The 70968-nt window shown below is 38.2% G+C and overlaps 5 protein-coding genes across 8 annotated transcripts; 2 read left to right on the forward strand and 3 right to left on the reverse strand.

Annotated features, from left to right (window-relative positions):
* Positions 1 to 931: 931 nt before the first annotated feature.
* On the reverse strand, positions 932 to 8727 carry LOC130562808 (uncharacterized). The gene is made up of 13 exons (XM_057348074.1): positions 8589 to 8727; positions 7856 to 8055; positions 7334 to 7471; positions 7099 to 7213; positions 6418 to 6616; positions 5315 to 5456; positions 5076 to 5231; positions 4934 to 4989; positions 4682 to 4857; positions 4166 to 4566; positions 2551 to 2647; positions 2293 to 2473; positions 932 to 2179 (listed from the first exon to the last, which is right to left on the reverse strand). The coding sequence occupies exons 1-13, from the start codon at positions 8709 to 8711 to the stop codon at positions 2025 to 2027; spliced, it is 2139 nt and encodes a 712-aa protein (XP_057204057.1). The 5' UTR covers positions 8712 to 8727; the 3' UTR covers positions 932 to 2024.
* Positions 8728 to 11322: 2595 nt separating this feature from the next.
* golim4a (golgi integral membrane protein 4a) lies at positions 11323 to 24920 on the forward strand. Of its 3 annotated transcripts, none has more exons than XM_057347834.1 (16): positions 11323 to 11868; positions 15386 to 15460; positions 16281 to 16330; positions 16937 to 16990; positions 17440 to 17590; positions 17822 to 17904; positions 18761 to 18844; positions 19931 to 20104; positions 20223 to 20459; positions 20558 to 20835; positions 20937 to 21013; positions 21117 to 21184; positions 21317 to 21448; positions 21621 to 21689; positions 21772 to 21858; positions 23424 to 24920. In XM_057347834.1, the coding sequence occupies exons 1-16, from the start codon at positions 11592 to 11594 to the stop codon at positions 23553 to 23555; spliced, it is 2028 nt and encodes a 675-aa protein (XP_057203817.1). In that variant the 5' UTR covers positions 11323 to 11591; the 3' UTR covers positions 23556 to 24920. The 3 variants fall into 3 exon arrangements, with proteins under 3 accessions (XP_057203817.1, XP_057203815.1, XP_057203816.1); XM_057347832.1 differs by having other exon boundaries at positions 11324 to 11868; positions 21269 to 21448; XM_057347833.1 differs by having other exon boundaries at positions 11324 to 11868; positions 20570 to 20835; positions 21269 to 21448.
* Positions 24921 to 25028: 108 nt separating this feature from the next.
* Positions 25029 to 32760, reverse strand: LOC130562678 (uncharacterized). Its single transcript, XM_057347837.1, has 7 exons — positions 32034 to 32760; positions 30286 to 30412; positions 29766 to 29859; positions 29561 to 29688; positions 29215 to 29357; positions 26855 to 27052; positions 25029 to 26580 (listed from the first exon to the last, which is right to left on the reverse strand). The coding sequence occupies exons 1-7, from the start codon at positions 32042 to 32044 to the stop codon at positions 26469 to 26471; spliced, it is 813 nt and encodes a 270-aa protein (XP_057203820.1). The 5' UTR covers positions 32045 to 32760; the 3' UTR covers positions 25029 to 26468.
* A 116-nt stretch (positions 32761 to 32876) lies between these two features.
* serpini1 (serpin peptidase inhibitor, clade I (neuroserpin), member 1) lies at positions 32877 to 52024 on the reverse strand. 2 transcript variants are annotated; one of them, XM_057347836.1, is made up of 9 exons: positions 51929 to 52024; positions 38989 to 39251; positions 38590 to 38814; positions 37039 to 37233; positions 35468 to 35672; positions 35179 to 35288; positions 34019 to 34105; positions 33611 to 33700; positions 32877 to 33535 (listed from the first exon to the last, which is right to left on the reverse strand). In XM_057347836.1, exons 2-9 carry the CDS (start codon positions 39239 to 39241, stop codon positions 33462 to 33464), a joined length of 1239 nt encoding a protein of 412 aa, XP_057203819.1. In that variant the 5' UTR covers positions 39242 to 39251; positions 51929 to 52024; the 3' UTR covers positions 32877 to 33461. The 2 variants fall into 2 exon arrangements, with proteins under 2 accessions (XP_057203819.1, XP_057203818.1); XM_057347835.1 differs by lacking the exon at positions 51929 to 52024 and adding an exon at positions 49166 to 49260.
* A 386-nt stretch (positions 52025 to 52410) lies between these two features.
* Positions 52411 to 60012, forward strand: pdcd10a (programmed cell death 10a). The gene is made up of 8 exons (XM_057348686.1): positions 52411 to 52538; positions 54689 to 54858; positions 56662 to 56715; positions 57163 to 57280; positions 58414 to 58540; positions 58887 to 58965; positions 59309 to 59391; positions 59505 to 60012. The coding sequence occupies exons 2-8, from the start codon at positions 54769 to 54771 to the stop codon at positions 59584 to 59586; spliced, it is 633 nt and encodes a 210-aa protein (XP_057204669.1). The 5' UTR covers positions 52411 to 52538; positions 54689 to 54768; the 3' UTR covers positions 59587 to 60012.
* Positions 60013 to 70968: the final 10956 nt, after the last annotated feature.

Below are 70968 nucleotides of genomic sequence, written 5' to 3' on the forward strand. Positions count from 1 at the left end.
CAGCTTGACAGTATTATGGCTTCAGCGTCACCTTCATATTACTCCCTGGTTTAACCAAGGGCCTATTTACTGTACATACAATATATATTAAAGACTTCAAATACAAAAATGCCATTTTTGATTATAATAAACCAATTGATGATTATAAAAAGAAAGTGTGCCAATTATCTTCACTCTTCTCCATCTTAGCCGTTCAATAGATTTGTCTATTTGAATCATAAATACATTCAGGACATTGCAAACTTCACCCTTAAAAACGCTAACATTAAACCTTGAAATGAGCGAATCAGCAGAAAAGGTTTTAGTACTTTAGGGCAGAAAAATGTCTTAACCCATGCAACTCATCTTCATGTGTGGCCAAAGTTGACGACTTATGTCTAAGATCATTGTTCTTATGCCAACTACTTGTTTTTTGTGGGTATGTAAGCAACCGTTCATTCAGCATGCTAAATGACAGGACAATGCACAATGCTCTATCAATTCTTTGACAGGGTACAGTACATCTCTCTATAGCATTTTTTCGTGCTTGTTTGGAAACACTCACTTTGTTTTGCGGGTGATGATTGACAGATTATTTAATGATGTCTTCAGAAAACGCTGAGAACTCAACACACCTCAGTTATATTAGCAGCACAAAGGGAAACATTGAAATAAGATCTGTTTCCTTAAAATGAAACTAATTGTATGTTTGAGAATACGTGACATGTTGTCGCATTATTTTGTCAACTCAATACACAATAAAAAAGCTGAAATTATGTTTTAACTATAAGTCCAGGATCAATAAAAGCTATTTTAAAACTATAACATAAAAAGGATATATTGAATTGCTATCTAAAAATGTTACATAATGGTAGAATACATTTGAAAACTAAACTTTTGAAACAGATGCAAATAAAGAAATGACTCTTTTAAATCTTTGCACATAAACATTTACTTTCTAACATGGGCTCAAATAAAGTGGGATTGCAGATTCAGCAAAAAAATTAATGAACCTGTATGTTCCTTTCTTTTCATTTGTCGCAAGAAAATCATAACTACATGAATTTCATGTGTTTTTATATGTAATCATGTTGTTTTTTACATGGGATTCCCACGAAAATGTTTCAATACCAGATGTTTCACATCCTTTCTGTAAGGGAATGCATTTTATGATTTCAAAACATCATTCTTTAATATGCTGATAACAAATAATTCATTCTTAGTCTAAATCATATAATCTTGTATTTGCCTGAAAAAGCAAAATGATGCAAGTGACAGGAACTCACCGCCACATATTTGTCACTTAATTTCCGACACCAGGAAGTACAGTATTCCCAAAACACCTTCACATATAATAGCACAGGAATGCTTTTGTATAACTGTTCTTGAGATCTTTATTGAGAGCATTTCAACCGTTAAATTGATAAAGATTTTTTTACAGAAAATGCCCTACAACTTATTAAGTATTTTTATTTGACACTGTATTACATTTCAGTTAAATTCTTATGTACTGTCACCTTCTGAATTAACAACGACAGAACACAAAGGTGCTTTATGGAAGATGAAATGGTTTTAAAATAATATTTTAACCGTTCTCTTTCCTATATAGTAAAGGTTATCAATTATTAGAGGGTATCACCCATTTAGTTTAAACTTTTTAATTTTTAACTTTTTGTCTTATTCTCATAGATTATTAATAATTTACTAATTGTATTTTGTTCCAGAACTGTATAGGCGTACAGTAAAAAAATGCCAGCTCATTCTCAACATCCACGCAAAAGTTCACAAAACCTTCAAAACAATGCATGACCTAAAATAGGTGGCTTATGTTTAGTAAAGCATGTTGTGCGCAAAGAAAAAAAAGACAGTAAGGCTCTAAACTGAAAGCAACACAACAAGAACAGGCATTCAAAAGATCATTGTTGTTCTATTTACCTTACAAAACTGTTTATTTAAGTTATGAAGATATGTCAGCAGACAGGAACGACTTGAAACTCCATTTATAACTTGGGTAGATAAAGGTTGTGCATCTACTCTAAATGATCTCAGAAACTGGACAATAGATGCGTACGATCAAGTCCTCGTGATTTTTTGGCATTATATACCAACAGCCCCACCAGCACAATGATGGTGATGATGAAGAGTCCCGCAAAGACCCCGGTGCTTGTGCTGATGTGCACAAAACCTCCATTAACTGAGGCTACAAAAATAAAAAACAAGGGTTAAGACCCCATAATATAATTATGTGCAAAACGTTGCTTTCAACCCAAAGTTCAAAGTATGTTTAACTCGATCTTAACTGTGTTAACATACCATCCGCAGCGTGCTGAGTCTCTCTTGACACCCGCAGGGGACCCTGAATGATGTAATGTCTCGCCGTTTCTTGGTTCAGATCTCGTCTACGTCTGCTTGGGGTTTGGCTGAGACAGCCCTGGGAACATCTGGAGTTTGGGCTTCCTTCCGCGCACAGAATCACAGAGCAGCTGATGTACACCTGTCCACACAATATTACTCTACTGAAGTCAAACAGTCCCGCTCACATCACATCATTGTTCCATATGATTGACGTACCTCATCGAAACGTCCTGTGAACTTGAAAGCTTGGATCTCAAAATCATACTTCATGGAATCGCTTGGGTAGACCGTGACTGTTTCGTCCAAAATACACCTATATATAAATAAAAAAATGAGTAAACATGTCTTTTGGGGGGGGGGGGGTAGGGACAATTCTGTCATGATTTACTGTGTGACTTCTGTCTTCTGCAGAATACAAAAGAAGATATTTTGAAGAATGTTGATAACCAAACAACAATTGTTTTTTCAAAATATCATATTTTGTGTTCCACGGAATAGAGTCATATACCGGTTTTGAACAACATGAGGGTAAATAAATTATGACAGAATTTTTATTTTCTGATTCAGTATCCCTTTGTTAAAAGAAGCACTCAAAACAATATATTCGTTGTGTTCTTGTCTTATTAAACAATGCCTTCTGTGATAAACAGTGTATTATCATAATATCTGTATTATAATAAGCAAAGCAGAAATCACTAGAAAACCTCTCGGATCAGGCAACAGATCAAGTGTCTGTGGATTAAGTGCTTGGACTGTCATGGAAACCCTGCATTTAAACAACAGACAATATTTCCTACAGTAATATGCTGCCAGGAGGTGTGACTGTAGAAAAAAGCCATTGTGAGATCCAACTGTGTGATTTTGAAGGAGACCTCCCGCTTTCTTCACGCGAACGAACTCGAAACCTTTTTGTTGATCGCCTAGAATCTAAATCCAGCAACCAATAGGTTTTAATTTTGGAAAGTACACTGTGCCAAGAATATACCTGATCCCACTGGTGATGGGATAGTACTTAGAAACCCTACACTATACATTAAAAACACTACATCTATCATTAGAAGTGCCTGCTATTGCTATTGCTCATACTTTTGTCAAAAATGCCAAAGACGGACACTTAAAAAGTACTCATATGTACATTTATTCATATAGAAGATGCTTTTATCCAAAGTGACTTACAAATGCACAATGTTCTGTCAATCATCTCTACAGCATTGTGACATTGTGAGTTTTGCACTTCCTTCATATTTTTTTATATTTACTGTAAAATATAGTTCATTATTATAATATGTTCCTAAAACAAAATATTAAAGAGTAAATATTTTGTGATTTTTAGGGTCCTACTTTGGTTTACGGAGTGCCCAACAACAAGTTTATCTTCATACAAGGTGTAAAAACACAGCTGTTATTACCTTACTTCTTGACTGACTCCCAAATGATTCGTTTGGCGATTCATCTGTCTAATCCCCTACTTTCTATCAGCCTACTCTGATCTGATTGGTCAGATGATCTAGTCTGCTGTGATTGGTCTACCGCGTACAGCGTCGCAGTGTCGCAAATGGAACGTAGGCGTGCATTACACGCAGCGACGCAAATCTGACCCGGAACGGAAATTAGAATGTCTGTTCGCGTGATTCAGAGTCCACTCCTTTTTTCCCCAGCCAATAATATTGTTATTCGTTCACTTTTGGCTTTACAACTTGGCAGACTGCTTACATTCACAACCTGCAACATAACACATTGCATGACGTGTAATTTTAAGGACATTGTAATAGTTACTCTTTAATGCTTTTATTTGTAAGTGGCTTTAGATATGATGATGTTTAAGTCTCACCCGTCTTTGATGATGTCATAATAGACAGCACTATACGGGTTGTCCTCTGCAGTGGCCCTGCACGACTCGATAAAGAGTCTGACCTTCGGGAGAGCGGAGTGAGCTTCAACGCCCATGTACAGCGTCTCCATCAGTTTAACCTCCACTGGATACTGGTTGGGGTCCACTCGACTACTGAAGCTGTTGTCTGTATAAACTTCAAACGAGTAACCGAACGTGCCGAAGCTGGATTCAGTGAAGATGTAGTCCGATTTATGGTTGACGTAGTGGCTGGAGACACTGGCCAGTTTGGGATATTGGCAGGAGAAGCCAATCTTGACTTGGTTGCGTCTGGTGATTACGGCATTGGGGGTCTCAAAGGAGTTGATCTCGTTCTTGAAGACCATGAAGTCTCCAGAGTCCTGAATGGAAAGATGAAGGTTGATCACGCAGAAGCAGCTTCTAGCTTTACTGGGCCGCCAGGTGCTTTACAAGCAAAATTCAAGACGAACTTTAAAACACAGCGAGTTACCGTACCTCGACGGTAGTGCCGCAGGTGTTGAGTGACATCGTGCCCAGGATGTGAGTGTCATTGGACGCGAGAGAGCAGGTGGGATCTCTCAGCTGAAGCCAGTTCTGATCGATTCCCTCCATCGAGGCTTTATTCACGACGATGCTGATGCTGTCACTGCCACAGATCACTTCTGCTTCACCTTAATACATAACATATTCGTTTTGGTATCAAGTGCATTATGAGACCTTTTAAGTAAATACATGAATCTCTTTTACCTGTCAGAACCCTCGCTTTGGCCACGACCACGACGATGCATATCATCTCCGACTGACTGGTTAAGAAGAAACAGACACACTTTCTCAGAAACTACACAGGAGCATTGACAACCAACAGGCTTCCATATAGACCTCCTTATACCTGTGAAGCGTCTCCGCTGTGAAACACACAGGGACGTGACGATGCAAATCCCTTTCCTGCGGCGTCCAGGTCAATGTTGCCACGGTAACTCCGTGACCCTCATCTCTCAGGGTCTTAGACATATTGAAGGGCCCGCTGACCTGAAAGTCTAAGATGCTGCAAATGACAGATCAGAACATTCATGGCCATCATTTACAGTCAAGTGTGGATCAATAAAGGGTTTTTAAACAACATCAGACCTGCTGCCTGAGCTTTGGGCTCGGAGTAAGATCTCGTGAGTGTGTCCCACAGCGGCGTGATGTACATCTCCGTGTATAGGAGTTGGTGTCAGGAAACTGGGCTTGTCTACACCTGGCACACAACTCTGAACCGGTGCGAGAACTGCAAGACAGGGTTACAGGGAGATGTTTAAATACACAAAATTCGTGAATGATGAATAATTCATTCACTATATGAACATTCTATCGTCATCAACGTGTCATTTGTTTGTGTCCCTTTCATTCACACGGGTGTTATTATGTACTTTATAATTGAATCTGGATATTTAGTGGAACACAAATATCACACAGACGCATTATTATAGCACTTAACAAATACAGATTGTACAAACAATACAAGCTCACTTTTGCTTTCGTTTCCATTCCACGATATAATGAACAATAGAAAGTGTTTTTCTATGTTTGTTCTTTTGAAACTTCTTACATGTTTCTTCTCTTTTCTTTAATAAAACCAGTTATTCTGGTTCTTTAACACAAATGACTATCCCTGAAAAAAATGTCTTATTATTCTGCTGTAATAAATAATAAAGTCTAATATCTGTGGACTTAATAAATGTTTGTCCATTGTACAATACCTCTCATTACATTTATTTTTAACATAGTATTAAAAACAAAATTAGACTGAGTTCAAAGCCGCAAATTTTATATTAATGCATAAAGTTGCTTGACAATCATAAAATCTCCTTTAAGATTTAAAGGAGTATTTCACTTCAAAATTCGCCCCCATTGACTTTCCATAGTAGGAATAAAAATTACTATGGAAAGTGAATGGGGGCAAATTTTGAAGTGAACTACTCCTTTAAATTATTTCAGATTGTTTCATCATGTCTGTTTATTTATTTGACAAGTTTTCATGTAATAACTGGCATGTCGTTGTAAAATAACATCTTCAGGATTTACTGTAACTAAAACATGCTCATAATTCTGTATCATTTTAACTACAATTAAAGACATTTTCCACCCTTACTGCACATGACAAGTGAAACCGTGATCATTTTAAACACAGATAATTGCATCTTGGGGGTATTGTACAGAAAACGTATTTGTATGCGATTTTCACATACTTTCTACTGCAAACTGTAGAGGCACTTGACCGAGCGCTGTGGGGTTGGAGTTGACCGTCAGATTGAAAGCATCTTTGACTGAAGAGACCCCATCACTATTGGTCACAGTTATTTCTGAAACGGGATAATCCTCCAGCATGAGCTCGAACACATGCAGACCCACATCCAATGAACCAGTTCTGTGAAGAGTACACGAGTCCTACACACAATCAAAATAAACAACGTTAACCAATGATAATTTTTTTTAAAAATTATAAACATCCCTGCCTTTGCCAAATAATATATATTTATCTAAATATTACAGTATATATACTGTATTACCTAAATCAGTGGTTCTCAAAGAGGGGGGGCATAGATGGATCCAGGGGGGCCACAGATTTTGTGGCATTTTATGAAATATAGAAATTTATCAGAAATTTTATGCAACCAAATATCAGAAAAATAAGACCACCAACCAATAGAATTGATGTTCCAGCATTGTATAGCTGAATATGTTTTTGGTTTAATTCAAATGATAAGTTTAAGATTATAAGTCTTTATTTGGGGGGGGCACAAAGCGGTGCAGTCTACACAAAAGGGGCCTTACAACAAAAGGTTTGAGAACCACTGACCTAAATTAACATATAGATACAAGGCATTTTTCTACCTCAACTGAGTTTTTTTGTCATTAGAAAGTAATACCTCATCCAGATTTACGTTTGGGTGATCACTGCTCGTGTCTGATTTGCATCTCACAACATCTCCATCTGGGTCGTGTGCCAGCAGGTGCAGACTCTGGAAACAATTCTGAGGAATCCTGATGACAGAACCATATCAAAGGCAAAATGAAACTGTTGCGGTTTTACAGACAAAGACATTTCATGAGATCTATCTAATAATAAACACGTTTTGTTTGTGTCATTCTAAAAGCACATACCGTATGTAGGGTATTGCTGCTGAAACAGGAGATCTGTTTGGAGATTGAGTGTCTGACCGTCGTCCCGTGTCAACATGAGCTTGTAGTGACCATTCACCGGCACTATGAACATTATCCTCCCAGCAGCAACCCGAGTTACTGAAAGACAATTTTTTATATAACAACAGGTATTGTTTATTTTTTTATGTTTCAATAAATAATAATCGAATTCACAAAGCTAAGAGCTGATAAATGCCTGATAATCTTTGCCTTACTTGTTGACTTATTGGCTACTTTACTTATTAACTTTAATAAGTTGACTAAGATCATCTTATTCTTTTTCAGTGTCATTATGGGCATTTGGGTTTTTTAATGCACTTTTTTCGACAAATGAGAGTTAAAGTATTTATCAAAACAAAGTAATAAAGCTATCCCTCACTCACAAACTTTTACATTAATATACAACAGAAATGAAATATTACAAAATATAAGAATAGCTTATTAATCAAAACCATGAGTATTCATGAATATAACTGATCTCACCTGAGTATGACGGGAGCATTACTGCTGACATTGGCGGTCATGTGAACCTCTGACTGGCACCATAGTCTCTCAGCCGAGCGGTCTTCATCTGTCAATTCAGGTCCTGCGTAGATGATATCACCACAGGTTACACTCTCACAGGTCCAGCTGGGATGAGAAACGCACGAACCACTGCTGGACTCTCTGAAGTAAAAGTGCACCTGCCACATAAAGAGGAGACGGGGCTAGTTGTCACACTGAATCAATCTGTCTCATTTGATTTCTCACGTGAAAAGGCTATTTCACATGGGCACAAATGTACCCTTAAATTTGAACGAAAAATTCTGCATTTTATTTCCCAAACAAATATTTTTGTTCGCCATTTGTTACAGTAGCATAATTATGAAGTACAAGTATTTAAGGTTGACAAATACTGTCTTTCAAATGATAAAAAAACATGACCTATGAATATGTCCTGGACTGAGATTTACCTTAAAAACATCTCCTAAACCTTTCCAAAATTCATTCAGATTATATAGTTTATTCTGTAAAGAACAATGTTCACTCAACAGCTATTAAAGAAATAAAATTCTATAAAATATATGAAAATATGGAGAAAGTTTTATTTTAAAAATAGCAATAAAACATACAATAAAATACCCAAGTAAAATAAAATAAGACAAACTAACAAAAATAACACATATTAGTACATTAAAATGGGATTTATTCGTTTCTAACCTATACCCTCACTTACCTCCACCAATCCATCTGGATAGCTGTTTCCAGGTGTGAAAGTCATAGACCCCCCAGAGAAACCTCTGGCTGGGCCCACAGTGAGAGCAAAGCTAACCAGCAGCAGTACCGCCGTACATGCCATCGTGTCTAATGAAACAGCACTGTGTGCAAAGGCATAAATATAAAGAACTGGGCGGACACTTTCTTTTTCTGTTATTGTCTGACTGGTTCAACCAGAAGACAAATATGTGAAGAAGAATCACATCTCTTCTATCTTATAATCTCTAATAACAATCACTATTGTGTTTGAAAAGATACATGGGGGTATTTATCTGGGTATTAATGTCAATTTTATTTAGGAAGAAATGAAACGGATAAAAAAATGTTATCTTGTACACTTAATCTATGATGCCATAGAAGAAACATTTTTCAGTTCCCCTTTTACTCAAAGGTTCTTATTTCTTTCTTACCTTTCTCACCAAACAAAAACTTAAAAAAAAAGTTTTCACCTTTTTTAAGAGCGCAGGCCAGCATGTTTTATATATGTATAGAAATTGTAAATATATAAAAATGTTAATGTATTTAGGAACTCTACCAATGTTTAAAAAAATGAACAACTCGAGACACTTGATTGCCTTTAGTCTGGACATATTTATCATATTTCTCCTTTTGACGTAGCTTTTCTTGCTGCAATTGGCCACAAGAGGGCACCCTTGCTCATTGCAGTTGCCGCAATTTACTAAGAAAGTGTAAAACAATGTAGATAAGAACAAAACATCACACCTCCATCACAGTAGGGGAAACACATTCTGACAATATCACTATCAGATAATTGTGTTTAATAAGCAATAAAGCATGAATAAAATTCACACTGATGACGTTTAACCCAGTTGTTGTTTATACCGTACAATCTAGTTAACAATCCAGTATATTTTTATATTTAAATATAAAACGAAAACTTCAGGCATAGCTAGACTTTGACTTTGAAAAAATTAAGTAAACTCTTATCAGAAAAGAACAAATGTGTTAAATGGCAGTGCATGGCGGCAGGGCATGAAACACATGTTTCACCTGTTGATATAAGTGTGGCTCCAGTCCAGACTCTTCACAGAAGTCCACAATGCTAATAAACAACTTAATACTTATAAATACAACATTTTAGTACACGCATTGAAGGAACATATAACTTGGTGTTGTTTGTGCATCCGACTAGTTTCCAACCTAAACTGCATATAATTCTTAATTATTGAGTTTAAAAGTAAACTTTGACCCAGACCTTAATGCCTGTTTGCTTTTGTATTGTCATCTCAGTGTTTGAGTAACCTTGTTTACTCAAGTTTTGTCATGTTTATTCACCAAGCAGTTAAAAGTAAGATTATGAATCACAGTTATGGCCTATTTTTTGCTAATGGTTTACCAATACTCTACTACCAATGTGCTACTGTTAAAACTGTTTAGGTTATAGGCTATAGGCTATACTGTATATAATATTGCACATAGAAGATATTAAGACATTAGCACATTGCAAGTATTAAAAAATTTCATACAGCACATTAGAGATAATGACAAACTTCATTTTTAAGCACCACTTTTGGATTTATATATGCGAGTGAAAGAGAACGTGTTGGTGTTAAACAAATGCCATTGTGTTGCTTATGTAGTTTATGTAGTAGATCCTTTAAAAAAAAATCTTGTCATCTTTCACACAGGTGCAAAGTGTGCTAAACAAAGAACTCGGAATGTGCATATGAAAACCTGACCTCTATGTGTTAGTTCTCATAGCTCTCTTATGAGGAGAAAAATAATTTAAATATGAAATATATGTCATTACCAACCTAATTTATGAGTCTTGTTGAGCTTGTCTGTTTCTCTGTCTGTCTTTTTATTTATTTACAATTATTACCAGTATTGTACAATACAGCACAATGGTCAACGACCCTTGTTTTATTGTGCTTTATAAATAAACTAAACTAAACTAATGAAAAATAATTGCCTTAAACACATGTTTTAAAAACAGTCGTTATCTGCACATAGTTATTTACAATTTCATTGCATTTTTTAGTGCAAATAGTGAGAGTATTAAGAGACCTAATACTCAATGGTCAGAGCTTTAGCATAGTGGGAGGGGGTAAATAACATCCCAAATTTCTTTTTGGTGATGCTTGTGGCACAAATAATACTTACTTCAGCTTCAGGAGGGAGGATCTTTTAAAAGGATTAATTTGAAACTAAAGAAAAAGGTTTTGTGCAGTACATAAGATTCCCAGACAACCCGTTTCCTGCTGCGTCTAACTAAACATTCAAATCGTTCATTTATTCTTTGCGAATAAAGTTGAATGAATGTGCATCTTTTTACATTTCTTTCCCTTTATCACTCTTACTGCATGAATTAGAATTGATATCTTTACATATTTTGTAGTTTTATATTGTTCATTTACAAAATAAAAAACAACACAGGAATGGGTTTCTCTTGTTGTCTGTAGCCTACTTGTAAAAATCTAGTATGCTATAGTTCTATTTTAGTGGAAAAACGAGTGGAAAATATTTAAATAATGTCTAAAGTATGTAAATAAATGTCTTACTAATGATTATTCAGTTTCATGCATTAGTGCAAAAATGACCTTTTAGCTGACAGTTTTTAGAGACTCGAGAGGAACACGCACCCTCCCATCACAGCGAAGCCCCCTTGATTGACGTGAGCCTCAACCTATCGTAACAGTGGAGCGTTTGCGAGAGGCGGGACTTCCCTCAGTTCGAGCGCTGGATATTATACTGCAGCTCTAGGTGACACGTAACGAAAGGTACGTTCAGGGCCTTCCTAAACTTGACATGAACAAGTTATAAAGACGTATTTCCATAATGTAAGTAACGCGACAAAACTTCGACCGACTACGAGGACCGAATTCAAGTCAAATTCATCTCTGGAAACTTTGCAAAAAAAAAAAAACCCTCGAGACTTTTCGAAAGACATTACAGACAGAAATGCGTTATTTTTTCGTAGCATCTGGAAATACATTTTTTCATGAGGAATCTCGGAGTTGTCTCGGTACTGAAGGGTAAGGAGGGAACCATTCCCAGGAAACTTTCTGTGGACTCCAGGAGGACGGCGATCATGGGCAGCGGCGTGTGCTCCAGGAAGCAGAAGAAGATTTTCCAGTCGCTCTTACTGGTCACGGTGGTTTTCGGTATGATTTATGGTGGGATGGTGTCTTATGAGATGCACAAACAGCTGAACAGGACAGAAGCTCTGGCATTAAAATACCAGCAGCACCAGGAGTCTCTCTCAGCTCAGCTTCAAGGTAAAACACATATGACGTCACGACGCTGATCCGCATAACTTTGTAGCAAAGTTTAAACACTGTTGCACGCGGTGTGTTTGCGGTGCGTCGTGATCCTTGTGTACAATGATCTCACCTGTTGTTTGAGCAGAAAGGTGTTGGTTGAATAGAATAGAATAGAATTAGTGCTACTGGCTAGTTGTTAAAAATCAGAGGCTGTATTACAAAAACATCCCAATTCAAAAACTTCTTTAGTTACTTAAAACCCATTTAAAACATTGAATTTGTCAAATCTTAACTTGGGCCTGATGACAAAGGATGTACCTCTGATGTGGCCACTGGACAAGTAACAGCAGCCAGGTTGCAGATTATAGATAATTTTGTTATGACAAATTTTGCAAATTTGAGATGATATTTCAGTTTCTGCAGGTTTTCCAACCATTTTATCGTTTCGTAAGGTTTTTTATCTGCTAATAAAGATGCATTTATTCTTGTATTCAGAATTTGGTTGCATTGCATTTACACGGCTCTCTTGTTTTTGCCAAGTGGTTAGTATCCTTAGGGCAACATCATGTTGACCCTGGGACAACATTTAAATCATCCAATCAGATTTCAGAAATACATTTACAGTTTATTTTAAGTGTAATCTTACAACCAGGATTAGGTGCTTCTAGACCACTGTTTTTCACTTATCATTTCCCTCTGATTTTAGGGGTAAGTTATGGTTAGGGTTATGGTTGGGGTTTGGTGTGGGTTTAGGTTTTATTTATAAAAGGTTGTCATTAGGTCAACAAAATATGTTGCCCTGAGGACATCAACCACTTGGCAAAATCAGGTGGAGCGCATTTACACACAGCTGGTCATGTGACTGAAAAGCTTCATTAGACAACTTTCATTTTGTAAGAACTGTGTCATGTAAACGGTGTTTTGTTGAGTGCGTGTCACCTCTAGCACAGGAAATGCAGCGTTGCAGTAAAACAGGTCCATTCATGCGCAAGGAATAGTCAAGATCAACAGCAGTTCCTCGGTTCATCTGGTTACGGAAGATTCCTTACATTCTTTTCTCCTTTGAAGTAAAGAGTCGAACGAACCTGTCCTACAGTATCCAAGATGTCAAGTATTTGAATACACCACATTTGTATGTAACGCAGCATTATATATACTGGACACATGGGCTTCGTGTGAAGAAGGATGTGGATTGTGGACAGATCTAGTCCACTGTTTTGCACTGATGCAAAGCAGCTTTAGAGACAAAACAATATGTAGATAAGGAAAAAACAAATAATTAAGAACAGGAAAATTAAGTAATACACACATGCTTTTAAAATATGTGCATTGTCAGAAAGTGAAAGAATAGAAAAAAAGTTTTTGTTGAAGAATGAATGAAGGAACGGACATTTTTAGGAATGAGGTTCATTCATGAATTCACTCAAGTATTAAGATTAGAGTATTTATCAATTGATTTTAATTTTAGTATTTTTGATATGAATAAATATGTAATTTGGTTAGACAAAGAGATAATCCTGTCCCAAGCTCACTTTATTTGCAAAGCTGATGTTGCTGTGAGGTGGCGGTCAGGTCACTAACAAACACAGCAATGTTTTGACAGCACCACAGTGTTTACACTTTTCTGAGAGTCATCCTGCGATTGGTCTCTGCATAATAAGCTAAAGGTTGAAAAACGGCCCGCGTCACCTCTCATCAAGTGCTGTTCCTGAAACCATCATCATTATTTCACTGAGCAAAGCACTTAACCTCACATTACTCCCGCGAAACTCGACCTGTGAGAAGTGTACCGAACGGCACTTTGGATAAAAGCATCGGCTTACTTTACAATTTCACTGTTATCCTAAATCGTCATTTCTCGATTTTGAGGAACAGAAGAACTGACATGCACCGTGTGGCTAGATGTGCTGAGCTCTCTTCTCTCCTAAAGTCATCTCTGTTAGACATCCCGCTGGCGTCGCTTCCGCACTTACTTTTCAAGTCCAAGATGTTCTTGTTTGACAACCAGTTGTTCTGGTTTGTCTTTGCATAAGGGTGTGTAACAGAGAATTCACTACGAATCCCGCTGTTCAGATTGTTGTGACTAACTTCCCGGGCAAACATGCTCTGTGTAAAACATAAACAAGCCTTTTAGGTCACGTCTTATTACCTGATCATATTATATCAGTTCAGATTCATGAACACTTTGGTTATCACGACTGTGATAGCCACTGTCGTTGACTCATTATTTTTCACGAAGAACATTTGTTGGCTTTCAACCTGTGCCTAAAATCCCACTCTTTCGCTCTTTTGTGTTGGTGTGTTCTGGCTCGATTCATCCCTCTGTGAGTGTGTTATAGCTACAGCGAGGAAGAGAAGAAATGGCCCTTGTCTTTTAGATGAAACACAAACGAAGCAGTTGGCAGTGACAGATTCAGCCCGTTTTGTTGCTTTGCCATATGGACTTCCATTTGTTTCATTGCTAAGTTTCTTTCATGGCTCTTTTAAGAAGTTTAGAGTGAAGCTTTGTGTGTGTTTTCTTACGCAAGCATATTTTGTTTGTTTGCGCACCATTTATTTATGTAACTTACAAATTTGTATGTTTTATCATGCAGTTACGCAAACAAACGTGTTGAAAAAGTAATGTTACAGCGCAAAAGATGACATAAGACCTGTATATATTTTTGTACGTTGGTTTATACAGTAATCAATTTAGTTGTGAAGTCATTTCGTTCATATATGATGAAGCAATGTTTCTGTGGACTGCTTTTGAGCTATACAGCCATGAAAATGTCATGTAATCATCATTTGTAGATGTCCTGTAGAAATACGGCTGTTGTATTGCTTAAAAGTGAATATGAACGTGTTTTCTTTGCAGTATTTGAGGTGTGAAAAAATACTGGGCATCTTTTCTTTTTCTTTTTCTGAAAATAAATGCAAATAGAATCAATATTTTCATTTGAAATTCGGAAGAAGAAATATTTCAGAGAATGAAACAAAAATGATAATTTTACCTAAACGCATACATATAAATAGTAAATTAAATGTAAAATAATTTTGAAACGGTCTCCTAATCGTTTCATCACTTTTTACACTTTGTGCATTTTTCTTTGATCTAAAATGACTTACAGAGTGCATTACAAGACATACGTTGTATGAGCATGTGTGACCCCTAGTGCAAAAAAAATCATGTTTTTTACTGGATGTGTCTGGTTCGTCATTTTACTGGGAGGATATGAGAAGTCAAGAGACTTGAGGACAGAACCGCCGCACACCCTGATGTTGGGACAAACACAAATATGAGGAGGGAGGGTCCTGTCAGGCTTCATTTCCTGTGGCATTTGAGGTTCGAGGAGGGTCATTGTATCGCATTCACCGCTCATGTTACATTTCAAAAGTCATTGCACATTTAGGCCAGATGGGTAAACTTTTGCTTCTAATGCCGTCAGAGACATTAAAAGAGGCCAGAGCTGGCAGTGGAAGGGTCACCGGTTCACAAAGTGGAAGTATTCTTAAAAAATAATTGTAAATTTGTCTTATCTCTTTCTTCTAGTTGTTTACGAGCATCGCTCCAGGTTGGAGAAATCTCTTCAGAAAGAGCGTCTGGATCATAAAAAAGCTAAAGAAGGCAAGTGAATTTATGACTGATGAAGAGGAAATGACTCGCAGCATTCCAGAATATCCATGATGGACGCAATAATACAGACCAAAGCCACTGTTGCGCGCTGCATAATGTTAAATGCTTGTTTTACTGACTTTCTCAATAGAAAAGTGACAACAGACATTGTGGTTTCGCGCTCTGGATGTCTAAATAGATTAACGAGATTCCACTCGACAGCAAAATTTTTTTTCCAGTTTTCACATCCTGAAAGACAAGTGAAGTCTTCTTGTGCCTCGTAGCATCTTATTTCTAAAGAGGCAACACAAAATAGATCCTATTAATGGCAAATTATGTTTATTTATTTTTCTGTCCAAATGATATTTACATTCATATATTGAATCATTAATCTATGTTCTTAACATTTTGGAAAACTGGAGCTTTTTTATTTAAGAAGTGGGTTTCCTTAGATGAACACTGGTTCCTTTCTCTTATTCTTAAAGGGACAGTTCACCCTAAAATAAAAATTCTGCCATCATTTACTCACCTTCGAGTTGTTCCAAATCTGTATAAATGTCTTTGTTCTGATGAACTCAAAAGAAGATATTTTGAAGAATGTAGTAAAGCAAACAGTTCTTGGGCACTTTTGACTACCGTTGTTTTTTTTCTACTATGGTAGTCAATGGTGGCCAAGAATTTGTCCAAATATCTTTCTCCATGTTCATCAGAACAACACAATTTATACAGGTTCGGAACAACTAAAGAGTTAGTAAATGATGACAGAATTTTCATTTTCAGGTGAACTATCCCTTTAACCCCCCTTATCTTTTGTTACCTTTCTTCCTCACAGATTTTCTTGTGCACAAACTAGAAGCCCAACAGTCCCTCAACAAAGACAAGGTAAGTCCTCCGAACCGTGACACCGGGTCCAAAATAAACCAAACAAAAAACAGCATCAAATACATAGATTCTGGTGTAAATTTAATGGTTGGTCAGTAGCAGATATTTAGAAACTGGTATATTGTCTCAATCTGGCACTTGAAATGTCACAGTGAACATTCTTGCATTCCCCTTTAATTATTTCATTTAGCACAAGGGATATTTCACCCGAAAATTTAAATTCTGTCATCGTTCATTTAACCTTATGTGATTCAAAACTTGTATATGGCTATTTCTTCTGTGGAATACAAAAGAAGATATTTAGAGAAATGTCTCGATGGTTTTGTGTCCATACAATGGAAGTCAATGGGGGCAAATGTTGTTTGGAATGACATGAGGGTGAGTAAATGATGACAGAATTTTGGGTAAAGCAATCATTTATATGTTTCACTGCTAGAGAGCTTGTCTCTGTATGGTGTTATTGAAATCAAATGTACTTGCCCTGCAGCCTGATGCTCATCTGTTTCCTGCTGTGTCTTTGCCTGCCGTGACCTTCGGTGGTATCATGATGCAATGCTCACAAAATGACCACATCTGTTTGTGTTTTGTGCGTTTGTTTGTTTACAGCAAGATGCCAGCGTCAGGTTTAACTCTCTGCATTCTCAGCACCAGATATTAAAGGTCAGGGGCGACCGATTTCGACATGCTTGTTGTATAGATCATCTGATACGTTTTCTAGTCGTAATTTCCCTTTTGGTAAAAAACATTTATTATAGTGTTTTATAGTATTTTGAGTTTTAATTTATAGTATTGTTTAAAGTATATAACCCAGGGGCTCACTAGGAGACTTCAATAGACTTCCAAGGGCGGCATAAAACGAAAGAAGACATAAGAATTAAAAGAAGCTAAAACAATTTAAAAAAAACAAGACATTTCAGTGTTTGGTTATTTTTATAACAAAAATCTTGTAAAATTGTGATATCAAGCTCCAAAATATTATATTGGGTAATGGAGCCTTCATTAGTGTATATTGTTATGGGCGATTGCCAACCACTGATATAACTCATCCGTACTGTAGCAAACAGATCTTTTTTAATCCACCGTTGTGTGTGTTTGTCTTTATTCACCAGAATCAACATGATGATCTTAAAAAACAGTATTATGAACTACAAGAGCGACATCAGCTACAAGGAGACGAACACAACAGGGCGGTAGATGAACACAAACAGAAACTAGATGAACTTCATCAGGCCAAAGCATCTGAGGTTTCTAAACTCCAAGGTATCACAATATCATTCACAAATGTCTTTGCACACTCACTTGTTTATTACTTTACTGTTTGCTCATGTTCGGAGTTTAGTCAAACGCTAAGCATTACATTTCTGCTCCTGAACAATAATAGAGACCAGAATATCACAGACACTTTTAACACCGAGACCTAGAAATGCCATTTGTATGCAGTAATTACAAGCTGCAGTCGGTTCACGTTTCTCCTTTCTCTCTTTTCTTCAGAGAATGTTTATAACCTGCGTGAGGAGAACAAGCAGTTGAGAAAAGCCCATCAGGACATCTATGTCCAGCTTCAGGATAACAGGGTAATGCCCCAAGGCATTATGGGCAAATCTCACAGACTGGCAACTGTAAAACTACAACATGCAAATGTGGGGCATGACATGCAAAAGGAAGTGTGATTCAGCCCCATTTCCAAGAACCATCACATTTTTTGTATAGACAGTTTCAGAGGCAACAACATAAACAAACGTTATGTGGCCCAAACTTAAAGTGATAGTTCACCCAAACATGAAAACTCCGTTGTCATTTACTCGTCATTTCAAACCTGTATGACTTTCTTTCGGCCGCAGAACACAAAAGAAGATATTTTGAAGAATGTCGTTAACTGGCCCCTGTTGACTTGCAATGGTTTTGTGTCCACACAATAGAAGTGAATGAGGGCCAGCGCTGTCCGGTTACCCACTTTCTTCAAAATATCTACTTTTGTGTTCTGCGGAAGGAAGAAAGTCATACAGGTTTGAAAAGACAAGGGGGTGAGTAAATGATGACGGAATGTTCATTTTTGTGTGAACTGGCACGTTAACTTCTGGTAGACCTCTGCAAAGAATCAATAACCGCTGAGTCTAATTTATACAATTAATAAACAATAAAATATGAATAAAAATGAACATTACTATAAATTAAATATAAAATAACTGCCGGACCGATAATCAAACCAAATGAGACCAAAAATTAACTTCGGGCCAGGCACGTGTGTCAGATGAAATCGTCTATATAATCTACTCCCATCACACTACATACTATTAATATTATTTTGTTCATCATTTATGAAAGCATGATTATATTGATTTGTTTCTGTATTTGACACCTATATCTTCAGACCCGGGTGTCAGTGTGCAGGCTTTTTTCATTTATGCGTCATCATTTTTTCCCTCATAGCAACAGCACAAGAACTTGAAATCGTCCCACGACCAGCTTGTGTTGACCCTGGAGGACCACAAGAGTGCGCTAGCAGCAGCCCAGGTTTGTGTGTGCGCGCGTGTGCATTAGACTGTGTGTGCTGTGCATGCTTTCCACCAACTGCCCTACTGAGAAAAAATACGGTCAAAATCCTAATCGTTCACTACAAACATCATCACAAACCATGAAATGTTTACTATCGAAGCCATTTAAAATGTATTTTGTTTTTGGACCATGTTTTATGGGGATTTAATGTCAACATGTGTTCCTGTAGCTCTATTAGTGGAGCATTGCGTTAGGAGAGGAGAGGAGACATTTCCCAGTTTGATCCCCAAGGAGCGCACATACTTATAAATATTTACAGATGGAATGCACTGTTAATCGCTTTGGAAAAAAGGGAGTGCCAAGTAGAGATGCGCCGATATAACATTTCTCCAACGATATCTACAGCCGGTTATTGATATCTGCTGATACTGATTTTAAAGATGAAATGAATATTTCTTAACTTTCTGAATGTTTGTTAATTCATATTGAACCTCAAACTGGTGATGTTTCTTAACATTTTCTAAATACAGAGCACACATTCATTGCATTTTCCTGTCTTTGATTGACAGGATAGTGTCTGTTTTTAAACTAGCGCTAGTGTGAAAATGTGCTTTTATCGACCAATACCGATTATTGGCCGATATATCGGTGCATCTCTACTGCCAAATGCATAAATGTCAACGTAAAATGATCTTTTGGTTCACATGCCACCAACAGAAGCCAGTAGACAAACACACTGCCAGATGAGACCCAAAGAGATTATTATAGTTAAATCACTGCAATTCACATTTTACTCATAAATCCATCAGGACTTCTGTGATGGTTTCTTTCAGCAGGGTGATCTAGGAAGATAAACCACAGAGCATTGTGGGCCTGTTTCAAACATGCACGAAACTCTGAAGTATTTATTTGACGTTTTTTTGCTGTAGTGTGCTGCAACTGCTTAGTTGATATTCTCCTCAACGTGTTAACCCCCAACTCACTGTATAAGCAGAGTACCACAGGAACGGTGAACACACATACTGAGGAAAGTGTATGTTTTAAATGTACAAAGCCTTTGTTCTGCTGTATTTTTTGATGGTGGTTCTTCCCGGTGTTTGCCAGGTTCAGGTGAATGAATATAAACAGCTGAAGGAGACTCTGAATAAGATGCCCAGCATGAGACGGACCGCAGCTCAACCTCAGCAACACGTGGATGCTCAAACTGTGCAGCCGATGCAGAACAGAGCACCTGCTCACCCTGAAGAGCATCATCAGCTCCAGGAAACCCATCGACAGGTATTAAAGCCTGTGCTTACCAACAACCATTTTTATATTAGCATCCATCCATGTTTATTCTGAGCTTAAGGTGTTTTACATCACTCACATGTGCGCCTCATGTGGTTCTCTCAATCAGCCGGAGAAACAGGAGTTGGAGAAGCCTCAGTCGCACCACAAGGATGAAGATGGAGACGTGGGAGGAGCAGAAGAGAGGAGGAGAGAGCTCGCGGAGGAGGAGATGGAGCAGGCGGGGCAGCCTCAGAAACTGGACGAGGAGGAGTTTGATGTGGCCCATAATGAGGTGGAGGGGGAGGAGCCTCAGGCCGACCAACCAGATGAGAACGCAGTAGAGCGAGAGAAACGCGCTCGAGAGGTGAGATGAGATTAAAACCATTGACACGTGTTCAAAAATGTAAATTTTGGGCCTCGATGTTTTATTCACCTCCATTCTGTTCGAATGACATCACGCAGTCTCACCCCCAGGTGGCGCCGGCAGAGGCTCAGGTGCAGCACGCGCAGGTGGAGCGGGTGAAGTCTGCGTACGAACAGCAGCAGGAGCAGCAGCGTCTGGCTGCGCAGCTGGCAGAGGAGCGCAGACAGCTGCATCTGCGTCAGGAGGCTCTGCAGAGACAGCAGTTACAACAGCAGAGAGAGAGAGAGGAGCGACTGCGTCTGCAGAGAAAGAGAGAGGAACAACAGAACAGAGAAGCTGACCTTAAAGAACAACAACTCCAACAAGAGATGCTCAGGTGAAAAACTTCTCCTCATCTCGTCTCGTCTCGTCTCCTTTATTAACACTAAACAGCATTTCATTAATTGAGTAAATACTGTCATGTTGTGTATTCATCAGGAAGAGGGCACATTATGAGAACATGGATGCTGATGTAGTCCAAGGAGAGGAAGAAGCACATATCACAGAGGAGAAAGGTCAGACTTCATGTGACGTCACCTGCTTGACATCCATCCAGATGGAATAAAGCGAACGTTTAGTTTTTCTATTTCTGTGGGTGATATTTTCTGTTATTTGTAGAGAGGAACAAACATCAAGAAGAACCGAAGCATGGTGGAGAGGAGCATGTTCTCCAGGAGGAGATAGAGGTGTGTCATAGCAGTTCTGAACAAAATTCACCTTTATAAATGTGTGAATGTCTTTGTTTTGTGACGGTATACGTCAACCCATAGCACACTGTAGAAGCAGATGTTGACCCTGAGAATGACCCTAACAATCAGGGCGAGGATGAGTTCGAGGAGGCGGAACAGCAGCAGCATGGTGAGGCAGAGGAGGAGGAAGAGCCGGTACCCGTGGGACACATGCACCTGCCCAATAAGAATGAACAGCAGCCCGCTGAGGAACAGCTGGTGGTGAGTGACAGACACGCATCACAGTCAATCGCAACGTATTTGTCGTTTATTTTACTTCTTTGGAAAGGAGACATTCTGACCAATGAAATTTCATTGTGGGCGGAGCTACTCATCTCAAGTTTAGTTGAATCCGAAAGGGTAGCGTTTAGATTTAGTTTTGTGTTTCGTGCAGATTGCTGGAAACCCAGACCAGCAGGAGGACAATCTGGATGAGCAGTACCAGGAGGACGGAGATGATGAGGTCACAAAACAACACAAACACACCGTGACATAAAACACAGTGACAATCGATCTTCTTTAACATGATGATCTTGTGACTGCAGGCTCGGGACGAGCTGATGGAAAACCAGAAGCGTGAGGTGGGGAGAGAGGAAGAGGGAGACCCCTATAATGAGGAGAATGGAGAACAGGTACAAGTTCTTTGTGCATTTGGATGAATTGTACCTCTTTTTTGAGCTTTTTGTGCTGGTATTTTTCTAAGGAAAGAAGCTTGTGCGTAATGGAAAATGAAACCGATAGTCTTACATTAAAGCATCTGTATCTCCAGACCAGAATATTTTACAGATTTATGGCTGGGATTTTATTTAGGTTAGTTAGTAATTATCTACCTCAAACAACTTTAAATCACATATCAACACTGTAGCAACCAGCCACGAAATTCCAGGAACTTAAATTGATCTGAAAATGTAAAAAAAATCAAATTTCACATTTTTTGCATCAGTATTCTGCAGCATATATCAAATCCTGTTAAAAAACTAGATTACAAGAAAACGTGAAAGGTATCAAATTATTACTACATAAAGCAGAAGTGAGAGGAGGAGTGAAAATTCAAATATAACTAAAAAATATCCCAAGTGTATCATGATTTTTTTATTGTTTGCTGCCTGTCATGAATTTTTTTATTGAGATGACTCATGATAACAAAATGCTAAAATTTTCTTTTACAAATGAACAATGATAATAATAACAAGAGAGGAATAGAAATAAAATAAAAATGCCATTGAAAAACCGGCATGTAAGAAGAAAATGTCTAGAAGGACATCTACCCGTATACACATGCGAATAATAAAAATGTATAATTAAATAAATAATATGTGGCACAGGGTTATACAAAGAGCTAAAACATGTCATGTATGCAAAGTTTAACAATGTAGAAGGACATATGAAATATAAAGGATGCGAATACATCTTTCAACCTGGTTTACACTTTCAAGGGTCGAAGTTTATTATAATCCCGAAGGGCGATTTTTGATGCAGCATAGATTAAAAAGAAGTTAAAAATAAAGGATATAATTCCAGATATTCTCAGAAGATGAGAGTTTACCTTTTAACATATATGTTGCCTGTCATGATTGAAATATATTTAAATGTCCGTGATGTACAGCACGAATGTTTATTACTTTCTAATGAAAGTTGCGTTGTCAAAAAAATTGTTTCTTTCCAGAGGAATAATGAGCAGAACCGTCTCAGATCTGTTTTTATTTAAAAGCACTTTAATACTCATAGTTTATGTTTGCTCTTCTTCTATTGTACAAGTTGCCTGTGTAACTGTAGACGGGCGGCAGCGGCACAGTCGGGTGAATCAGATCAATTCCTGGTGTCCGATTGCTGCCGTGCCATCTCATGACTCGCCTCAGTGCACTTTCCCTTTTCATCTCGTCTGTGACATTCAAGCAGAGGTCTCAGGAAATATTTACATTTTTTTAGAAACACTGAGTTAAATAATGAACAGATCATACAGAGCTGTGCATATTTAAAGGAAATGACAACCTGTCATCATGTTATGACCTTCTTTCATAAAACACAACAGGTGAATTTCTAACGTTTGGCCCGCAGTACATAGGAGGAAAAGGCTTGACATTTTTTTAAGGTTTTCAAATGACACATGAGTAAATGTGAGGTTTATGCATCTTCCTGTGCAGTTCTTGGCCAGAATACGTTAACCAGACGAAAATGAATTTCTCTGTCCGTATAGGAAGATGCCCGACATCATGATGCAGCGGTGAAGGAAGGTAAAAGCCCCGCTCAAGATCCAAATGAGGAGAACTACGAAGAGGAAGAGGAGGGCAACGCAGGTCAGGCAGCCAATGGCAGGGCAGAAATGTGAGCCGTTGGGAAGGAAGGACAGCTGGATTTAGATCCTTTTGAACATGGAACCAGATGCGTTGGCTAGTTCTGATGAATAAGAAACATGTTCCTGATCTGGTCTGCGTTAGTCAAACTAAGATGCACGAAAGCAGCGCTGACCACTAACAGACCGGACGCCCTGCTGTCTGTCTTTGCGGTTTGTTCAATTTAAATACATACGTTCGGCTTTTTAACCGACGATGCAGGTTTCTTTGCGCGGATTTTAAAAGCGCAGATTTTGGGAAAGATTTCCCAGGTGAAACTTTTCATTTGACATTGACATTATTATTGAATCATGTCTTTCCTCGCAGCTGCGCGTGTCTTTGAATGAATATTGTAAAACTATTTTAACAAGACATAGCTTTTCAAATGGGTGAATCTTCCATTCAGCATTTTGGAAATAATGTCATATTTCTCCCGAAAATCTGTATTTTACAAGGAAATGATTCACACAAAAGAAACTTCAGCACTGAATGCTCAATTTGCCAAACGCTCACGCCCATCGGCCACATTTCACTCAACCCTGAGTGAAAATATGTTGTCAAGGAATAATAATGCATCATCAGTGTGATTTGACATTACACATTCATGTAGTGACGTCTATAGAGCCAAACAGGATGTAGTGACGTCATTCAAGCACGCAAGTGTTGCTGTCGGCAATTTTAAATGACATTTTTATCTTAGATTTGTGTTTACTGTACCGTAAATCACTGCATTTCTTCAGTTTTCTATTTTAAACCAAGTGCCTCTTGCCAAGATGCTTCGGCTACTGACCTCTCATTCGGAGGTCTCCTTTACGGTAACACATTTGCCTTTTGTTTTTTATTCCTTACTGCCAAGTCAATTCACATCTGCCAACTAGTATTCTAGTATAAACTAGTATTAGTATTCAAAGCTAATGGGCCTAAAAGTCTTACCTTTAACATTTAAGATCAGACAGTCAAGAGTTTAATGGCACATTGAAAGAGAATTGATACAGACATAATGATCAGATATTTGAGGAGTAAAAAACAGTTGCACGATTTACACACGATTATTTGTCCAGAATATATGCTGAATCACTACAATAATGGAATATCGTATTTATTTTGTATTTGTTCTGTTTTATATATCATCTTTCTTCTTTTTTATTGTCCAGACACAGGATTTTTAGACTGGATAGTTGATGTAATTTTTATGAAACCAACTTTCTGTTTATTACATTGTATTTAAATAAATGTATCTATATGTGTATACACTTTTGTAAACGTGAAATGTATCCTTTATGAAAGGTTATTCACTGAGAAAAATGTGTGCCATCTTGTTGATCATGGCATGTGAGCAAAATAAAACTTGGTGGAAGGGTTTTATAGTTTATCTTCCTCTTTTAATCGTGCACAAACACTGAGACTGGAGGCCGACCTATTTTTGTTTCTTGTTTGTTGCCCTTGAGTAGAAAGAGAGAGAGTTTTTCTCAAAGTGATAGTTCACCCAAAAATGAAATTTCTATTCACTCTCGTATGTCATTCCAAACCTGTATGGATTTCTTTCTTCTGCAGAAAACGCAAAAGAAGATATTTTGAAGAACATTGGTAACCAAAAACAACATTGACCTCCGCTGACTTCCATTGTCTGCACACAAAACCACTGAGACATTTCCCAAAATATCTTCTTTTGTGTTCCACAGAAATTACAGAATAAGTTTTATTTTCTAATCTTTGAAAATACATGAACACACTATTACCTATGTTCCTGCTGTTAGGTAACGTCGCAATAATATGTAGCTGAGTTTTGACTATATAAATATATTTGTGTTTGTGTTATTCCTCTCACAGGCGTGTGTAATGAATCTTTGCAGATGATGTTCTCCGTGGGGAAGCCGCGGTCTGGTGACAAACAAAGCCGCCTCTCGCAGATTTAATAAGCTGTATAATTTCGTCAGATCTCTCGTTTCTTCTCTTCTCGGCTCAGGTGTCAGAGGAGTTGAAATTGACACCAAAATGAACACAGAATACTGAAGCGCATAAGAATTGGTGATTGCTGAAAGGCCGAGGCGAACTATAAGCGTCATGGTACACATTGAGCGTAGGCCTATATGAAGCCGTGGTTTTTTTCAATGTGTGAAATTCCGTGAGGTCAGGGTTTGGGAAGCAGCTCATCGATTGGCTTCAAAGCCTGACGGATTGAATTCTGACTAATCGTAAATCTAAATTTGTTTTCAAACTACAGTGTAGTCAGTATATTGTTTTAAATATAGTAAATGTATTATTATTATTGCTTATGTATTACACTGTAAAGCATTTTGGATCAATTACAGTTGTGTAAAATTGAGCTCTGAGTGAAGTTTAACCTGAAATCGCGTTAAAGCGAATACACTTTATTTTGGAATGATTTTAGTTCTGAATTGTAATTTTTAAGAAAAGGCATCCATGTCGTGATTCTGGACATCCACCTGACCCTCTGAGAACCTGCGGTGACATCATCAGCTGATCAGCAGTGTCACATTACTGTATCTGATTCCGTCTCTCTGCCCCCTTTTCACACCATGTCAGCTGAGCATAGGGCAATAACACCCGAGAACCGACACGGCTGTCAAAACAGTCTTCAGGATAGTGTGAACTTTAAGATCAGGGTTGGCTGGTCATTGAGCCACCGAATAGCCTGAATGACCAGCAGCAGACGTTCTGCTGATGAACCACACAATGTCAACCCATTACAGATTTGGGGTGTACAGTTTAACTTTTCTAAGTTGAATGGCTCAAATGTAAACCAGAGGTACATAAATACCTTTAATTTATCATGAAAATGCACGTGAGCATTTAAAACGTTGCATTACAAAGACTTTTACAGTATTTGACAGTATAGTACATTGGCTTTAGGTTCTGTCTTCGAGGCTTGAGTTCAAGAGCTGCCGTCACAGAATAATACATAACCTGGACGCCGCCGGTGACGGAGGCGGCACACAATCTTCCGGCAGCTTTGGGATGCCATCCAGAACCTGGAGGTTTGGCAAACAGGCGAACACACTGCAGAGAAAACACCAAGGTGAGTCTGATTCTCTTGGCTCGCTCCGAACACTTCGAGCAGTTCTTGAGCCAATTCTTTATTCGCTAAATTATGATCTCATCATCTCGTATAGCTATTAACTCTGGATGTAATGTGGTTTTCGAGACACATTAATTGAAATATGTAATTAGCTGATGAGTTTTAATGAGTCCACTTCTCCAGTTTGTGACATGGAGTTATTAAAAGCTGAGTGGTGTTCTATAAATAACCTGAAGATGAATCCGCCGGTCTCACCGTGAGCGGTAGCGCTCCAGAAACTGGCAGGGGTTGCGTTTGAGGGTCAGAGACCGCAGCGGCGTGTTCCTCAGCAGACACAACTCGCTCAGGGAGGAAATACTGTTTTCAGACAGGCACAAGTGCTGGATGTCGGGAACCTTTGGCAGCTGACGGACGGACGTCAAATGGTTCCGATGAAGATTTAGGATTTTACATCTGCAAAAACACGGGCATGCTCTTGATCACATTTAATCGAATTTTGTTAGTGATTTAATCTAGAATTTAAATCCGCTAGCACAGTATATAGAGAATAAGTGTTGAAAAGGGTCTCCTTACTTTACCCCAATTCACAACTGTTTAATATAATGATGAATTATATTGGCTGTCGGATTGCAGCTTTAAAAAGTAAACCAAAAGAAGACTGTTACATTTACCACATTTATTTGACTTCGATCAAAGTGACGCGTTGCAGAAACACGTGTGGATGAATTGTGATGCACAACATATTCATTTGCAAAAAAAAGATTTTTTATATGCTAATATTTTATATTCTCATTTCACACAGCAATGTGTTTATAGTAGGGCTGTCGAACGATTAATCGCCATTAACCACATCCAGAATATTAAATAAATACATAATATTTGTCTGTGTACTGTGCATATTCATTCTGTATTTATATCCACATACACATACATTTATACATATTTAGGACATTTTTACGTGTATTTACAGTATTTATATTTACCAATCATTTATATTATATATATTTTTCTTAAATAAATACAAAATTTATATGCACAGTACACAGACATACACTCACCTAAAGGATTATTAGGAACACCATACTAATACGGTGTTTGACCCCCTTTCGCCTTCAGAACTGCCTTAATTCTACGTGGCATTGATTCAACAAGGTGCTGAAAGCATTCTTTAGAAATGTTGGCCCATATTGATAGGATAGCATCTTGCAGTTGATGGAGATTTGTGGGATGCACATCCAGGGCACGAAGCTCCCGTTCCACCACATCCCAAAGATGTTCTATCGGGTTGAGATCTGGTGACTGTGGGGGCCATTCTAGTACAGTGAACTCATTGTCATGTTCAAGAAACCAATTTGAAATGATTCGAGCTTTGTGACATGGTGCATTATCCTGCTGGAAGTAGCCATTAGAGGATGGGTACATGGTGGTCATAAAGGGATGGACATGGTCAGAAACAATGCTCAGGTAGGCCGTGGCATTTAAACGATGCCCAATTGGCACTAAGGGGCCTAAAGTGTGCCAAGAAAACATCCCCCACACCATTACACCACCACCACCAGCCTGCACAGTGGTAACAAGGCATGATGGATCCATGTTCTCATTCTGTTTACGCCAAATTCTGACTCTACCATTTGAATGTCTCAACAGAAATCGAGACTCATCAGACCAGGCAACATTTTTCCAGTCTTCAACTGTCCAATTTTGGTGAGCTCGTGCAAATTGTAGCCTCTTTTTCCTATTTGTAGTGGAGATGAGTGGTACCCGGTGGGGTCTTCTGCTGTTGTAGCCCATCTGCCTCAAGGTTGTGCGTGTTGTGGCTTCACAAATGCTTTGCTGCATACCTCGGTTGTAACGAGTGGTTATTTCAGTCAAAGTTGCTCTTCTATCAGCTTGAATCAGTCGGCCCATTCTCCTCTGACCTCTAGCATCAACAAGGCATTTTCGCCCACAGGACTGCCGCATACTGGATGTTTTTCCCTTTTCACACCATTCTTTGTAAACCCTAGAAATGGTTGTGCGTGAAAATCCCAGTAACTGAGCAGATTGTGAAATACTCAGACCGGCCCGTCTGGCACCAACAACCATGCCACGCTCAAAATTGCTTAAATCACCTTTCTTTCCCATTCTGACATTCAGTTTGGAGTTCAGGAGATTGTCTTGACCAGGACCACACCCCTAAATGCATTGAAGCAACTGCCATGTGATTGGTTGATTAGATAATTGCATTAATGAGAAATTGAACAGGTGTTCCTAATAATCCTTTAGGTGAGTGTATATTATGTAAACACAAACTTTTATTTTGAAAACATTATAAAGTTTACAGAACTGAGTCCGCTGGTGATACATAATTAACAGTTTCCTACTTACTGTAAAATAAACTCGTCATATGAGATTACACCACACGGCTAAAGTTGCACAATATGTATTTTTACACGACCAGACCATATAATGGGACGGCGTCCAGTGAAAGCTCACTTTCTTGCAAAAGGGAATGATTATTAATGCTACATTACAATCCTGGCCCATGTGACAACAGATTAGATGACCAGATTATAGTCTACATCTGTACGCTATACTGTTAGCAGTATTCACAATCAAGTTATTTAGTTTGATACCTTGGCAGTCTGACAGAACTGAGATCTTTCAGAGAGTTGTCCACCAGCTGAAGATGTTCCACTCGAATGAGTCTCTTCAGAATACGAGTAAAGTTCTCTAGCTGGTATGGATCACCCAGGTCCTGGTAAGACAAGTTCAGTACCTACCCATAAAACAGAAAATCGCTTTAATTGCTCAATTATAATATGCCATTCCTGAAACATCTCAAAAACACAACTGAGGTGATACTTTGACGTTTGAAAGATGCAGTTGCTAGGGTGTTGCTAGGACACCGATGGACATGGTTATCAATACCAGGGATGTTGTCAGCATTATAATTATTACAAATGAATAAGTGTGGCTCACCACACAGTTCTCCCAGTTCTCCTGAAGTCTCTCCTCCCATTTCTGTCTTCCCTCCTCTCTCCTCTTTCTCCTGCCGCCTCTGAGAGATATGTCTTCACTGTTAACAGACAGCTCCCCTTCAGCGGGGCCTGTTTGAGGACATCATCCGAATAGATGCAACAATACAGCGTATACATCATAAATCAGTTGATAAATGACCTCTTACCCTCTCTGACTCTCGGGCAGGCGAGCTGGTCCCCACGCACATCATGCTCCTCTAAACAGTGCCACGAGGCGAACCTGAACCGACTGGACGGCAGCTACATGGGACAAGACACCATACAGACACATGGGCTGTCAATCAAAGCACACTTTTCATTCACAATACTGATCGAAGTAAGTGGTTGCACGATTATACTTGATATTTAGCGTCACACATGCACGCACACACTTTACTTAAAGCATATATGTATTATGCATTATAAAAGTGTTTTTACTTTATTAATAATGCCTTGTAATGCACATTATAATGTCTCATGAATATTTGTTACTACAGTTTATACATTATAACACTCATATATTCATTGCTATCCTCTGCATTTGTATTTTGGTAATAATTCTTTACAACAACATTTAATGTATTACAACATAAATTATGAACCATTATTATGCATCATACCATTTAATCCTTCGTAACGCATTATACCCAAAGGCTTTAAGTTAAGTCTTGCCAAATTGGTACTTACTGGTGTGGCAACAATGCCGGAGTCTGGAGTCAGTTCCACAGAGAGAGGAGTGTGTGTGTCGCTTAACTCAGAGAAGTGAGATTGAGACTTTGGAAAACTTTCACTGCTGGTGATCACTCCAGAGGAACTGGAGAGAGAGAGAGAGAGCGAGAGAGCGAGAGAATAGTAGAGAGTAGAGTATTCAAGCAAAGGTAAATTTTATGTGATATTATGGTCTGTTAAGCAATAGTGTTGTTTGTTAATCATCGGCAATCGTCTTTAAACCTCGTGAGCTGTAGAAAGCATTTTGGGCGTCAGGAGTTTGTGGGACTTTTAGACATTTTTTCATAATACTGAAATTATTGAACTACTTACGCATCAGAGACGTAAAAGCTTTTGTTAAAGCACGTTTATGCGGTTAAGTTGACTGAATCATATTAAATGCAATTGTTCACTTTAATTCATGATTTCACAAGAATAATTTTACGTGGCGATTCATTGTAAAGTCACTTTTTAAAGAAACAAAGACATTTCTTTTAAAGAAATGAATAAGGTATCATTAAATTGTTTTTCTAAACTGTAATATTATGAAGTATACAAAATAAATGTGACCCTGTCTGTGAAATCCAGGCTTCAGTCTCACAATCTGATTATGAGATAAGGAGCATCAAAGTTTCATTTTCACTCGCTTTAGTCAATATTAAAGATATCAAATCTTTACATTACTGGATGGGAGATGATCTTATGTAGAAAGCATTAAATAACAAAAAAATGACTTGCTGGGTTTTACATGCACAAATGTCCCTATGTTTTTCTTTCGTAATTGAATCATTTGTTCAAACGCAAAACAACACATAAAGGGCTTTTTGAAATGACCCGAACCGTTTTTTTGCAGCATATCTGTCTGATGCCTAAAACACAGCCCGCACCCATGATGTGCTGTAGAATAGGTTATGTACTGTATGTAGGCAGCTCAGTAGTTGTTGAGATGAAGCCGCAGCATGTAATGAGAGCCTGGGCGTCCTCACATCCGCTGGGCTGAGGTTCTGGTGTACATTACTCTGAACTCTGCACCCTGATCCGAATTAAAGCCAGCTGTCACTAGAATAGCACATCACCCCAGCAAACTCAGCCAACGAAATGATCAAACGATTTGATAGAAGAATAGATAGATAGAATAGATTGGATATATAGAACTTTATTGTTCATATGTTTTCAATTGCACAGCTATTGATACACAATGTCACAATGTCTTATACTGTTGATACACAATATTATACCTGCTGAAAATAAACAACAATAGAAACCATCACAGAAATCCTAATGGATTTAATGGTTATAATGGGAATTGTATTGATTTCAATGGACTCTATAATGGTCTCTGTTGGGAATGTGTTGGGTTAAATTGGAGGGCTACTATCAGGTTAATGGAAACCAATAGACCACCATTAAATCCGACTGGAATTTTGCAGTGCATTTAATGGTACACAGCTCTTGGACCATAATAGTATTTGCAATGGAAAACACTGGAATTCCTGTTGTCATGTAAGATATATGCAACATTAAATATATTTATAATATAAACTGTAACAATATAAATTAAAGGAATAAACAGGCTTTTAAAACCAATTTGAACATCAAGTCCATTTAATGCCCATATGTGATGCAAAAACAGCATCTTAACGGTGCAAAACACTTAAACCCACGAAGCAGACCATTTTTACCAGGACACAAATAAACAAAGCAACAACAAAGCGACATTTTCTTACCTTTCGGACATGTCCTTCGGTTCTGACAGATCCCTTTGGCATTGACACGCAGTTAAGATGGTTATTTATGAAGAATATGACGCGCTTTACGATTGATGGTGGAATAGCAGCCGCGTTAAAGCGCGACAGGTGAGTGCGAGTTCTGCGCACGCGCGAAACGGCATCAGGTTCACTGATCCGCGTGCCGGGGTCAAACAGGGCAGCGGGTGCGCGCGTTCTGTATCTAAGGTTGCACTTCGGTGACTTTAGGAAAGTGTCCCAGTGTTATTGAAAGCAGTACACCTGTTTCATATACAAAAACTGAGACTACTAGTGAAAATGCTTCTATTTTGATTACAGATTATCAGCATAAACATGTGACTGAAACGTTGGATCTAAAATAAACATGAATAGTATTTAGTAGAAGTGTGTGTTATTTCTAAATGATTTGAGAAAGTTTAATCCGACCTAGAACTAGTACAGAATATTTAATATTTCATTCATAATGTTGTGGTTTTTAAACCTTAGTGTTGTTTGTTAAAGCTAAATTTAAGCTTTAGTTTTTTTCTGGTAGTTATAAATCCCACAGAAAGCAGATGGTGTGCACAGTGCTCAAACGCATCATGGCCTGCATCTTTTTTGTTATTTTGTAAGCAAACCACTTATATTTTTGAAAAACATGAACGTGTTATAAAGAAGAAAATGTTTTATTAAATGAAATACTATGATCACTTGACATTGATCACACACATTTCTTTGAGTCCTGTAAAAATGTTGTCTTTGTTACATTGTTCAATAGCCGAAGTGTTTTTGTGTAAAGCTAACACGACAAACCCTGCTGTCGCTGAAAAACCGAGAGAGCTCTCATTGAAGACATTCATCTTTATTTCTGAAATAGAGAATACAGCTGGTATTTTTTTGAAACCATCATACCAAATGCACTCTCTCCAGTCCGCCTGAGTTTCCATGGCAACAGCGCTACCTGTACATTCGCAACCTTTCATTAAATCAAAAACTCATATTTATATAATAAGGCATATTAGTATGTGAGCAGTACTTGAGCCACGTGGAAAACCAAAACGGAACAGAAATGAAAGGACTGAGATTACATTGAGAATACTGCACACATCATAAACACAATAGCAAATATACAGATCTAAGAATGCAGGAGTGAACGATGCTGGTGTGGAGGAAGACATGTGATGGAACACGAGTCCGTGTAATGGAGCGGTCGCAAAGACGTATGAAATATTTACAGCTTTGTATTTCTGGTGTGGTTAAAGCTTGTCAAAACACAATCACCTTTGTGTTTTGCATATAAATATTCTGCGTATATAATTGTTTCTCATGTGTTTAGAAAACAACGGTGACGTCATGAACGAACAAACTTGTTTCGTGTGATGATTTAACTTTGTGATTTGTAGTAGATACAGCAAGTAACCAGCAGTTTTACATATCAAAGTTGTCGTCAAAGGGCTCGATGACTTCAGGGGTCATGACGCGGCCCATGAAAAGGATTGACCCTATCAAAAAAAGAGAATTGATTCACAAATAATACACTTACATGTTTGTATGTGTATTGAGTACAGTGGCCATACCTGTTTTTCTGTTTCTGATGATGAAGAAGAAGGGATGGTCGGCCATGACCTGAGGGTACAACACCAGCGTCCTGGTCAACGCGATCATACCTGCAAGAGATCACGAAGACGTGATTGTGAAAGATTCTTACCAAGACCACACGATGACTCTGACACGCGGTGACCAGCACGGGGGCGCTTTTAACCTTTAACAATCTACAAAATTCTCCGAGCAGTCTAGTGTAGTGAAACACAAAAAAGCACCTATAGATTAGAAAGGAAGTGAAGGTCAAAGAAAAAAGACAAGGTAAAATGAAGAAAGACTGAAAAGGAGAAAATTCAAATAGATATTAGCGAAAGTGTGAATATTAGATAATGAAATTAGAGTAAAAAAATGTTTAAATGGATTTACAGAGAAAAGAAAATCACCTGATCCCGCGGCCCCCTCTGCCCCCTCCTCTGTCACTTCCAGACAAGCTTTCTGTACCACCTTCCCAATAAACAGATTCTGTCCATCTATAGACCAACAGAGAAGACACAAAGAACAATATAAAAATCCATTCATTCACTAAATGATTCATTGGCGGATATCATTATGGATTCAGGGATTTAGAGAATTGGGGCTTTGTGTATAATAATGTTTTCATAGACATTTATGTTATTTAAACATGTAGGTTTAAACAATAACATGACTTCATCTTATCATTGTGAGAATCTATAACAAGTGCTGTAGAACCAAGTCCTGCATGTCCTCCAACGTGATTGACAGATTTACATAACCATATAAGAAAAAAAAAATTTGTCCTAGACATAAGTGAGATTAAATGGAGAGCAAATGGAAACTTTTGCTTAAAGGAGCAATGTGGAGTGGTTAGCGGCATCTAGTGGTGAGTTTGCGAATTGCAACCAACGTCTCACTCCCCCCTCCCTTTCTCAGCAGTACGGCAACTGACACAGGACGAACATGTTGTCACGTTATCGCTTCTATGCTGAAGGAATTAACGTATTTACGAAACGCTTTCTGTAGAGCAGTTTGTCCGTATAGGGCTACTGTAGAAACAACACGACGAATTCCAACCCATGGTGTATGCTGATAGAAATAGCTCATTGTACGGTAATAAAAACATAACGCTTTATTACGTAAGGTCTTTATACACCTCTGAAGACGTAGTTATGTATATTATATTGCATTTCTGTCAATAGATCCGCCAGAAAATGATGCGCTGGACCTTTAAGTCTCATCTATTATAAAGAGAAGAGAGAAAGAGTCAGAAATCTGACAAATGTCTCAGAGTTTCAGAAGAGATGTTAACAATGCGTCAAACTGAGCTCAGATTGGTCAAGTCTGCAATCAAAAGTTAATATTATTACTTTTCTCATCAAATTGACCCAAATCCAGATTACTTTACCTCTGCGATCTACATTCATTTTGGATTTGATGAGTATTCATGAAACGGTCTCATTTGTTTCTGTTTTTATTTCTTCTATAAGTAATTTGATCATAGATACTCAAAAGAAACTTAAAACTCCATCAAATCTTTTGGGCTTTGAAAAAGCAATAACAACAGGTCAACAGATTTACTGAGCACCTTCCGTCTCAGCTGTCATGGCTGACAGATCTGCGTCTTTGGTGAAGATGTTCTTGATGCCCAGCTGCTGCAAAGTTTCCTTCAGATCCGTCTTCTGTTCCACCTTAAATCTAAAAGCGTGAATACACATGAACAGGTCAGTTTTTGGCTTCATTGCTTTTGATGCTAAAATATCAATTGACCTTACAAATACGACAAAACACCTCCCTTTTGTTTAAGATTTTGCCTTAAATGAGCCTCAACCCCCTCACACCCTTTCCATTTGTCTGAGTGATGAGTCATGACTCACCTGGGCAGGTAGACCTCCACCTTCTGTCTCTTGACATTGTTGGCCCACTCCTCCAGCAGCTGAGCTTTGATGATGGGCTCCAGGCTGGCCAGAGGAACCTCTTGACGGGGCAGGACAATCATCATGCTCATGTCTTCACCTTCATAGAGCATCTCCAAAACCTGATACACCCCTCCTGCCTCTGTGGTGCCATCGCTAAACTCTCCTGAACACCAAGAACTGGATGAGGTTAGTGCTTTAAATGATCATGGAATCTACTGTTCGGTATGTTTGAGGAAATCAGATGGTTGACGAACGAAGATATTTTGAAGAACGTCGGTAAGCAAACAACACTGACCCTCATTGACTTCCATTGCACGAACACAAAACCACCGAGACATTTCTCAAAATATCTTCTTTTGTGTTCCACAGAAGCAAGAGTCATAAACAGGTTTTGAGGAACTTGTTCCAGGGTTAACAAAGAAAGTTTCTAATCACAGCGTGCATGTGGTTACATGATGTAATCGTGTGTTCAGCTTTGTGTTTATTTGTCGTTCATAACAATGTCGGTTTCGGCCTGTTCACCGCCAGTTCACATTTCATAGAGCTCAGCGTCTCTCGCTTAGAAACATTTCAGATCATTTTCTGTCCTGTCTCCTTCGCTCTCTGTCACCTTCTCACTTTATTTGTCAGCGGTTCACCCTTCCGTTCTTCTATTGTGTTTTTCCCTCTTTCACTGGGTTTGATGTTGCTGTTTCTATCAGATTTGTCCGACTTTTCCCGGTCCCGCATTTATCTTTCGGTCTCTCTCTGTCCTTCTCTTTTGTTCTTTGGGTGAGCTGGATGTGACAGGCACACTGCAGTCATTCTACGGGACCCTAAAGACACGACCTGAATCAACCTGACCAATCAGCAGCGAGCCATGAAGAAACAAAACTATTGAATCAAATAAACGCATCATGCAAACACAATCCAACACACAGAGTCAAAGAAGGAATATAGCAAAGATCGAACTATCTGTCTCTGTCTGTCTTAGGGTTGCAAGAGTTCTTCTTAAATCATGGTTTTTGATTTCAGTACAAAATATGAATGTGTAAATGTATTTTTACGATTTTATTTCCAGATTTTAGTCGCATATGTGGACTTAAACTCCCCGTGAACCGGAAGTTGCGATTGTTTTTACTTCCGTATTTTGACGCATTTCCAAGTGAAATGAAATTCCTAATGAGAAAAACAGTGGGCGTGGCTTTCGTCGTTCTCTGCGATTTGATTGGATGTATAAAAACAGCCGTTGCATTTTGAAATGTAACTGGCAGCAGACTAACAGTTGAAGGGGAGGAGTTAACGGATGCTCCGCCCAAGCCGTCTAAGATACGTCATTTAAGATGGATAGTCATTACAGGTAGGAAGTGCATTTTCAGATTTTAACTAAAGATTATGAGAGCACACGAATTAAAAAAAAAGGATGACCCACATTGATAAACTATTTACAATAAACGCTGCAATATTTCATGAAAAAAAAAGAATTGTAATTTTTAATTTCACTGTGACTTTAACAAATTTCTACGCCACACATCACTGTCTGTTCTTACCGTAGTAAAACTCTCCCTGCTGGTACATCATCAGGGTCTGGACCTCACTGCCATCATCTTTGGTGAAGGAGAAGGTTCTGGTGTTTTCTGGTCTGAACTGGTTCTTCCAGCTGCCTCTGAAGTACATGGCGTTCACCAACATGATCTTTGTAGCGCTGCTGAAGTCATCTGCCGACACCAGGTTGTGGATCTTACCTGAAAACCCCCCCCCCAGATTAAAGTAAATGCCACATCTACACCATCGTCACTTCTTCTTGAAACAGGAAAGAAGAGGCGAGCTCTTCAACTGCATAAAATCTTCATCCGATGCTTAGAATTAGTGCTGGAATCAGACAGTCCTTTTGCAGAGAAAATAGATCTGTCTGGAAATATCTCCGAGCACAGAGGCATTATCATTCAGAGTATGACTGATCTACTTGAGTGTCCTACTTTACTAAAGTCAGCGTAATTCTCCTGAACACTATCTATTCAACCATTTTTAAAAGACCTGAAAAATACATTACTAATTGGATTACAGTATGAGCTATGACTAAATTGAAGGTGCATTTCTAGTTAAATAATATCTGATATAAATGTCAAAATGTAGACCTAAAATCATACAGGAACCAGATGTTTACACAAATCATCATAATAAATTTAATAAAGGGAATCATTACAAACTGCCAGTTTGGAGTTTTCTGGTGGTCCCGTTCTATTAGGTGTCATCTATATGCTAGCGTACTCTTAGTTTAAAAAAACGAACTTATGGCAGATGTAATTTCATGATGTAAATAGATTTATGTCAAATTTATAGTTGGTCGCTTCACAGAAAATAGAAACAAAAAACTCATCGTGATCTCACAAGCGTATCCATATTTTTATTCAATGCGGCATATTTGTGAATCACAACCTGGCAGGTAGGTTTTAAAAAACAAGACACATGGAAATCCAAGGACAATTTACGAATGTATAACAACTGAAATTCAATTGCTTTACCATTCAAAACTTTTTGTGCACAACATCTGTAAATTGTGTTTTGCATTTGTAAAACGTATTTTATGAATACATCATTTTATTTTGCAAACACAGATTGATTTTTGTGACTATATTATGTGTATGTAGTTTTTCATGTAGATTAATTGTGAATGTGAATTTGGATACAAATGTGTGTAATAAATCTTTGTGTGAATTGCTTTTTACACTAATCTTACTTGAAACTATTTAATGCATAACCTTTTTAGTTAAAAATGAACAAAAATCATTTTTTTTAAATGTTCAAAACTGTCTCCTTACTTTACCCTGATTTACACCTATAAGCCTAATGATCCATAAATTGAGGTCAGATTTAGCTGTCATTTGACTTCAATCCTCATAAAGATAAAGTTAAAGTAACCTGTAAATTAGAAAAATTATTCAATTTTAGTTTTCAAAAAGAGATGTCTATAGAGGCAAAAGTTATAAATTGTGACGTTAAAAGACAAAGATGATTTCTTCGATATGTCCCGCCCCGTCTTACTGTTTAACTGGGAAACGCACTGTTAGAGATGTACGTATGGCTGTAAGTTAACTTACTCTCTGTGTGGTTTTCGACCCATGAGTTGATGTGTTCAGCCACAGCTGCTGATTGGCTGAAGTCCACCGTCTCCACCTCAGCTCTGAATAAGATCTTCATGAGTTGCAGAAAGTCTTTGTTGAAGCGGACCCCCGTCTGCAGGAAGAGCGAATTTACCAGCCGTACCACATACGTGTCTACAGACAGCGCTCGGGTGAGGTTACTCATCAGCGAGAACTCCTCATCTGTGGAAAACATGTGGAAAAAATGCTTTAATGTTACGTCTTCTTCTTTAATTCATAAAAGTCCATTGTCTTGTACCTTCATCATTATTCCAACTTTTTAATTTTTGTCTTAGAGTCAAATGTTATAATGCTATGAAACAATATGTTTTTTAGGTGTTTGGTTGATTCTTTTACCTTCTCTTAAATTACTGTAGCCCAGCGCCTGTCTGATCTCCTCTAAAGAGGAGCCGCGGGCACCCAGTTCCACCATGCCCAGAGCCAACTCCACGCTCAGAGGAGAGAAGATGATGTTCTCCTCACCCCCCAGCATCTGAAGCTGGTGGTACATTCTGACCGAGAACTCTGCCGTTACGTCCAGGGGAGCGTCGGCCGCCTGGCAACCGCAACCCCTTAGCAACATGAGCGGTAAGAGTCCGAGCAGCAGCATGATGAACGTGCTGGAGAGAGATGAGAGAGAATGTGTGAGTCAGTGTGAGAAGGAAATGATAAATATAACCGTGGGTGGATGACAGACACATCACCGAATTAAACATGAAAGGGGACATGTCGTGGAAAAATGGATTTTCTTTTGAAAGAACAGTTCAGTTTACTATAGTAGTGGCCACGAGTGATGTCCGGAGAGCATATTTGGTGCTCATTTTGTGAAAATATAATGTGCATGGTACAAAATGGAGACAACACTATAGTTTAAAAAAGGTATTCATTTGACAAAGTTATTTGTCAGAAAGGCAAACTACAATGTATTCTGGGTCTTGACTCGGTAAGCTTTGCTCGGGTGTTCTGTGTTTTAGCCAAGCCTCTTTAAATTCTTCTCAAAGCTGAGATTCAGTTTACACTTCAAACACAACATGCAAAATGTATAATAAATCTTTATAGTATTTAAATAAAGCCAGAAAATGCAACATTTTCAAAGTTGGACATCACTTTTGACTACTATTGTATATACTTCAGCATACTTGTTCATGATATATCTAAAGTATCTCTAGCTCATCTTTTCTAGGACCTGCAATAATACCATGAGAGTTGCATTACATAGTATACAATGCCTATTTACAAGCGTAGAAATAATAAAGAGACCAGTCAACATTTTTATTTATTCTGCATTTCTAGATGTTTTGTGGTCGTTCCAGTCCAGTGTCTGTCGAATTTCAAGTGTTATGTCACCTCAGGAGGGACATAAAGTCATCCAACAGCAATGTGAAAGACTGACAGCATGACAAGACGAATAAGAACTATGATAGCAATCCAGGTAATCACATGAAAAAAATATTTTGAACTTTTCCTAAATGCATATGTAGAAATATGACCGTTGTGTTGCTTAAAGGTGAATCTGAACTTGTTTTCTTTCCCGTATTTGAGGTCTGAAAAAATACAGAGCACCTGTTTCTCCAGCTTTCATTTTCTGCAAATTAATGAAAACACAAGCAATATTATTACTTAAAATTGGGAGAAATGTTGTTAGTAGTTCACAGAATTAAACAAAATGAAAAATTTACCTAAAAACATACCTATAAATAGTAAATTCTGAAAAACTGAAAATAATTTCAAAACGGGCTCTTAATTTTTTCCAAGTCTGTTTAGATCTGTGTGTGTGTGTGTGTATGTGTCTATATGTGTATGTACAGTATTTGTTTTCTCTTTCCGTCTCTATTTCATATTACTTTTGTTTTAAGTAATATATACTCTATATATAGCATATCTTCTATGTGTGTTCAACATATGCTCTCTTTTTGTTTTTTCTTATGCAGCTGCTTTGATGCAATGCTAATTGTAAAAAGCACACACACGATGCAACGGGCAAAACGGTCATGTAACTAAATTACAGAAACGTGAATAATATTATTAGTGAAAAAACGGATACAAATGTTGCAGGCGTGATGCCGGGTTTGCATCTCTGCAATATGTGCAAGTTAAAGTGCACATGACTGAATGTACGCACGCACGCACACACGCACACACGCACACAGACAGACAGACATATACAGTACATGCATACTACCTTCATTCTAACATGCCACAGTCAGTGCTTTTGTTGTTGCCTGGCAACAGTGCTTTCCACACAAACAAAGAATGCAGAGGAGAATGTGGCCTTGTGCCATTGTGTGATGGAGGGAGGCGGCACAGGTTGGGATGAAGACTCAAGTGTGTGTGTGTGTGTGTGTGTTGTGGTAGCAAGCATGTGCTGCTATTTTATGTTTAAGAATGTGATGTGTTTGTATTTCAAGAGTCCATTTGCAAAAACAGCTAACCCAGTTTTTATTACATTACATTACATTTACATTTATGGATTTGGCAGACGCTTACTTACATTGCACTATACATTGTATCTGAGTATGTGCAATCCCCTGGGATCGAAACCCATGACCTTGGCGTTGCTAGTGCCATGCCCTGACCACTGAGCCACAGTAAAGCTGTATTATTAATTTTCATAAATCATGATTTTTAAATAATGCATTCGAAAGAAAACCATGATTTATGAACATTTAGAATCTAATCACCAACATTCACATTGTTAGTTTTTACATTAAAAGATGATACCTCTTATGATACCTTCAGTTTTTATTTTTGCATTATTGCGTGTCACATTTTACAAGGAAAAAGTTTAAAGCAGCCAATGTCACGTGATGGAATATTACCAACCATCGATACAAAACCTGCTGTTCTCAGGTCTTCAACATTCTGATCTGTCATGACTCATGACCCGAGCCCATCACCTCAGACTAAGACATTCAAGTGCACAGACGCTGGGTTTGTGTAACCGGACCTGACCCTGGTGATCGAGATCTGGCCTGAGAAACAGACGACCGGTTGTGAATGCAGGAGAAAAGTGTGGGGTACACCTGAAAACACCATTAGACCTGCCTGACCTCTCATTCACCTGCGCACAAAGGTCTGAAGGCCACCCGGGAGAACACAACTATTTCAAGACACGTGAGAAGCAATAAGGTTTGAAGTAAAGTTATGGGTTTGTTTTGGTTCTAATTTTGCTCATAAAATTAATGTTTTTCTCACACACCTATTGTTTCTTTTTATTAACCCACCGGAGTCATTTGGATTACTTTAATGATGGATGTATGGGGTTTTTCGGCTTTACTAAGGTTGACACCTGTAGACGGTTTTAACGGCAACGACATAAACAAACGTTATGTGGCCCAAACGTAACTTCCGGTAGACCTTCGCAAAGTGTGTTTTAATTCAATTTAATACAATTAATATACACTAATATATTACTATAAATGAATATTAATATACATTAAATTGTTATATTATAACCAAATACAGACCGGAAGGTAACTTCAGGCCAGGCGAGGCGCGTCACACATATAGTTTGATAAAAAATCTTTGTGTTCAGATGAAGACAGGAAGTTATATACAGTTAATTATGAATTTTCAGTAGACCTGTACAGAAGCTGTGAGAAATACCCATAAGCCTTTGCACCTGAAATTTTTTGTTATTCATGCTTTTTTAAAATAATAAGCACTTTTGGGTCATTTAGATGTAAATAAGATGTATAACCAAATTGAAGATGTACTGTATTTAGTATTATTGATGTTGTTTTATTGTAAATAATTGTTTTCTGTGAAGTTATCATTCAGGTGATTCGTGTTTGCTTTGGTAACTCTTAACAACCCATCGTATTTCTTAGCACAATAAGGAAGACACACATCAGAAATGCAGTATGTTGTGTGCTTCTGTGGAGAATCATCAATGACTGCATCAAATCAGTCATCAATTATTTCAATACTATTTGTTATAATAATATACTTCACTATGCTATATGAACATTAAGGTAAATTAATTGAATATTTAGGTACAGCCTACATGAGCACGGTAAGTTGATTGAACTCGTGCTACATAATTTTTTAAGTAAAGAAGGTCAAGGGAACTCATATATTTGTGTAAACGCAACAAAGATTTGTTATTTTGACTTAAAATCTCCTTTAGTTGAATGATGCAAAAATGGTGCACATATATTTTAAGTAGTCAACATATCATTTTTTACAGTGTTCAGCATATCTGGGAATATGGATTTTATTTAAATATATAAAAATGCATAGAAAACAAAAAGCTGACAGGAAATAAAGCAAACATTGACTGCAGTTTTATAGTTTATTCCCATTTTGTTGATCCTCTTTTCTTTTTGACTACAGCAGTTTCTTCTTGGCCTTGACACAATTATCTTTGCTAATGCTATTATGTTATTTTTGCCAAGACTCCTTCAATTCTTCTCAAAACTGAGCGTCTATTTAGACTTAAAGCACAACATGCATACCATTTTTAAAACATAATACATCTGAATAACTTTTCCAATGTTAAACAACCCTGATTGTTGCTTACCTGGTTGCCTTAAAATTTTGAGTTAAGTCAACTTAGAAATATTAGTCAACTTAACGAGTTTAGTCAACTCAGTGAGAAATTCATTGAGTTAACCAATATTTTTATAGTATAAAAATATATAGTTCAATTAATAAGAATAGTTCAATTACCTCAAACTTTTAAGGTAACCAGGTTACTTTTTTAACTCATTTTTTAAAGTTGAACCAACAAACACAACAAACAATTTTTAACAGTGAGTTAGATGTATTTACACTCACCTAAAGGATTATTAGGAACACCATACTAATACGGTGTTTGACCCCCTTTCGCCTTCAGAACTGCCTTAATTCTACGTGGCATTGATTCAACAAGGTGCTGAAAGCATTCTTTAGAAATGTTGGCCCATATTGATAGGATAGCATCTTGCAGTTGATGGAGATTTGTGGGATGCACATCCAGGGCACGAAGCTCCCGTTCCACCACATCCCAAAGATGTTCTATCGGGTTGAGATCTGGTGACTGTGGGGGCCATTCTAGTACAGTGAACTCATTGTCATGTTCAAGAAACCAATTTGAAATGATTCGAGCTTTGTGACATGGTGCATTATCCTGCTGGAAGTAGCCATTAGAGGATGGGTACATGGTGGTCATAAAGGGATGGACATGGTCAGAAACAATGCTCAGGTAGGCCGTGGCATTTAAACGATGCCCAATTGGCACTAAGGGGCCTAAAGTGTGCCAAGAAAACATCCCCCACACCATTACACCACCACCACCAGCCTGCACAGTGGTAACAAGGCATGATGGATCCATGTTCTCATTCTGTTTACGCCAAATTCTGACTCTACCATTTGAATGTCTCAACAGAAATCGAGACTCATCAGACCAGGCAACATTTTTCCAGTCTTCAACTGTCCAATTTTGGTGAGCTCGTGCAAATTGTAGCCTCTTTTTCCTATTTGTAGTGGAGATGAGTGGTACCCGGTGGGGTCTTCTGCTGTTGTAGCCCATCTGCCTCAAGGTTGTGCGTGTTGTGGCTTCACAAATGCTTTGCTGCATACCTCGGTTGTAACGAGTGGTTATTTCAGTCAAAGTTGCTCTTCTATCAGCTTGAATCAGTCGGCCCATTCTCCTCTGACCTCTAGCATCAACAAGGCATTTTCGCCCACAGGACTGCCGCATACTGGATGTTTTTCCCTTTTCACACCATTCTTTGTAAACCCTAGAAATGGTTGTGCGTGAAAATCCCAGTAACTGAGCAGATTGTGAAATACTCAGACCGGCCCGTCTGGCACCAACAACCATGCCACGCTCAAAATTGCTTAAATCACCTTTCTTTCCCATTCTGACATTCAGTTTGGAGTTCAGGAGATTGTCTTGACCAGGACCACACCCCAAAATGCATTGAAGCAACTGCCATGTGATTGGTTGATTAGATAATTGCATTAATGAGAAATTGAACAGGTGTTCCTAATAATCCTTTAGGTGAGTGTATTATTCAAGTATTATTCAGCAATATCCTCAATTTTTCATCTTGAACAAGGAAGGCACACCGAAGCAAACAAACGTCCTCTTTTGTTGAACAAGGACCAGCTTTAAATTTCCCAAAGATGTTCATGCATTCACACCCGGACGCATCTGTCACCATGAGAACAGCATCCTTCACATCCATCAGCCCTTTTGTTTTTAACACGACAGTCCAGAGAAGGCAGAGGTACAATGTGACAAGCCTCCAGAGGACAGACCCGCTGGAGCAGAACCGTCACAGAGAGCTGCGTTTGACCGCATGTGAAATGTCAAAGCAGGTTGAGGAATCAGACATTCAGAAAAAAAGCAGCAGATGCATTGAAAGGCGACGGTGATAGGATGTATTTAGAGGGCTGGTTGAAGAGTTAAAGAGGCATGGCCTGACAGCGCTGCGGTCAGGGGACTCCACCGGAGACTGGAGAAGATGGTGCGAGACGCGGGTCAGCTTTAATTAAAATCTTTTCCAGGCTCCATCGCCTGCAGAGTACTGCGGTACAGGACTGAACCAGACTGACTCTTATCTGTCTGATCTTGAAGAGAAGTACTGGAGGAAAATGTTATTGCTCAAAGGTCGCTCTTCCACAGCTCAAGAGATTTGATGGAGTTTCATTTAGGTACGTAGTCTCAGGAGAAATAAAAATAAACAAATGAGGCGATTGTTTACATCCAAGAAGAGTATGGATGTGTAAAATGACTAAAGGATTTGGGTAAATTTTATGAGAAATGATTAGAGTTCATTTCGAGATCTTCAATAATATTGGCAATTTGGATTGCAGACTTAACAAATCTGAGCTCAGTTGAGACATTGTTGACGTCTCTTCTGAAACTCTGGAGACATTTGTGAGATTTCTGACTCTTTTTTTCTCAGGAGATTTATCTAAGACGTCGGATACTTATGCAAAAGTTTCCCTTTGTCCCCCATTTAATCTTATTGAGGTCTATGAGAAATAATTGACATATTAATGAGATCGTTCCTTCCGGGTACGAATGCAGAAAAACATTTGTCCAGGAAAAGATTCTTTCTTATTCTGATCTTGAGCAGAACATTCTGCACCAGGTCTAGCATTTACACGGCAACAGACTCAAGTTAAAGTTACTTTTCTTAATCAGCATCCAGACAACTGAAACCCCAAAACTAGAGGATTTACAGGTTGAATGAGTTTTCAAACCAATGCCCTCATCCTCCCTATGGTCATGTACCGCTCGGGTCATACTGCAGCATCCAGCATCATTACACATTTAACATCTGGCTGTTTCTAGGGCTCAGAGTAAGAAGCTTTAATCACAGTGTGTGTGATATTATCTCTCTGTCCGCTGCTGGAAAATTCACAGAATACAGGGCTATAAATCGCTGCCACCAATGAGACCACATGGCTAATGCATCTTGCTGTATTATAGATGACACAAAGCATCTTATCTTCATTGCACTGCAGACCCCATAAAACTAATTCAATTCAATTCAATTCAATTTTATTTATATAGCGCTTTTCACAATGTGCATTGTTCCAAAGCAGCTTTACAGGAGAAAATAAGAAAAACTGAAAAACACAAAAAAGGTCAAACACAGCACAGTGCATGGTGTGTATAGAACAAGCAAGATTATTCTAGTAAATAATATCTAATAAATGCAGTCTCCCGGTGGTTTATTTAGAATATTTTGCATTAAGTGAAAGCTTGGCTGAAAAGATGTGACTTTAATCTAGATTTAAAATGGGAGAGTGTGTCTGACCCTGGAATAGTATCGGGAAGGCTATTCCAGAGTTTAGGTGCTACGTATGAGAAAGCTCCGCCCCCTTCGGTGGATTTAGTTATTCTAGGTGTTATCAAAAGTCTGGAGTTTTGAGATCTAAGAGAGCGTGATGGGTTGTAGTGTGGTAGAAGCTCTGTTATGTAGGTAGGGGTTAAACCGTTTAAGGCTTTATAAGTGATTAAAAGAACTTTAAGTCAATACGATACTTAATGGGTAACCAGTGAAGGGTTGATAACATTGGGGTTATGTGATGGTATTTTCTGGACCTGGTTAGAACTCTGGCAGCTGCGTTCTGAACTAACTGTAGTTTGTTTATTGATGATGCAGGACAACCACTAACTAGTGCATTACAGTAGTCAAGTCTTGAGGTCACAAATGCATGAATAAGCTTCTCTGCGTCAGCAACACATAAAATATTTCCTAATTTGGCAACATTTCTAAGGTGGAAGAAGGCTGTTTTTGTGACATTTGAGATGTGATTTTTAAATGACAGGTTGCTGTCTATTATAACGCCGAGGTCTTTAACTGTATTTGTTGGAGTAACAGTGCAGCCTTCACTGTCGGGCAGTTGGGCAGTCGTGGCCTAATGGTAAGAGAGTCGGACTCGTGACCAGATAATCATCTGCATAACAGTGGAAGCTAATTCCATGTTTTCTAATAATGTTTCCAAGGGGCAGCACGTATATGGAGAATAGCAAGGGTCCTAAAACCGATCCCTGAGGCCATCCATAATTTACTTGCTTTAGATTTGATGATTCCCCATTTAAGTGGACAAATTGATGTCTGTCTGATAAGTAAGATCTGAACCATTGTAGTGCCTGTCCCTGAATACCGGTGTAATTGTGTAAGCGATCTAGAAGTATTTTATGGTCTACAGTATCGAACGCAGCACTAAGGTCGAGCAGGACTAGGAGTGAGATGTTACCTTTATCTGATGCTATAAGCAGGTCGTTTGTCATTTTAACAAGCGCAGTTTCAGTACTATGATGCGGTCTAAAGCCTGACTGGAATTTTTCGTGTATGTCATTATTTTGTAAGAAAAACTGAGTGGACACTACTTTTTCTAGTATTTTAGACAGGTAAGGGAGATTTGAAATCGGTCTATAGTTTCCTAGTTCATTGGGGTCTAAGTTTGGTTTCTTGATAAGAGGCTTAATGACGGCCAGTTTAAAGGCTCCTGGGACATGGCCTAGATTAATTGACTAGTTGATAATGTTATAAATGGGCTCAATTGCAACGGGTAATAAGTCTTTTAATAATTTAGTTGGTATGGGGTCTAATAAGCAAGTTGTAGGTTTAGATGTTGCAATAAGTTTAATTAAATCTTCCTGTTTTATAGGTGAAAAACACTGTAGCCTTTCTTTTGGGGCGATGGTTGGTACTAATTTATAGGACAGACTTGGAGGTTGAGTTTTTACTATTTTGTCTCGTATGTTTTCAATTTTCTCTGTAAAAAAATTAATGAATTCATTGCTACCAAGGTGCGGCGGAATAACCAGGTCAGGTGAAGCCTGTTTATTTGTTAATTTAGCAACTGTACTAAATAAAAACATTGGATTGTTTTTGTTAGTTTCTATGAGGTTACGGAGGTGCTCAGCCTTTGCTGCTTTTAGTGCCTTTTTATAACAGTTTGCACTCTCTTTCCACATAATTTTAAAGACCTCTAATTGGGTTTGTTTCCATTTGCGCTCCAGTTTACGTATTTCTCTTTTAAAGGGCGCGAGTGGTGCTATTGTACCATGGTGCTACGTTTTACTCATTAATCTTTTTTGACTTCATAGGTGCGACAGCTTCTAATGTATTAGAGAAAATAGTGCACAATTTGCTGGTCATGTCATCGAGCGATTCTGTATTTATTGGTATGGTTATGGTATATGGTTATGGATAACATATCATTGTCCTTTTGCCCGTGTCTCCTCTCTTCCCATAAGAAAGAAAAATCCCAGAAGAGATCTCTTAAACATCAATGAGATTAAATTGAGAGTAAACGTTTGCTTATTTCTACTCCATCTCAGATGTTTCGTCATGCACGTCTCTCTCTCCCAGCATGCAATGCTAAAAACATTTTTAGGTGCTTTATTTTTCCCAAGTTCAAAGGCACTTTCCCTCTCTCTCCTTGCTGACGAGAGCAGACGTGACTCAGGATTGCAGGCGTCCTTCAAACAGGGTAAGAGAGTGTCGAACCCAATCGCTCATGGGCTGCCAATGCTAATACAATTTATTAATTCGTATGTATATTTGTATATCATATTTTTATTTTTTATTTATATGTAAATCATTACTTCTTTATTTTATTCATTGCTAGAGTTGTCATATTACAGATGATTTCACAGCTATTAATTACCATAACGTTTTGACAGTTTGCAAAAAATGCTTTTGCATTTCCAACAATGAAAAAATGTGGTAAAGTTTTTTTGTTAAGGAAAACTTGTTGGTTAAGGAAACATTGCTCATATTTACAAGGGTTTAAATATTTTTTTTGGTAACTTACAGTACCGTAGAACATTAATTTTTATGAATTACCTTTTGCACAGCGCATACAGACAATGCAGGTTTTTTTTCTGCAACAAGGCATCCACACATACATGACTTTTCATTTCTGTGGTTGTTAAGCCTCACCATCTAGCTGTAAATCTCATTATTTTTAAGGATTTTTATTTGATAAATCACACAAACGCAGCTGAGGGAAGAGAAGCACACAATGTACCCAATGCACAGGACAAAATGAGAAATATTGAGACTAAATGAATATGTACTTGCTGTAATGAAAGTCCGGAGAATGAAAAATCTGCCAGGCTCCCTTGAATACAAAGAGACCTCTGTCCATATTGTTCACATCTTCTCATAGTCAGAGAAATAATCGCTCGACGCCTGCCAGCGGTTCTGACCCAATCTGCTATGAGGCGCATTGAGTAATGATGCCAACAGCATAAAGATGCAGTCCACGGTCTTGACACATCATTGAAAAGCAATCAATAACAAACAGATTTGCACATGTTTAGAAAAGCAGAGAAAAGCCTAAAGAACATGTCCTGAGACGGGAGCAGTACAGTTTGATATATCATGTACACTAGAGACAACACAGATGTTTTCTGCGTACTTTTTCCTGCCATCTGTGCTTTCCAGGGGGCAAGCAATGATCAAAATGAGAGAAAACTCCAAATCACTTACAAAAACCAGCCACGCTGTCATCCAAAATCAATTTCTATTGGCTGATGGTTGCCTAGAAAATCTGGTGTTATATTGTGCGTCTGACAGTATCAGCCATTTCATTTGAATGTTTTCCTCTCTGAGCAGAAACATGCAGATACAGCCATGGAAAACAAAGAGATCATTCCAAATGTTCATTTAATCAGTATTTCTAGATGTATTGTGGTCATTCCAGTCCAGCGTCTGTTTAATTTCAACAAAATCAAACCTCTGGAGGGACATAAAGTCATCCAACAGCAATGTGAAAGACTGACAGCATGACTAGACACATGAAAACTGTGATAAAAATCCAGGTTATCACATAAAAAGATAATATTCCTAAATGCATGTAGAAATAGGACTGTTTTATTGCTTGAAGTGAATATAAACTTGTTTTTTTGTTGCTGTATTTGAGGTCTGAAAAAATACAGAGCATTTTTTCTGTTATTTTCGTCTGTTTCTCCAGTTTTCATTTTCTGCAAGTAGTTCACAGAATGAAACAAAAATGTAAGTAAATAATTTTGAAATGGTCTCTTAATTTTTTCCTCATCTGTATGGACAAAAAGCAGACGATGCAGGAAAAGTTTATTGCTTGTTTCTCTTTTAAGATCTGATAAAGTTCTCAGTCGTGTTTCATTTAAGTAACAACCTATTTTCATCTTACAGTAGAGATAAAAACATAAACAAAAGAGACTGTCATTGTTGAAATCCATGAAAAGTGTGGAGGTGTACAATGAATGTAGATTAATAATCTGGATTTGGGGATATTTGATGAGAAATGTTTGAGTTCATATTGAGATCTTCAATAATATTGACTTCTGATTGCAGACTTGAAAAATCTGAGCTCAGTTTGACACATTTGTTAAGATCTCTTCTGAAATTCTAATGACATTTGCGAGATTTCTGTCTCTTTTACTCCATATAATCACAATCATGTCTAGGAGTAATAATTAAGATATTAAAGAGATCTCATTTGTGATTTTTATTTATGGGTGGAAGTACACTAGAAATAACAAACAAACATGAAAATATCAGATATTTTGAGTCTTTTCTAATGTGCAATATTATGGAGTAAAAGTGGAAGAATAAAAGACGTCCAGTTCGTTTTCAGTTGTACTAACATTGCATGTGAATGTTATTCATGCTTTCAAATTAGAGGCTCATCCACACCTGCACAACAACAATCCATCCAGGAATCAATATGCATGCCGATTCAAAGTGACCACCGATGAGTCCACACATATGTATGTCCGCTCGTGTGTGACTGCCAGGCCTACAGAAAACAGCACACAGTTTGATATAAATTGCTGCAATTCTATTCCAACTCCTTCGCACCTTGATGCAGCTTGTTTTCTATTGGTTTTCACTCTTCTCCCTTGCCTCCTCTCTCTCCGTATCGATCTCTCGCTTTCATTGCCTCCCTTCTTGTACCAATTGCACTTTAACACCTCATTTTGCCTCCCTCTCCTTTAGTGGTCCCTGTATATCTCTCATACATCCACATTACAAACCCTCTCTAGCACACCTAATCTCCACGTGAGCACGTCCCATCAGCTCTGGACAGAACAAACCAGTTATTTTCACACCAGCCCATCGAGGGGGCTTGAAAGGGAGGGGTGGTCTCTGTTTCACTCCTCCTACGCGTCTCATTTACAGAAACATGAAATATAGGATTTTCTCGCAGGAGATGATTTACGTATCCCCAGACACACGTTCCCACGCCAGCTGTGTGAGGATGCGATGTTGCCTGTGGTCCCTAAATCCCCTCTGTTGTCCCTCCATGATTCAATAGAAACACTTTAATGATTAAATCTAAACCATAAGGGTGGTTTAAAAATAGGAAAGGAGAAAAGGCAAGACCACATGCAGGGTAGGAAAATGTATGGTTATTTAGTGTAAGAATAAATACTCACAATTATATAAAGACAACAAAATGATGCTGAGTTTTATATACCAAGGAGTTTTTTTTCCTGCAGAATGATATTTTTCTCTGCAGAACAGATTTGTAATGCGAATGCACGTACAGCTGCATAAAGTATAATATCACAAGTGCAATGTATTAGTCTAAGGACGTTCTATTACATATGCAAAATCGGACTGAGAATAAATATATACAAGACAAATTAAATGGAAAGATATTTAGACAGATGCGAAACCCACCACTTAACCCATCATTAAAGGGCATCACATCTGCACGCCGTATCACGCAGAGAATACAACCATCATACCATAAATAACGTGATGACTATCAGTTACAAAACTTACAAAATATATTATTATAATAGATGGATTTAAATAAAACGAGTAGAAAATGCGTAGAAATGTCCTACCGTAAGATTTGAGACGAGATGGTGATGTTGGGCGATGCTGATGATCAGCGCTGCTTGCCTCCGCGCATTCACACACACCTTTATTATGAGAGGCGGTCCCACCTCTCTCTATCCTGATTGGTCAGACCTAACACTGGCTTTGCGAATGTTAAACGCCTGTAATATTTACCGTTTCTATTTGTTGTTGTTGTTAGGTAGCGTTACTTACTTGCATACAAAAATTAAAATAAACTGTTCCGTTGTAATAAAATAAATCAAAATTGTTCATAAAAGCGACTCAATACTAGGATTGGCTAAAACGAACGTCAGTCTTTTCACCGCACCTCGTACGGTTCCAATGCTAATTGTGGGAGTTGTAGTTTAAAGTCAAGCCACGGCGCCTCTTGATGTCTTTCAGCGGACTACAAAACGTCACGCCCCAAATCGTTCTATTCCAACGCAGTCCGCTGATTGGTTCTCCTCGGAACATGGCACCGCCCCTCGGTCTTTAGATTGGTCATGCAGAAAACTTCCGTCTTTCGCAAGCGATTTCAGACAGAAAGGAAAATATTCAAACGAGTTAACGAGGCTGAACAGCGATCGGATAAACACCTTTACTAACTCCACACAGGTACAAACATTCCGATACGTTTAATCTGTAATCGACGGTGTTTATTTAACGTCAGTTTTGGTTCCCATGAAAGTAATGTGTATTGGGACTAGCAATCATTTAGCCAACAGAGTCTTTAGCAAACCTGCTAACCAGCTCATCACAATAGATCTTAAACCAAGAGACATTTCAACAATCATCTTATTCAATGTATGTTTTTTACAACGACATCGGGTCAGTATTTAACAGGGTCTGGTTCTAGAGACGATTTACAGGTAAATCAGTTTTCTAGACAGCAAATCAAGGCCTGCTGGAGACTAAAAGAAAAACAAGGAATTTAAACAATGTTTAAAATGACACCATTTCATATTTAAAGGCTTTTGTCTTATATAACCATTAAAATCGGATTATGCAGTTGTTACAACGTTATATTTAACAAATGAAACGTTTATATTTGGGATCATTTAGGGTCAGTCTTGAGAATCATGGCTGTTGTGATAATGATAGTGGTGATACATGTGATGACGTTATACATGGGTGTAAACATCTCATACATTTTAGGAATTAAGCATTTCAGTCACCTGATCTGATTGAAGCAGTGTAGCACAGTTGCAAATGGGTTTGTGTCTATTTTGATGGTTAGATCATCAGTTTTTGAATGCACTGCCTTGCCACTGGCAAATACTTTCATTTATTTATTTGTTCAGCTTTATTTCTATGGTGTTCTCCTAGAGTAAACAAACAGATTAAGACATGAAAGGCTTATATTTATCCACATTTCCTAGTGTGTAAGCTTGAGCAAATTAGATTGAAATGTTAATCACGTTATTTTCCTTGATGTACTGAAATACTGGTCTGGGAATGATTGAAGTTAAATGACTGTGTTGTAACAAATTGTAACAATGTAACCAGTTGTATATCTGGTTGCTATTAAAAACAGAGTTATTTATTTTGATTATTGATACAAGAGACATTCTGCACAATTGTGAATTTTGTATACATTTGATTTATATTTACATTTTTATATTAAATAATATGTATTAATATCATTTTCATCAGAATGCTTTGATTGACCAATTATCGGACTCAATTATTCCAGAGATCTGTGCACTGGGCCAGTACATTCTTATCAGTCATTTCTAACCAGCTATTACAGTCATCATCCACAGATTAAAAGCAATTCAATAAATATCCACTTTGTCATTGGAAGGGTTGAATAATTCCTTCCACTCATTTGAGGTCAGATTAATAATTGGATTCACTTGGGCTGCTATGTATTATAAATGAAAAATGCAGCACAGGTGGATCTGACTCGGGATTCACCTGCATTGGGGGTTGGTTACCTGTTTCAGGCCGACTAGAGACGCTTCAGGAACCAGGTGTTGCTTGCCCTTTGTCAAGAGGAAAAAACTGAGTCATTATAATGTGTTTGTATGTAACCTGGCAACCATGTTTTATAAGAAGGGTGCTGGCATTTCCAGCCATTGAAAGTGACCTGCTCTATGTAATGACATCACAATCTGATCTCTGTGAATGTCACTCAGATAAGGGGCCAAAGGCCTTCCGATGGGGTTGGAATGAAAGTGACTCATGGCCCTTTTGTTCATTAGCCAAATCGGTGTTATTGAGATAAGCGTACCGGTACCTCTCTTTCTGGAGTTTATTATGTTTCTTGTAGTTTGAGAGGAGCCGTGACCTTCTGCAGAAAACAACAACACGCGCTATTGTTTATCATGTAATAAAGTGAAAGAATGGTATGTTGTTATGGATGTTAAGAGATAACTTGTCTCATTTATTTTATTACCATCTAGTTGACGCATATCTTTTAGAGAAGTAGTTTTATTTAGAGAAAAGATTCAGAAATGATTTACCTTTATGCAGTCAAGATGAGTTATTATCATCTTTTTAGGCCATACAATCTGAGATTGTCATCATAAAAGCATGTGTTTTGTGTTATGAGCAAGAAATAGCCTTTATTCTTGTTTCGCTGGGCACGTGTGCAATGCCTTAATCTCGAGGTTTCAAAATGGCAGATTCCATCAAAAGCTTTGCACTTTTCGTGGATATCACATCTACCCTTTGATGGTGTTTGAAAATGTCATTTCCTTACCTGTGAAATGAAATCCAGCTACCCTTTTATAATCTCTTCCTGGTTGGTGCCCTTGTTTTAGCGACCGTCTTGGCGCCCCCTCATCGCAAGACCCCCAGGAGTGAATGACGCTCCCCTCATCCCTTCCGCGCCCTGCTGAGGATGACAATGGAAGAGATGAAGAATGAAGCGGACGCGACCTCCATGGTTTCCATGACGCTCTACGCCGTGATGTACCCTGTCTTCAATGAGGTACGGTCCTTGAAAGTGGTTGTGTTAACGCAAACAGACGCTAGTTCAGGATTACAAGATGCAAATGGTCCACACCCTCCAGGGTTGTACATTTACGTTTTTTTGCACGTAGCACTGGTGCTACAGAGGTTTAAAGTTTTGTAGCACAGAACAAACAGTTGTAGCACATGTATAAAACATCAGTTATATTAGAAAAACTATATACACATAATAAATATGTACGTGTAGTTTATCACATGAATAGGCAGGTAACTGACAAAGGACGTTAATGTTAATTAGGGCCATATAATTTAGTTTTCCCAAGTTCATTTTTTCTGTTTCAATTTGTTGTTTTAATAAGTTCTGTGTTTTTCAGTCCTTTACTATACAATAATTATATATTTGTCCATATCCTGTAGTATACTATTATTTACTATGGTAAACTGCAGTAAAATTTCTCCTTTTTTACAGATACAATAGTGTTTTTGAACCTTACTGTAGTAAATAGAAGTATACTTATACTTAAAGTGTTTATATAGTTTATCAATGTACTACTAGAATACCATAATTTACTATAGTAAACCTTTTTTGTTACCTAAAGTCTGTTCCTTTCCCCCTGTCCACCACATTTGAACCTTCATTTAGCCTTTGATTTTTGCATTCAGCGATAATGCTTCATCAGGTGGGTCATCATGACCCCAAAATGTGTCCCAGTAGGGTTGTGATCCATCCACTGATCTCTTTAAATGACTGGATTGGCCCTAGAACGCTAAACCAACGGCAGGAAGTGAAGCCACCGGAAGAGATCGCGCCGCCATCTTGGAATACCCAACTGACAGAGAGCGCCATTGACTTGCAGTCAAAATGACGATCTAAAATAACCAGTTTTTCAGCTTATTAGGCCCGCCATAAGCTTTTAGTGTACATGTGTGTTTACATTGATTGTTACTTCTGATGTTTTTTCCAATGATTATGTTTATTTTGGGCAGAATTGCGACATGTAGAAAGCAATGTAAAGGTGAGTGTGTTTTGCACACTGTTGTAATGGAATTGGCACATGTGTAACGTAATGTTTAGAAATACTTAAAGAACATATACAGCCTGTATTTAGATTTCAGAATAAGCACATTTGTCATATGTTGAGGTGTCTCATTAGTCTGCTGATTGGACATGTACTGTACTGTAATGAAAAGAAACGTAACTCACTCCATATCTAATAAGACGTGAAAATTCTCGACTTACATGCTAAAGACATTTGCGTTGTAAGAATGTACTGTGAGACTTTTGATATAAAAACGGGAACTGGTCTGTTTTATCATGAATATCTGATAACTCCCTATGAATTTAATAGAACGTTTGGGCATACCAACATGGCGGCGCGGTAGCTTCAGTCTAATGACGTCATGAGCAATCCAGTCATTTATATTGATCAGTGGGTCCATCCTATGCTGAACTTTATATTATTATATAACTTGGCATGATATTATTCGATTCTTTAAAAATAACACAATGAGTTGACCCATGGTTTTCTTTGAGTAAAGACACACTAAATCACATTGGTTTAACGCCAAGCGTATAATCCTTCAAGTCAGAATTGAAATCTTCACGCCGAGATAACACGGCATGTCTGCTTCACACACAGCCCACATGCTCTCTTGTGGATGAATTCAGATCGCATTAATTAGAGGCAAAATCTACACCCACGACAAACCACATTTCCATTTTTATTGTGCTGATAATGACTGTATGTAATGTAAGCAACACGAAAACCAAATAACCTACTTTATCTTGCATTAAATGAATATTTGTGTGTGTGTGTTACAGCTGGAGAGAGTAAATCTGTCTGCAGCACAGACGCTGAGAGCCGCCTTCATCAAGGTGAGTAAAGCTGTCACCATTCTGATGTTTTATACTGTGTGCGAATCAAAAACTATTCACTTTAATAAACATTTATCAACAGTTTGTTTAGAAATCGTGTTTGTAATACTAATATCACAAGGTTTAGGTTCTCATTTTTAAATTTGTACTTGTAAAAATACCTGATGTATTAATTCTCACGTTCCCGTGTGTCAGCACTGCACATGTCGTTTGATGATGTTGTGTAACACTCATAAATAATATTTGAGTTTTATGACCCTGATATTATCCACGAGTTGATTTTGTCTTTAGGTTCAAGGTATGATGGGGAAATTTGACGTGGCTCAAACTATAAAGTTAAAATGCTGTGTCTTTTGAGTTGGCGTAGGTGGTATTATTCATAGAAAACGCCAGATAAAACATGTTTGGAGGATCTTTTGGACTAACTAAAGTCTGCGTTTGTATTAGGCAGAGAAGGAGAACCCAGGACTGACTCAGGACATTATCATGAAGATATTGGAGAAGAAGAACGTGGAGATTAACTTCACAGAGTCTTTATTACGCATGGCTGCAGATGATGTTGAAGGTGCGTATGAATTCAGAAGATGTTCTTTATTGATTGCAGTCTCAAGTTTTGTAACGTTACAGCGTTTTGCATCTAGGGGGAGATGTTTCCCTATGAATTAAAACACATCTCTCTATAAATCCAGATTTATGAATGCACAGTCTGTAATGCTCCCTTGTGCTGGTTTAAAATGCATAGAATGAAAAATATTGAATATTATAATCCTAGTTTTGCGTCGTGTTTTGTCTATTGTAAGATGTGCTTGTGTGTTTTTGGGTTGAATAGAGACGTCTGCTTTGCATTTCAGAATCCGTGTTCAGAATGTATTTGTTGCTGATTGTCAGTCTTGTTTAGTCCCTTTACAAATATATAAAAATCTTTTGAGGCATTTGATTCATAAGAATGATCCTCATAAAAAATAATACATTCATACATACTGTATGTTTGTAATACAAGAGCCATTTCTAAAAGACAGCAATCATAGTTACTGTAAGGAAGTTACAGTGGAAGTGCACAGGGGCAGGCAGTTCACATACAAATACACAGAGTTTCAAAAACATAGGCACAAGAACACTATATGTGTTGGCATGGGGCTGGTGTGGGAAAATTGCTCACAGATAAGAAATATGATGTAACTGTGTGTAATGCACGGTTTACGTAGAGAAAAGTCCACCCACAGGAATTACGTCAGTATTGGTGTTAACCAGTGTTTCATTAATGCCAAAACAGGCTTTAAAGGGATAGTTCACCCATAAATGAAAAAACTATGGTAGTCAATGATGTCCCAGAACTGAAAATTGCTAACATTCTTCCAAATATCTTTCTCTGTGTTCATCGGAACAAAGCAATGTATACAGGTTTGAAACAACCTGAGCATGAGTAAATGATGACAGAGTTTTCATTTTTGGATGAACTATCCCTTTAACATAAACAGTAACTTCACATTCATTTGCAACTCTTGACTAGTGTGCTTCAGCTTTTAAAAACTAAGAAATGACTCGAATGTTTTTTTGTGGCTTTTGACTCTAAAACATAAAACCAGTGGATCGAGTTTAACCGCTACCAATCCTGAATCATTCTTTTAGCGACAGGTTATGAGAGACGTGTTACTATGGTGACTGACTGTTTCCCATGGCCGTGTTGTTTGTGTGTAGAGTATATGATTGACAGGGCCGAGCGGGAGTTCCAGGAGCTGAACGAAAGGGCTCGCGCGCTGAAACGGATCCTCAGCAAAATCCCTGATGAAATCAACGACCGCGTCCGCTTCCTGCAGACAATCAAGTAAGAACACTTTCACGCTGATAATTGATTTTCTTAGTGTGTTAATTCTCATTTAGTAACACGGTAAAATTGCGATATGGCATGTTGGAGTGGATTATAGTGGCTGGTAATGCAAGCAGGGGATTTGATCCATCAGGGTTTGATCGGATAGTGAAAAATATGTGATGATATTGACTGATGTGTCACACAGCCTTTATTACATCAGCAAAGAGAAAAGTGAAGAAACATAACAAGCATTTAACTCACTTTGATGATTCTGAATGCATTGTGCACCGTAACACCGAGGATTTTTATTAAGGGACTTTACAAAAGTACAGTTTATCTGAAGTGTTTTTGGTGTCCACAGAGACATAGCCAGTGCCATAAAAGAACTACTGGATACAGTCAACAACGTCTTCAAGAAATACCAGTACCAAAACAGAAGGGTAAGAGCCTCCCAGAATCACTTTCATCAGATGAATCCACAGTCATGACATCTCTACCTCTTCTTGCCTGTTTGCCCTTTCGAGGGTCGTTGAAAAAAATAGCAGGAAAATGTTGACGGCTATTTCAATCTTATTTTTGTTTTTAATTTTTAAACCAAAAAAAAAAAACGCTTCAGGTATTTAGCCTTGTTTGGCCCTTTTACTTTCACTTTATGTAATACAGAATCATTTAAATGTAAACAGGTGTGTTAGGGAGACGGATGGACGAGTCATTATGATTGAGTCTGTATTAAAGTCGCGTCATTTACTAAAAAACGAAACGAAACTGTCTTTGTGTTTCCAGGCACTTGAGCATCAGAAGAAAGAGTTTGTGAAACACTCCAAAAGCTTCAGCGATACTCTGAAAACGTACTTCAAAGACGGAAAGTATGTTGTTCCAGCTGTTGATTATCAATCATCATTATGACACTATCATGCATCCCTACAATTTGAATGTGCACAAAGTGAAATGTTTACATCCTATTTTTTCTCTCTCTTAGGGCGATAAATGTGTTTGCCAGTGCCAACCGCCTCATCCACCAGACCAACTTGATACTTCAGACCTTCAAAACTGTCGCATAGTAGTCCCAGAAGTGTTTTTTTTTAATAACCTTTATATGAACAATGTAAAAAAAAACCTGTAATTTATGAGTCTTGTCTCCTGGAGCTAACACTTAAGGCAGGATGGCTTCTATTATCGTTTCTAACCCCACATCTAATCTGCTTCATTAGCTGGAGTGACCGGCCAGTGTTTCTCGTATCCTGAGCTTTACACTCACGCTTTCTCCCTCTGTTTTGCTTCCGATGTGTTTTCTTTTTTTCCGGTCAGTCCAAGAGAAAGCCAAATGCCTGGGAGCCTTAGGGGGAGAGAGATGCAGGCATTCTAGACGTGCTTGTATATGCTGGGGTCTTTCTCTGATGCTTTGAACTTGAATGAGAGATGTATATTTAATAGATATTTGGTAACAGAATTATTCAATAAACACAGCACATGTTGGAAGATTTAAACTGATGTTGTTTGGATTCTTATTGGCACTCAATTAATGCTTGCTAAAGCAGGTGTCACAACGGCTTTTGGGTGCATCAGCAAATCATGTGGTTTGTCAAAGAGAGGTATGCTTTTACTTTTCTAAACTTGATTTTCTGCTTAAAATACTTAAGACCACCAATGTAAGGTTTGTAAGCTCTTAGTCACTTTAGTACTTCTAATGCTAATATATAGTTCTTGTTATTCATGAATTTTTGAAATGACGGTTTTACAAGAAAGGCAGAAAAAATCGTGAAGCACTTTTATTTTTTTCAGGTGCTCAGTTACAGTCAATAACAACAAATTTGTGAAAAAGTACATAAAAACATTGCCAGCAAAAATGGAAGATGTTATCAAGGGCATACTAAATATTAAGTTTTTTGGTTACTATGTGTGAAATAAAGACCATTTAGTTGTTATTTGTCTGATAAATTGTTATTTTAATCCAGTTTTTGACAATTCAAAATTGTATTCTCTTTATTATGACAGGTGGACTAATAAATATATTAAGCATTGTTCATTGAAGGAGGAAACATCTAGTGTTAAGTTACATCTATACAAGAGTATCATGTATGTATGTGAGTGTATATATATATGTATATACCTTGCGATGAGCATTTCTTTAATAGTACAGTAAAATCTTTTTCATCAATTTTACATTATATCACTACCTTTTTAATCATTTAAATAGCCATCGTTAAATCGCATCTATATTTCAGAAGGTAAGAATTGGCTTAAAAGTTTAAAGTTGTACATTGAAGTTGGTCAAAACATGTTGGGTAAAGAGTCAACTTTTATTAGTCTAAACTTGCGTTGACACTTTTAGCTGTAGCATGTAATGCACTATATTGACTTGTTTAAACACATAAGATATACCTCTATGATGTATGTAGCCTAGATATTGTAATAAAACCGTCTCTTTGCCTCATTGATGATGGCGCTCTGGGCTGACAAATACCATTATCGTTTACCATCCCTGCTTAAAAAACCGTAGAAACCCAGTAGAAACCATAACAGAAATTCAAATGGTTTCCATTAGAATACCATTACAACCCAATAACTTTTTTTTCCATTAAAACCATTACAAAATTTATTTTTTTGTAGTGTGTTTTGGGTATTAATCCAGTAGGATTTAACATCCCACAAACAGAATCCATCACATACCAGTAGACACCATTACAGTGTCCATTAAAACCTATACAAATCTCTTTAAAACCATTACAACTTCTGTAATGGTTTCTATGTTTTTTTCAGCAGGGATTAAACCCTAGCCATAAATTCCTCTGTGTATTGTGTTTTGGGTTCTACAGGTTCCCATCAACAAAACTCACCACATTACCAGTAGACCAACAGTGACCATTACAGTTCCCATTAAACCAGTACAATTGCTTTAAATGGTTCTCTTATAGATGTGCCTTTCGCAGAACATTTTTTCAGTGCGCTTTATTTGTTATCTTTGTATGATACACGACTGCTGTACATCAGGATCTTAATACCATCACTTATTCACCGCATGCATTCACCTCAGGTGTTCGTGCTATTGCTCTAATGCATAATGCATCCAGGCCCTGTGTCCCTGAGAACCTCCTCTCTTCTCTAGACTTTGATTGACAGCTGCTACGACCTGACACCATGGAGACCGAGAAGGGATGCTGAGCGTTTGGAATGTCGGCTGACTGCGAAGACTTGTGAGAAAGTGAATATTTTAAAATGAGGTGCTGTGGCATTCGCTTTGATACGAGTGTGTTTCTCAGTTCCAGCTTTTTAAAGTCACAGTGAAATTAAAAATGACAATTCTTATTTTTTCATGAAATATTGCAGCGTTTATTGTAAACAGTTTATCAATGTGGGTCATTCTCTTTTTAAAATTTGTGTGCTCTCATAATCTTTAGTTAAAATCTGAAAATGCACTTCCTTCCTGTGATGACTACCCATCTTAAATGACGTGTGTTAGACGGTTTGAGCGGATCATCTGTCAACTCCTCCCCTTCAACTGTCAGTCTGCTGCCAGTTCCATTTCAAAATGCAACGGCTGTTTTTATACATCCAATCAAATCGCAGAGAAAGACGAAAGCCACGCCCACTATTTTCTCCTTTCAAATTCCATTTCACTCGGAAATGCGTCAAAATACGGAAGTAAAAACGATCGCAACTTCCGGTTCACGGGGACTTTAAAGGTGATGTTTGTGTAATACATTTCACTTCTACGAGGATTATTGTAGCTTAGATTTGAGAAACATTATTGCAATTGTTGTAATGTGTATTATGGAAGCCACACGACATTGGTGCTTTCAAACATGTTTCCTTATTCCCTTTATTTATATATTTAGCAGCATTTAGAGGTGAGGTTGCGAATTGCAGCCAGCAGCTCACTCCCTCCCTTTCGAAACACTATGGTGGCTGACGCAGAACTAGGATATCTTCACATATTCGATTCAAACTGCCAAACTGTTATAGACTCTGTGGCACCACTGAAAATCAGGCAGTCCAAAATCAAATCTGAACCATGGCTGAATGACACGGCTCGTGCCGCTAGACGTGAGTGTCGTAAAGCGGAGCTCAAATGGATAAAAGATAATCTGCATGTGTCACTTCAAATGCTAAAGGACTGTTGGTGCCACTACCAAACGGCTATAAAAGAGGCAAAAAGAAAATATCTTGTATCTATAATAAGCCTCGTGTTTTGTTTAGAATTATTGACTCCGTTCTCAATATCCCACTAACATTATGTGTTGATGCTTCCCCGGCCATCTGTGAGCTTTTTTCTCGCTTTTTTACTGATAAGATCACTTCCATTAGGGCCCTTATTCCACCTGCTGTTTATGATCCCTCTGTCTCTGTCCCTTGCTCTGCTGTTTTTGATCAGTTTGAGCCTGTGGTTATGTTACAGGAGATTGTAGGTAATTTAAAGCCCTCGGGTTCTCTGCATGACGCTCTTTCTCCTCGATTTTTTAAGGAGGTCTTTTCTAGTCTAGGGCCATCTGTTTTATCAATTGTTAATAGTAGTTTGTCCTCAGGTGTGGTACCTGAAAATTTTAAATATGCAGTAGTGCAACCTTTGCTCAAAAAACCTGGTCTGGATACCGCAGACCTCACAAATTTGAGGCCTCTTTCTAAATGACCTTTTCTGTCAAAAATTCTTGAAAAAATAGCATGTAACCAATTAATGTCCTTTCTGGAAGATCATAAATTACTTGAAATTTTCCAGTCGGGCTTTAGAGCTATGCACAGTACTGAGTTGGCTCTGTTGAAAGTTTTTAATGATATTCTTTTAGCTACTGATTCTGGGGATTATGTCGTTCTTGTGCTTCTTGATCTAACCGCTGCATTTGATACTGTGGATCATGAAATTTTAATTTCTCGGTTGGAACAATGGGTGGGTGTTCCTGTTACGAGTTTTCATGCTCTCTGGACGGTTGTGACAGTACCACGTCTTGCGGGTTTATGTTGTGTTGTGTGTGGAGACACGTGGCTTTGTTGTCACTTTGCGCCGCGTGTCATCCAGTCTTGTCTCTTAGCCCCGCCTTCCTGTCTCCCGTAATCATGCCCTGAGTGTTAATCCCAGTCACCTGCCCGTCACCTCCCGTATGTAATTATCCTTCATTAGTTTTCTCTTATATAATGCCCCTCTGTTCACTGTCCTTTGCCGGTTTGTTGTCAACTACTCCATGTCTATTACATCGTGTCATTCGTTCTAGTAAGTCTCAAGTTGTTCTTGTTTTCACTGGTTCCCTGTTCTAAGCCTTATTCCTACCCCATTGTAGAAGGGTATGGTGTTTGTTTATTTTCGATCCCTCAAGTTTATTCCCCCACGTGGGAAGTGTTTATTTTGTGTTAGTTTTGACTCCTTACCTGTTTTCCCCCTTGTGGGATTTTGTTTTGTGTTTTTTGTTTAGATAAAAACATTTTTGTTGTACTCTTCCATCTGCGATTGGGTTCTGTCTATACGTTCCGTGACAGTGGGCATTAAAGGGACAGCGCTTGAGTGGTTCAGGTCCTATCTGGAAGGCCGGACTTTGTGTCAGCATTGCGGATTATCTCTCCTCCCCTGTCCCTCTACTGAGTGGGGTCCCACAGGGCTCAGTTTTAGGCCCTCTTCTTTTTTCTCTTTATTTACTCCCGCTAGGGTCAATAATTCGGAAGCATGGAAGCATAAATCTCTTTCCATTTTTATGCAGACGATGCCCAGATCTATGGGCCCATTAAAAAGAGTGAGACGGTTGGACCACTACTTCAGTGTCTTGATGACATAAAGGCCTGGATGGCTTTTAATTTTTTAAGTATTAACGAAAAGAAATGGAAGTGATGGTCTTTGGGGATGTTACTGGGGCCTCTTCGGTTGATTTAAGTGTTTTAGCCCAGTCAAACCAACCATCACAAACCTTGGGGTTAAATTTGATTCTGACCTAAAGTTGGACAGTCAGATTAGGGCTGTTGTTAAATCTATCTTTTTTCACCTGAGACAACTGGTTAAAATAAAGCCATTTCTCTCAAGGCAACACCTTGAAACCGTAATCCATGCCTTTGTTACAAACCGGCTGGATTATTGTAATGCACAATATGTGGGGATAAGTGGGTCTTCTTTGGCCCGTCTGCAATTGGTGCAAAATGCTGCAGCACGTCTTTTGACGGGGACTCGCAAATCTGAGCATATTACCCCCATTCTATCATCACTCCATTGGCTGCCAGTACAATGTAGGATTCAGTTCAAAATTCTTCTGTTTGTTTTTAAATCCTTAAATGGTTCTGCCCCATTCTACATATCTGAGCTGTTACACCCCATACACCCTCATGCTGTCTGAGATCATCAGATCAGCTGCTTCTTAGCATAAGCTCAGAGGGGACCATGCTTTTGCGGTGGCATCCCCCTAATTATGGAATGCCCTGCCTCCCTATATTAGGCAGGCCTCTTCGCTGTCTATGTTCAAATCCCATCTTAAAACTTACCTTTTTTCCTTGGCCTTTGACACCTGATTTTGAAATTTGTATAAATAGTCTATATGTATGGGCTACGTGTGTTGTATCTGTTTCATTCTGGTTTAAGTATATATTTATGAGCTATGTGTCTAGGTTTAATTTAGTTATGATGTTTTTATGAAGTTCAATGGTGTCTTTTTTTGTTCTTTTATTGTACAGCACTTTGGTCTGCTCCTTGGTGGTTGTAAAGTGCTGTATAAATAAAGTTGATTGATTGATTCTTTCCGAAAGAGATAATGTATTTACAAAATGCGTTCTGTAGAGCAGTTTGTCCGTTTAGGGCTTCTGAAAAAACAACATGATGAATTCCATGTATGGCGACCCGCAGTGTATGTAGGTAGAATTAGCTCATTCTAAGATAATAAAAACATAATCTTTATACACCTCTGAAGACATAGTTATGTATATTATATTGCATTTTTGTCAATAGATCCTCCTAAAAATTACAAACTGGACCTTTAAAAGGAAATTTTAGGGAGTTTAATGATCAACTCTATTTGATTCGTGCATATTTCTACTTGCTGTATGTCACTTCCTGTTTTCTTTTAGAAGTCTGTATTGGCTTAGTAAAGCAGGGCTATGAGTGTAATGAACACGTCAGTGCCCAAGTGTCTAAATATGATGTGAAGCGTCCGACGCCTGCGAGAATCAACATCCGACGTGGAGAAGAATTTGAAGGACTCGGCCTCATCTAGACGGCGTGCATCCCTGTGCACTCTTCACCACCCGCATATCAATTAATATGCAAATCAGTGGCGTTTTATTAAACCCTTACTCATAAAAGCCTCACTGCCTTTTTTCTTTTGATGTCTTTTTGATGTCACACCCAATAAGTTTCAACAGGGCAATTAGGTGTTTTAACGCCTCACTAATATAGCAGATCATGTTCTCCATCTCTCTCTCGCTCTCGTATAAACACACGTACATGCGTTCCAATTGAATTATATAAGAATTCTTCTTTTCTCCAGCGGCTTTTCACCTTGTCACTCATAATGGCGCTTGTCATAATGAAGGTCCTCGGGCGCCTGCTCACTTCAGCGCCGCCAGCGTGTCGGTTGCCGTCAGCAGTTTTCCGCCTCTGGGTTCGGCCTTGTCATCGAATCATCTGGGCTATGCTCTGCTGCCTAGCGGGATATCGGCCCTTCCTCCCCCAACATGTAGATTAGCTGTTAACTCGTTTGACTGACTCCATTTGACATGCTACTCCCCATTCATTTCTTATTTAATTTCATTTAACCGTGGACCGTTCTCAGTTCGGTTTACAGGCTGATGGCCCGAGGCCTACGCTCGTGTGGTTTACCAGAGAGCTTTTCATAGGTTTTATATATTCTTTCTTTAGGCATTATCGGAGGACACGCAACCACAAGCGTTACGAGTCGACGGTGGGTATGCTGAGCCCCCTCTGGGCCTGTAGCCTTAAGCCATGATCCAGAGCGTTCTGATATCGGACGTTATTTTTTGTCGTCATCTTGACACTGAGGGGCCGTAACTCGATATGTTCCTGTATAAATTTGTCTGGGTGTGTTTTGGTGTCTTTGCCCCGAAAGATTGTTCTGGAAAAGATGGAAAGAATAGAGTTTGAAGTAAACAAGGAACAAACCGAGCCGGCGCAACGGAACATGAAAAAGACTTGTTAATTGAAAATTGTGGGGTGCTTTATCTCTGGAGCTGTGGGCGGGATCCTTTTGAAGTCTCACTTCCGTGGGGAATCGTCTTGTGTTCGGGATTAGACACGCAGCACGTCTCGGTGCGTCTGTGGATGTGTTCAGCCTCAATCCTGTTGCCACTCTGGCCGGATGGATGGCGTTTCCCATAATCCCTCAGCTGCTAAAGTGTCAGCTCTCAGTCTTTCTTCATCGTGGAGTGTTTCATTGATTACAAGCGCCTGAAGTTTTATCCTAATCTCACTATACGACAAATTGTGGGGTGTTTTGTTTTTGTCTTGTTGCAGTTTTGAAGTCGCGTCGGAACCGCTCACTTCTGTCGAGTGACACCTTCTCTCTCCTGTCATCTCTTCACCTCTGTCTATTTTAAAACACGGATTCGTTCGTGTCTCTCAAGTTCCGCTCGCTCGCTCTACACCTGCTGCTGCTTCCAAGTTTTTCATTTTCTTCCTCCCGTTTCAGAGCTTCCTGCTGATTTTCCTCTTAGTTCCTGAAGAGAGAGAGAGAGAGACACCAGGGCTTCTCGAAACTTTCATTTCACGACCATGCTAGGTGGGTTTCATCTTCCTCAAGACCCACCAAAGTTTTTTTTTAAATGAAGATGGTGGAAAACAATACGTCACTCTTTTACTAGAGTGAAGTTTTTATTTTCCTTGTATGAATGAAATTTAAGTTCAATTGCTAAACCAAAACACCTTATGGTAAGATATCAAAACCACTGTCATTGCTAGGCATCTTTAAATATAACGAAAAGTGCAGTTTTCTTATACAGTATAATAGCTTCTGTTCTCTCAGGAAGTTGAACAAATGGAATGGGCTTAAAGGGACAGTTCACCCGAAAATGATTTTTTTTTTACTCACCCTCGAGTTGTTCCAGTTTTGTATAAATTTCTTTGTTCTGATGAACACAGAGAAAGATTTTTAGAAGAATGCTTGTAACCAAACCGTTCTTGACTATCATAGTAGGAAAAATGGCTTTATAAAGTTCTTTGTTTTGTTGAACGCAAGAGAAGATATTTTGAAGAATGTAGGAAAGCAACAAGCATTCTTCCAAATATCTTTCTCCGTGTTCATCAGAACAGCAGTACGAGTTCATTATGATCTCAGTTTCTCGAAGTGAGGAGGATAGAAAAATGGAACATGAGAGATGCTGATGGATGAGAAGGAACGACACGACAGCAGATGTGACGGAGCAGGAAGAAGCGTGGAGGTGATGAAGAGGAGGGGGCTTCAAACACACGTGTCACCATCTGATGAGAGCCGCGAGGAGGAAGACTGTAAGGCAAAGGCACAAATGAGGAGGTTCGAGGAGGTTGAGACTGAGCCCGAGAGATTTGTGCCCCCTTTAGTTTTAACTCTGTAAAAAAAACAATCAACACTTGATCTGGCTTTTCTTGGTGTGAAGTTGTTGGCAGACACTTTCTCAGATTTTCTTGCTTTCTCTTTTTGTGTCTTTTTCTTGCTTTTTCACATTCTCGCAGATGTTGGAATCTTACCGGGCACCCGGAAATGCTTTCATGTAGAGAAACCTCATCTTTTCATGTCCTTCAGCAACACATTTATCTTTGCAGCCCGGATGGCCGAGAGGAAGAGAATGACCAGCCATAGAGCCTTGTCACCTGTGTCCTGTACAGTTCCCTCTTCAGACAGGTGAGGGCAGTGTGGAGCTGTGCTTCAAGAGCATTCTGTTATTTACATACAGAAACCTTTGATGACATGAGGTAGATGTTCTGCATTAGATTGGATGAATGCTTTATTTAATTGGTTTATAGCAGGAGTTTTAAACCTTTACAGACCCCCACCCCAAAATTCAACTTTCAAAAGGGGAACTCTTTGTATTTATGAAACATTTCGTAAGTATGTCTTTCATTCATTTTATAATATATTAAAAAGATTCTTGCTATTTTTTTTATTCTTCTTGATATATCTGCCCACAAGACCTGCCAGAAAACTATAGGTTTATATTAGTATGTGAAGTTGCTGTTTAAGATTGAAATTAAATTAACTTTAAAGCTGAATATGCATTTTATTTCCTTAATATGCTGTTTATTTTAAATTAAGCAACTTAAATGAAGATCAACCGAAGTCTATACTAAAATAGAAAATACTAAAATATTTCACGTGTCTCAGAGTTTCAGAAGAGAACTCAGATTTACCATGAATCCAACGTCTGCAATAAAATCCTTAAACAATTTTCATCAAACACTTCTGAGATCAAATGATCAGATCTGTGCTATTCATAGTAACGTTATTGCTCTTTATTCCTCTAGCATCTGCATGACAGCTGTTGTCTTATTTATGTCTATTTTCATTTCTCATAACGAGTTTAAAGAGAGACACTTAAACCTAGTGATGCCAGCTCTGCAGTGACCTGGTTGCTAGTGAACACAGGTCAAAAGGCGATGCAGTTTGCCGGTCGTCATGGCAACTCAGCATCTTCAACCATAATGCTGCATCACACATCTGTTCACAGCAGGTGCAGAAGGTGGGTTGGCTTTATGTACACATGTACACACATGTGCATGTACACATGCAGTGTTGGGCAAGTTACTCTGAAAAAGTAATTCATTACTAGTTACTAATTACATATTCAATAGTGTAATTCGATTACTGTACAAATGACTCTCTCCAAAAAGTATTTAATTACTTATTACTAATTACTTTCTATATCAACATTAGTGAAGTGATTCAAGGATAGACATGAAACGGCTCTTTTAATCCATTCAAATAAATAATAAGTAAATCACAGTAACTAATTACTTAGTAACTAGTTACACCCAACACTGTACACTTGTAAAGTAAAAAGTTTGTGTTATGGCACAATTTCAAGTTTAAGTTTAATGCCCCTGCGCAATCCATTAAGAGTTCTTTTTATTTTTTCATGTTGGAAAATAAGAGCACTCAAACAAGAAAAATGCTGTTTTTTATTAAATACTTCCGTGAGAGAATGTAACCCTGAAGCTGTCACTGATGTTCAGGGACGCAAGACACGATATTAAGCACAAATGTTATTTAAACTTTTGAATGTAATTTATTTGTGTAAATTAAGTTATTATTTCGTCTTGTTGAATATATGTAAATATCTGTTATACGGCAAACAGCATCCCTAGGGCAGTGATAAAGCATTTTTTTACTTTATGGTATCTTATTATTTATTTATTTAAATGTTTCTGCGAGGAATATGTACAAGTTTATGAGAACAGTATCCCTCTGTTTCTTTGTGTTTGAGCATTTGTGTCTAAACAGAAACTGTAAATTGACATTATCTTATGAAAACATCTGCTGAAAAGAACAGTTTTTGTTTGTCTCGCATTATTTGTTTGGACCAATTTGTTCTGTTTGGACATTTTGTGCATCTGTATCTGACAGCATCGTTGTTTTTCTGTTTGCTCTCACACTGACAGAAAAAAGTCATTTGTTGTTAAATTATACTTTCATTGCTGAGACACAGTCAACACTGCGGGTAATAAGAATGGGAACAGGTGAATGTGACAATGTTTATTTGGATCTTTTGTCTGTCTTTCTTTACCATCAAACAATGTGAGTTGTGCTCCATGGTTCAAAGTGAGAATACATTTTACATTCAATTCATCAAATTTCTCAAATTTATTGATGCCTTCATTTCTTTTTTCTTTAACTTTTCTTAAACTATCTCTCTCTCTCTGTCTGTTCAATTTTAACATACTAAATGTAGTTGGTTCTCTGTCCAGTTCATTCATTCATCATGTGATGGAATCCTGACTGTCACATTCTCATCTCCTCAGAGGCTCATCACAGGTGTAAACAGCCCTTATCTCTCTTTCTGCTGTGTCCTCTGTTCATCCTCTGCCCTGTGGCCCTCTCGTCTCCCGCGCCCTCGTTTTCTGCTTGATATAAACAGCAGGGGTTGTTTGAAGAGCTCTCATCTGTTTTACCAGCGTTATTCAGCATCTTAACATAATGTGCTTGTCTCTTTCCAAGACTCATCAAAGAGGGAACCAGAACAGCTCGCTTTTATCTCTACCCGGGTGTCGAGAAAAGGCACAAAACAGTTTGCGTTTATGGAAATGAAAGTGTGTGCATACGTCTCTCTGCAAGTTTCTCTGTATGTCTGTCTGGGTGTGTTTTGAATGGCAGAGGGTGATCACACAGACGGCCGTGAGAGACGAGTGCAGAGATGATGAAAGCTTTAATAGTGTCTTCTCTTGTTTTATCAGAGAAAGTTTGTGTTGACTTCATTCGCTGTACTGCCTTCAAACTGAAACAATACACAGTGTATATTGTAATGAGCTACATTCAGACATGTACATTTAAACA

The sequence above is a fragment of the Triplophysa rosa genome, linkage group LG12 (assembly GCF_024868665.1).
Source record: "Triplophysa rosa linkage group LG12, Trosa_1v2, whole genome shotgun sequence".
NCBI classification, from domain to species: domain Eukaryota; kingdom Metazoa; phylum Chordata; class Actinopteri; order Cypriniformes; family Nemacheilidae; genus Triplophysa; species Triplophysa rosa.

What these genes read in the sequence shown, in the direction of transcription:
- golim4a (XM_057347832.1), top strand. Translation starts at nt 11,592, where the DNA reads ATGAGGAATCTCGGAGTTGTCTCGGTACTGAAGGGTAAGGAGGGAACC. An exon ending in CTCAGCACCAGATATTAAAG is followed by an intron (nt 16,991 to 17,439) that starts GTCAGGGGCGAC and finishes TTTATTCACCAG; the next exon opens with AATCAACATGATGATCTTAA. An exon ending in ATGAGGAGAATGGAGAACAG is followed by an intron (nt 21,859 to 23,423) that starts GTACAAGTTCTT and finishes CTGTCCGTATAG; the next exon opens with GAAGATGCCCGACATCATGA.
- LOC130562678 (XM_057347837.1), bottom strand. An exon ending in AGAACTGGGAGAACTGTGTG is followed by an intron (nt 29,358 to 29,560) that starts GTGAGCCACACT and finishes TTTTATGGGTAG; the next exon opens with GTACTGAACTTGTCTTACCA. An exon ending in AGTTCTGTCAGACTGCCAAG is followed by an intron (nt 27,053 to 29,214) that starts GTATCAAACTAA and finishes GTGTTTTTGCAG; the next exon opens with ATGTAAAATCCTAAATCTTC.
- pdcd10a (XM_057348686.1), top strand. Translation starts at nt 54,769, where the DNA reads ATGACAATGGAAGAGATGAAGAATGAAGCGGACGCGACCTCCATGGTT. An exon ending in TGTACCCTGTCTTCAATGAG is followed by an intron (nt 54,859 to 56,661) that starts GTACGGTCCTTG and finishes TGTGTGTTACAG; the next exon opens with CTGGAGAGAGTAAATCTGTC. An exon ending in ACGTACTTCAAAGACGGAAA is followed by an intron (nt 59,392 to 59,504) that starts GTATGTTGTTCC and finishes TCTCTCTCTTAG; the next exon opens with GGCGATAAATGTGTTTGCCA.
- serpini1 (XM_057347835.1), bottom strand. Translation starts at nt 49,236, where the DNA reads ATGGACAGAGGTCTCTTTGTATTCAAGGGAGCCTGGCAGATTTTTCAT. An exon ending in CTACAGTAATTTAAGAGAAG is followed by an intron (nt 38,815 to 38,988) that starts GTAAAAGAATCA and finishes TGTTTTCCACAG; the next exon opens with ATGAGGAGTTCTCGCTGATG. An exon ending in GCAGGGAGAGTTTTACTACG is followed by an intron (nt 35,673 to 37,038) that starts GTAAGAACAGAC and finishes CTTGGTGTTCAG; the next exon opens with GAGAGTTTAGCGATGGCACC.
- LOC130562808 (XM_057348074.1), bottom strand. Translation starts at nt 8,711, where the DNA reads ATGGCATGTACGGCGGTACTGCTGCTGGTTAGCTTTGCTCTCACTGTG. An exon ending in ATCCAGATGGATTGGTGGAG is followed by an intron (nt 8,056 to 8,588) that starts GTAAGTGAGGGT and finishes TTTATGTGGCAG; the next exon opens with GTGCACTTTTACTTCAGAGA. An exon ending in AATGCTCCCGTCATACTCAG is followed by an intron (nt 7,472 to 7,855) that starts GTGAGATCAGTT and finishes ATTGTCTTTCAG; the next exon opens with TAACTCGGGTTGCTGCTGGG.